We start from the raw sequence: 62,198 nt of genomic DNA, 5'->3' as shown, positions 1-62,198 counted from the left end.
CGACACAGAAAAGTATTTTACCGATAACATCAACTAATATTTTTATACGTTCACTGGAAACTCTAAGTTCCCCGAACTCCATATCCCATTCCCAACCTATCCAGGTCGTAATTAGCTGTGGATACCAAACATATGTTTCTTCAGCTATTACAAAACCAAATTCAGACAAACAAGATCTTATGTACGAGCTAGTTCTTTCATCTGATTGAAAATCATTTGCACCTCGAAGCCCAACATCAAGATACATTATTATCTTCAACCCTTGATTTCTCCAGTATCTTATCACTTCCTTGAGACCTTTGGTAAAAATATGACCCGCACTGGCCAGACCAAAAGAAAGAACATTAAATACCAAGTACTTTGTTATACCATTGAAATCCCAACTGAAACCTAAATAAATTGTATGTTTCTCTGATATTCCCAAATGGTGATATGCATTTTTAATGTCATATCTAAACAAAAAATTGCCTTTTTCAAACAATTCTCTTGCAACTGTACCATCTTCAAATTTAAATCTAAACTGGGGTGTATACATTCGTTGATATGCCTAAAATTCAAAACTTAACGGGGCTTATCTGGTCTACTAATAGCTACCGTAAAGGATTAACCATAAAAGGTATATCGTTAACTTCTAAAATGCAACCTTTTTCTGTCAATTTTAAAATCTCGCCAATAACGAATTCCCCGTTATCCCTAGCAGATTTATTATTTCTCAATATCACATTTTCTGGCAGTACTTTAAATGGAATACCGCATCCATTTTCTTTAACACTTAAAATATACATGCTTGTGCCTATATCTCTACATTTGTGTATTGATGTTTTCAATTTACCTACAGGTGTGAGTAAACTTGAATTTTCCGTTACCTGGCTAGACACCTGTTCGATACGTACACACTCGAGTAAACACATACTATCATCATTCATGAAATATTTCAAAGACTTATCAGTTAGGTGATTCGTATTCACCTGAAAACTATTATCATGTAGTAAATCTGATCAAATGCTACTGAATTTATTATCATTTAATAAATTAGTACTTAACGTTCGTTTTTTTTCTCTGGACATTCAATTTTCCAGTGACCAGACTTGTAGCAGTTATAGAAAACTCTGGGCCTCCCACTTGCTTTTCAATTTGTGTCATTAGAAGTAGTAGTTGAAGTTGACCTGCTAGACGGCGTTGGTCTTTTCTTCTTAGCTTTCTCTGCTTTTGTATTTCTTTCCGCTCGTGTCTGCGCTCTTAGAATCTTACGACCGTCCTCGGAATCATCTGTGAGGGGATTTGCTGTATACTCCTGTACCACTTTCCATCCCATCTTGGACGAATCGGCCATTTTCACTTACTTCTGTCTGTAGCTTATTAGCTATATATCTTCTGCTATTTTCTGCTTGGCTAAACCGGCACTTGGGTCCCTGGACTCCAAACTGGCATCGGCTGCCTTCAAATTTACGCTTATATTACGGTTGAATTTGAACTGGCATTCACACGACTTTCTTTGAAACTTGTAGTCATCGTTCACCGAAAGCTTATTTTGTAATCTGCTCATTTGTAACTCGGATCTATCCTTCGGTTGATGATCGTATTCTTGTAGTTTTATTGAAAACATCCCTTTCATTCTTTGATTTTCGAATTTCTTCCCCGACAATCCGCTCAACACTATTCTCGATGTCCGGATACATCATGGCACTCAGAAAGTTGATGTTCACTCAAGTAAGGCAGGGCTAGAAATGACCATATATACACCTATCATTTAACACATAATTTTTTCCCGCCCAAAAAAATCATACGCCTTCAAACTACTACGTGAGAAGACAAATATTTTCCGTTACTCTACATGCCACGGATATAAGGAAGTCTCATTGGCATATTGATTTCTTTATGCCGTTGATGAATTGTTTTCTAAATGAAAACAATCATGTATTACAAATCAACAATCGATTTTATCAGACTTAACATGTGTTATAATTGCAGGTAGGGCTGTATGCTTGAAGGCTCGAAGGTACAATAATTTCAGCAAAACAATTAATATTTTTGTTTTCATTTCTCATTATATCTATTACACTATTAGTTTTTACTTGATGTTATGGCACAAAATCAAAAAGAAAATCTATTCGTTTTGGATCCAGATGACTTTTAAAATGTTATTGAAAAAGCTCCAAACTAACTCTCTTTGGTATAAAACTGTCATTAGTGTGCATGAAAACTGAAATATTGTTTGTACTCATAAGCTGTACTTAAGTAGATTATTATAAATTTAAACGATTTCTGCACCACGCCGTTACATTTCTTTTATAGCGGTTATCTCACCTAACACAGACAACCGTGCTATCATTCAAACATTGTATCCATAAAAGGTAGAACAAAAACGAAGGGTGGAATTTGATCAGGACTAGACCACGATTCTTCGTTACATTTGAATCCAAACAAATCAACTACTCATTGTTAAGGTTATGCCCATTGGAAAATTAACCGATGTCGGTTGGCCAAAAAATTATCACAAACAGTCGTTGCCACCTTGGATTTTTACCAATGATCATCAATTCATGTATACATGAAAATGCCTCAAGGTCAAAGGTTAAGGTCATGACCTAGATTTTGAACTTTGCTTGTTATCGTATATACTCAATAACTGTAAAAGATGGCAGATAAAGCATAATGAAGAAAATGTGTATCTTATCGAGATCTAAGTGTGTTATGTTGGTTCCAAAAAAATATTGGACGAACTATTATGGACCTAGGTCACCAAAACTGTTTTTCGGGTCCGAAATGAAGACTGTGCTGATAACTAAAACAAGGTATACAAAACTTTGAATTGCAAAAAATTTTCAGCATAACAATTTATACAATATTAGGTCAAGGTTAGAGGTCGATGTCCCTAGCAAGGACATAAAAAAATCAAGAATCAGTTGACCGAAATCCATATTGTGGTTAGATCACTTACAGTCACGATCCTGTATAGCAGTTGTCTCCCCTAACACCGAAAACTTTATTATGCTTTATTCTAAAAACACATTACAAATACAAAATCGAAAAAAATCCTTGTGACATGTCGTAACTTTAATACATTTAAGTCCAACTTATCCGTTGACTATTAATACAAATTATATCCGATAAATAATTGACGTAGGTGGTATGTTGATGAATCTAATAAGCCGTTAGTCGTTTGGGCATATGACCTTTTGATTAAAGGTCCTTGCTACTTGATAATAAAATTGATTTCAATTTCAAAGGTAAAAGTCATGATTGGTCATAAAGGGTACAATTGCTCAATTATTTACAATGCATTATCAATAGGGCATATTGTCTGTTATAAACCTGTTATTAAGGAAGGTTTAAAATTCTGTATAAATTCTGAATTTTATCTGCTGAAAGTACATAATAAATCATTTCAATGAAAACAAAATTATTCTGATAATGCACTGAAAACATCATCAACAAGCAGTGGTTAAGGACGATCTCAAATTCTTAACTCATTGAAACTGCATAATTGTTAGTCAAGGCATGAATGGTTTCCGCCGTTTGGACGGATTGGTGGCTGTTTGACATATTCCCTATTTCCAATCTCAATTTTGTTGAAATGGTTTAACTGATGTGTTTTCCTTGATTTTACTCATTACGTATTTTGTTTTAATCAGAAGTCCTTGCCACAACTGTTTTATAATCTTCATAGACATTCATAAACCAACTAGTGGTGAGAAAGAATGAATTTTGAAGTCACTGGTATTAAACAAATACAGAACGTCTGTCTTCTCCGTTTGCTTCCAAGCGATAAAAATACATGAAATATAAAGGCCTAGACCAATACAGACCTAAACAAATATTGTGATTGACACATGTACACGATTGTCAAACTCTAAATGTTCTATATACTCTAGGTTACCAGCTAGTATTACATATACATACAATAATTAATTTTTCTTGCAAATCACTGACATTTCTTCAAGTGATTTTGAATATTCTATATTTACATGACGTCGAGTGACAAAATAAAAGTTGAAACACTTACCTAATATAAAGACATCATCGATTAAAGAAAGTTGTGTTTAAATGAATAAAATTTGCAAAGTTTAAAGTCTGTCAGCGTATTCTGTTGTTTACTATAAGAAGATCCTTTGAATTGGATAATATAACATGTTTGTGCTCTATTGATTAGTAAACGCTTCCTGGTTCACATCTACCTATTTCAAATAAATATGTTTAAACTACCTATTTTATGTTTTTGTTCCCCAGACTATTCTGAATAAGTTATCATCTGTATTCCTATTGACTATTTGCCATATTTAAGCTTCATCTGCCGAATTCTAACTAGCAGTTGATTTTAATTTGAAATTCATTTAAAAACCAATTGTTTATGACATGATCTCTTGTCTTCTATAAATCTACGAAAGAATAGTACAGAAAGTTAAAGGAGAAGGTCCGGTAAGACCCCTTTTTGGCCCTAAAATATCACAGTTTTACAAAATTGTTAAAATTTAAACTTTTAGTTATTTATTGGACAGTTGAATGCCTCTGCTACATAAATATGGGCTGTTTTTGACAATACAATGCACATATATCGGGTTGTAGCACCGTTAAGTCATGCTAAATTACTGAAATCTTCAAAATTCTAGCATTTTAGGTAAATTTTAGACGGTTTTCGTGTAAATCGAAAGTTGCCGCATTCGTGTTCATCCTTAATATTGAAATGTAAGTTGTATTTTATGATAATGCATAACATATATAAAGGTTGTGGATGAACACGGATGCGGCCACTTTCATTTTTGACAAAAACCATCTGTAAAGTGACATTTTTCAGCATATTTGGTAGATTTTTCATATTTGAGCTTGAATCGGATCGTTTTTAATGACTAAATCAGTTAAAATCTTTCACATTAACTAATTGAATCACGTGAAATAGACACTTAAGTGTTTAAAAAGTGGTCAAAATCTTTCGTCAGATGAAACTGAAATTTGAGGCCAAAATGAGTCCTTACCGGACCTACTCCTTTAAATGATTTTGTGTCTTTTAAACATTCATAATTCGCAGTCGTATTTTAACAAACAAATCTCACCTAAATATTTCTCGTTATTATCACATATAAGAAAAAAACTTGAGATTTGTATCATTGCATGTCCTAAAGAAGTTAAGATGTGTATAAGTAAAATAATGATGTAAGATATAAAAGGAGCAATTGTTGAAAAATAAAGGTTGTGAATGAAATTTGAAAATTTCGTACTTTGTGACATTCAATTTAGCATATGAAATCAATTCAATGTTCCTCGTCTTCCAAGAATATTTGTATCAAATTCAACATCCTGTTTTAAGACTTCTATGTTACCGTTTTAGAATTCAACGGCTTTTTTTAAATGAACAGTTCTATCAACTGTAAATGACCGAACAAACATATTTAGAAATTTTCTGTATTTCGGTCAATTTCAAGGTTTATCTATTGGTAAGTTTACTGCTCTTTAGATCATTGATTGCAGTCATTAATATATGTTAAGTCAATGTTGTAATGTGTAAGATTATCATGTAGTTCTTATTTACTTGTAAACATTGATAACATACTGTTTTGTCCAAACAGATACTGAAATTAGTAACAATAACATACTGGATAGGTCTCAAAAAATTTTAAAAATGAAGTACTTCAGTTCTTTGTTTAAAGTCTATTCCAAAAATTCATCGAACATGTTTGTCATTGAGAAACTCCGTCATATAGATCACTTGTCACATGGTGTAACATGTTCTTCCTCTTGTTTTATTATTAACAAACGATGTCGTTTGGTATGTATTTGAAACATGTCATGTTTTCGTCGTTTTGTGTATGTTTAGTAGTAAAAATGTTATAACCTTTAAATGATTTGTTCATTGACAAATCCAACGCGTTTATTGGTAAATAAAAACAATGTACTAAACACATGGGAATCTAATATTTTACAATTTCTACTAATGAGTCAACAATTTGACATGTTATCCTCACAAATGCGTGACCCGTTATCTTTTTCCCGAAATTTAACAATCATTAATCATTAGTCAGCTTTGTACAAATACAAGCTATGTCATATACTTATCTTTATATAACTTTTTGTGCTTTCTTTTTTGTAAAAAAAACTCTAAGTTGTATACATACTCCTTTATTCGTTACTTCAAATTCATAAGTTTAATAAGTCAACAAACGTATTAATGTCAAAAATAAAAACAAGTGTGAAGACTTGTTAACAAGAATTGCTTACTCATACAAAAAATATAAAACAAAACATCTGTTCATAAACAAGGATTAAGACTGAAGCTTTAAAATGTAGCATGTATAAAGATTATCTTTGTGTTCATTCAATCATGCAGGGTATAACATGGTTATGCAAAGATAAATACCATAAGTTCAATTATAGAAATGTGGGATCTCATTTGTAAAATGTAATGAGAATATGCGTCGCAGTTATTCGAAACTTTTAATTAGAATGTATCTATACAATTATGCATACACCCTATGATTACATTATGCTGAATATAGTTACGAAAGAAGTCTTTTGTAAGTTTCGCTGTTGCCACTACAAAATATTTTATGTATTGAATAAACATGATGAATACAATTATATTCCCTGTGTGGGAATTTAACTAAAATGCATGTGATATTTAATACAAAGAAAATGTATAAAGTAAACTTTAGTCGAATATTATACATCGCATGTGTTATACCTCCTCGCACTTTAAACTGTTTGTATACTAGCTAGGTCATTTATTCACAAAATAATCGAACAATACTTCAGGAAATTCGATTTAAAAAGCAATAAGAATAGTTATGACAGAAATAGAAGTATGCTTTTATCGTACACACAATATTGAATTCGTATTTATGTTACTTAAATATAAGAAGAATAAAAAAAACAATGATTATCAAAAGAAGGTGTAACGCAAATACATTTGCATCGTGTTTAACACTGTTTTATTGTAATATTGTGTGAACGTGTTTCTCCACAAAGTCAAGGCAGTTAAGTGGTGAAAGTACTTAATACAAATTACTGACGTTATCTTGCTATGATAAGTTATTTTTGAAATGTTTTTCATTGTTATTAGCATTTGTCATTGTTGGTTATGAAAGGTAAATCAGTAACTTGTAGTTGTTTTCGCAATTGCTTGGATTCTCTTTTTACTTCTTTAACAAAGATACATTTTTAAAACTTCATACAGGATATCATTTAGGATATGAATTCATTAACCAGTCGTTTCCTTACTTTCTTATCCCATCAATAGATTGAGACTGTAAATCAAAGGAACATAAATATTTTTTTTTTGAAAAATATGATACAAAAAATAACCAGTAAAGACTACAAAAACAACGTCCTTCTCTTCTCGTTGTAGTTGATAACTGGAACTAGCAGTAGTTTATTTATTTACACATATCATCATTCGATAAGACAGAAATCAACGAAACAAAAGCATGGACAATTGATGTACAGCATAGATAGTAAGTAATACACAATGATACAGAAACATTAGAAATGAGTTTCCCTACATCTAGACCATGATCAACTGTTTATTGAATGTGCTTCCCTAAAAAGGTATACGTTTTCCGATGACACTTTTGTTTTATTCAAACCCAATTTTATCACGACAGTATGCTCCCGGAAAGTATACATGTATTATCAACTTTAACCATAACAATTATATATGCCAAAAACAAGCATTTGAACACATTTATTAATAGCCATATTCGTCATAGTTTATGAATAAAGACTTATGTAACGATTCATATATAATCTTTTCACTCATCAACATTAATTCTTAATTGTATACACTGAAATCTCCTGTACAAACAGCAACTTCAAATTCACATCGTGTTATTCTTAAGATTATCATTGCCCATTTCCTTTTGTGTAGTAACATGCAACTTCCTTATACCTTTTTCCTGTTCGAAGCATTTCAAGTCTTTATACGCAGAACTCAAATTCCATTAATAGAACACTAAGTTTTACGAAATCACTATTCCAAAGTTGATACGATAAGATCCAAATATTATTGTATCTTCAGCTATGCATACACCTTCATTGTCTGGTGTCTAAAAAAAAGAAAACAGGTGTAAAGAAATGAAAGAAATCAGTTGTTATAATATTGAAATTGACATGTCACAGCATGATTTATAGCACAGACAATTGAATATTGTTTATTGTTGAAATATGTGTATATATTTAAAAGAATAACCAGAACTATGAGAATACAAGAAAAAGGAAAATTGCAAAATTACTGAAATCCGAGGAGAATTCTATCATTTAATTAGTTTTAAATGTATCAAAAGATGATTTGTATAAAGGGAAAATGCAATTCGTGCATTAAATGCATAAAACAAAACACAAAATGTATGTGAATGATAACGAGTTAGTTATAAATACCACACTGTACGCAATAACATATATAGATATAGAAAGATATGGCCATGAGACAACTCTCCATCTAAATAACAATTTATGAAAGTAAACCATTATGGTTCAAGGTACGGCCTTCAACACGGAGCCTTGGCTCACACCGAACAGCAAGCTATACACAGAATCAGAATGAGCAATTACAACCAGAAACTAAAGTATACCATTATAAAGAAGAAACTTTGGTGAAATATGTTGCATTACTAAATCCAATCTACGGTTACGTTTCAACAAAAGTTGGTTCGAGCTAAAGGTCATAGTGTAACTTGTAACAACAGTGAATTGTAATAAAACGGTGTTTTGCTATTCATATTTTACACGTGAAACTTTTAGTTTCCCAGAGTGATTTGTGACTTGTGTTTTACGCCACTCGGTATCAGACCAACAATTCAAAATACATATATGAAAGATTGAATTGGAAATTGGAATGTATCCCTTGTACATGTATTTTGTCAACCGATGTTTATGTTTTGTAATAAAACAAAACATTCTCTTCGGAAGGTAACTACTTCTAAAATTAAACACTGGGGGTATTGTACTCTCTAATACGTACCAGTAAATAATAATATTACAACAGTATTTTTATTAAGAAAGTGCCACCTTTTGATACATTTGAGAGGAAGAGTTTGTGGCCTGCCATCTTTTAACACGTTTTATCATTTGAAGGGGTCAGTTTTATTGTTAGTGGATAGCCTGGAGAGATTGTATGTCACGCACTAGGTTTGCACTTACAACTTTAGTAGATAAACTAGAGAATCAGCAGTTGAATAACTTAGTAGGCGGGCCAAAAGGTCTGAGGTATCTTTAAAGTTATGATACGTCTGCTAAATAAAGAGTACATGGCTACCTTTGAAGTTCATCATTGCTACACATAAACATTGATTACAAACGAGTTCTGACCGGTGAACAAATAATTATAACACAAATAATTTAGATAACAAATAATTAACAATACTGCCTCAATTCGAAACATTACATTTGTAAACAATACGCACACTTTGTCAAAAATGAGCATGAAAAGTATTCAACAAAATATGTAAATATATGGATGTACATACAGCACCAATGACTGTGTTTCTATTAAAAATAATAATGATGTGAATAATAATGATGTGATATGCATTTGGATAAAATATACTTGTCTATGAAGAAGATTTCATGTCGATATGCTTTCATGGGAATTTCAGGCACCTATTGTAACCTTTTTTGCAATTACACACATAAGTCATTTCTGTCTTTTTGTACCTGTAACCATCATCTTTACAAAGTTGTTTCGTTGTCTATTTTTGTCTCTTTTTCTCTCTTTATCATCTCTCTGTTAACAATATAAGTCGCCATTCTAATAATAAAGAACAATGCACTATAGCATCAATTCATCACACAAAATCAGTACATATACAATAAAACAAAACACAAAAAGCAAAGAAACATCGGTTTTTGTGTTGTTCATCATATCAAAGATTTACTGAGGCCTTACAGGATGCAAAAAAAAATATTTTAAATATACCTGTCACCTCATAGTTTTAGTTGACTCATAGGAAGGGTTTGACCGGAATTCACTGATTGACTTTGCGTTGCGTGATGTAACACCACAAATTTAGACCGATAAACAAGAACAAACTGGAAAGTAGTACTATATAGTTAGAACAAAATAAATCCTACACATAAGTGTACAATTAAAACCTGTTGAATATATTCAGTAATTACACGAATTAGATGATTATGAGATACAAAAAATGTATATTTAAATTGCAATATATAAAAACACTGATAGGCATGAAAACACATAGAACCTTTCAAATAGACTACTTTTATTTTCTACCAGGTACCTATTGATTACAAATGAATCTGTATCCAAACTTCACAGTGAGCTCGTCTCATGAAGACTATTCATATAATTAGCTGTAGTCGTTTTAATTTCCTCGTTTTTTTATTAGATAGATGTATTTTATTTTTGGTTTTAAATAAATTGACATTGCACAGATAATGAATACATATAAATGCTATTAGGATTTTAGAAGTTTTCTTATCTATAGCTAAATAACAATTTAGGAAGAAAAAAAATACTACAAATGACTTCAACAAATAGTGCGAAAAAATTAATTATAAAATAACTAACTTGGTCAAGCATTGTTCATCGCGGTAAGCATAAACAGTTAGACTATTTATCGGCTTTGTAATATCACGAGCAACACAAAAGGTGCTACATGATGAATAGGATCTGCTTACCCTTTCAAAGTACCTGAAATCACCCAAATTTTTATCGGCTTCGTGTTGTACCTCTATATGTGACATTTTGTTTACGCATCTTTATCAATATAGTTGAATTTGATGCGACTGTCGAACACGTGAGAGGTTTAGCGTTATAACACCCGGTTAAATGCACTATGTTCTACATTTGAGAATTCCTGTACCAAGTCAAGAGAAGACAGCTTTTGTTCATTGGTTTGATGTGTTTTGTTGTATGATTTTACCGTTCGGTTGGGAACGTTTTGAATTTTCCTCCAAGTTCAGTATTTTTGTTATTCTACTTTTTAAATAGTATTACATGATTTACACATCTGCATCTTCATTTTTATCATAATGGTATTTCAAATTTCAGTTTCATCATATACATTTTATTTAACATGTTCAAATTATACCTACCTTAAATGTTTAAGTCATTAGCTGAAAGGATAGTTTTTACGCTATGCAATATCATTAGTGTTTGCCTAGTTCGAGTGAATATTTGCACAAAAACAAAATTAAAAACTGATGGTTTTTTTGTAAGACATTGCATATTCTTCTGACGATTTGATTGTTTCATAGCGTTACTTTCCAAATGTATCAAATACATCAAAGTATGCGCATATCACAAAAGCAATAACCAGTACCTACAAAATATGCCCTAAAAATTAATGTAAACATACATATCTCACAAAACTATAATATGAGGAAGTATCAATAATAGTGTAACTTGATAGTATAACGAATTAAAAACTTGCATATTGAAACTTAAAAATGTGTAAAGCTCATGTTAAATCATTCGAATTCATCTTAGGAGTTGTTTTTATAATTTTGCTTTCTTCTTTCATTTTTTTTAAATTTTCATACTGTAATCACTGGAGGTATATACTTCAAGGTTTTTAGTACATAATGAGTCTGTGCCTGTTGCTACGATTACTAGGGGATTCATGCGCATGTTGTTTTGTTTTTTTATCAAAAATGTTCAGTATATATAAATATAATCATACCTGGACTCTATTGAACACGTTAGCAGTACGACAGTTGTTATACATTCGTTTGAAGTGTTTGATTTTGTCATTTGGTTATGAACTTCCTGTTAAAAAATTTCGTCGGAGTTTGGTATTTTTATTAGGTTACTTTTGTCTGTTATTTTTTCTCGTCAAGCATATAAGTGTTGTAAATAACACGAAATTTTACGTTATCAATAGTTTTGTTTGTTTAGAAATCACTTACATAGCTCAAAGTTTGATAGTGTTTCTATCTGTTTGATTGATTTCGTAAAAAAAGAATATCAATGAAAAATATCATAGAAATCATAAAAAAAAATAACAGTAATGTTTATATACATCGTTAACATACAACTCACAATGGCATGATGAACTGAAAATATAAAAAAGATACGAGAAAAATCTTTGAAATTATAATATTTAACAAATTGAATGCTGCTCTATTTCATCTTTGATAATATACATTAGTAATAACTATTTGTTTCTTACATAATGAATGTAAACAAAGTAAATTCAATGAGAAATCATTAGCACATGAGCACAAAACTTATTCATTTATCATATTTATTGATTTGGCGGTCTATGAATATCTAACATATATCATTCCTGATTTCAAAAGATCAATAATAACATGATATAGTAATGAATTCAAACAGATAATAGATTATGAAAACAAATTGCAAATTAAAGATATTCATTTCTCGTTTGCTTTCATTATTGTATATTTTGGTTATATAGTTTTGTCCATAATTTATCTATAAAGTAACATAACAGGTATTTTTAAATATATCATTCGAAAACAGCTGCTAGATTAAATAAACATCAATACCAAAAATTATACGCTAATCACACAAACGCAGCCTAAATCGTTAATAAAGCATAAACAAACTATTATACTTCATCAATACATGAGGTGATGAAACATAAAGCTACGACAAAAAGCACACATCAAACATCAAACATAGCAACAATAATGTAAATTGAAATATAACCAAATTTTATTCGCATATTGTGATTTTTTTCCAAAAGGTTTGTCATTGGTTTTACTTATTGTTTAAAATAGATTAAAATATTTGATTAACAACGTTATAACACACCACTATCGGACAAATTTGTATAGTTTTAAACTAGGATTTAGGAGTTTGATATATTGTATTCTGACATAATTCTTTAAAACTATAATTGTCCATATATACACAACAACTTTTAATAATAAAGGATTTGAATAACAGTTCTAAATATTTACCATTGCACTTAATGTCTTGTTCGTTCCGGCATATGACTTCTCCTGTATAGTTGTAATAGCACATGTTCTGGTTGCATACAATTGTTGAACATTGAGGTCCTGTTAAGTGTTATTGAAGTGTACTTTTTTTAGACATTTCCATGTATCATAAATGTATATATGTGTACGTGTAATGTATTGCAAGTGTCATTTATTTTTCCACTATCAGTTTTGACATATCTTTATACTGTGTGCATGTGGATGTTACTTTTACCATCGAAAGTAGATATGTCATACGTGTTTGTATATACTTGTAAGTAAAAACAGTTATTTAGAAAGATAGTTGTTTACCGAACAAAATTGTTGTGAGAAACCTATTTAGCACCAAGCCATATCATTCTTATCATACATATAGCCTTAATTCTAGTGTTGTTTTTTTTTTTAAGTCTAATGTTTGATTTCAACATTTTTACTATAAGCATAGATTACTGTCACTAAGACTTCTGTGTATTTATCTTTTGTCGATACAAAGACACGCTATCGTTGTTAATATTTTTATATTAAAATGTTTCAATAAATATAATATTTTCATATTAAAATGTTTCAATACATATAATATTTTCATATTAAAATGTTTCAATACATATAATATCTGGTTATTAGTTGTACAATATGTGTATTCAAGAATATTCTTAAATAAAAAGTGACGGTTTACCATAGTTGCATTTGTCGAAAAAACAGGAAGGCAAACTTGTCAGAAGAGCATCATCTAGATCAATACATTTAACAGTGGATTCGTTCTTATAGACAAAGTATAGCCAATTCCGGAACGACTTTATGTTGCAGTCACAATGTACGTCAAGAGTGCTGTCAAGATAATGTACAAGATGCATAATATTCCTTAAGTGAACAATTTGATGATTTGTTCCTTCTTACAATACTCAATATATTCGGACTTTTTTACAGAGAAAATTATGTTCTCGTTTTGTTTGGAGTGCTGTACAAATCTGAAAGTTACTTCGAAAACATGTAACGACAAAGAACAAGCTCATTAATCAAAGAAACAAATCAGTTCGATCATCGAAGGAGTTGCTAAGATGCGTTGTACTGTTAAGAGGTTAGAATCGTCGTGATCTTATTTTAGTTGATCACTATTGGCACAATAAGTAATTCTTTAATTGTGGAGAATTTTATTATCCTAGATTTGTTATTACACGGATTAACCAAACGCTGCATCCGAATTTGATGATTTTATGTGTTTGCTACTTCCTAAAGGCAAATACACCCACAGTTGTAGATTTTTAAAGCAATATATGATCTTGTCTTTCCTTGAGACTTTTTTTGCAATGTCATTTTTTTCTGACATTTTATCTAAATCTCTTTGTATCATCTATTCATTAATATAAGAACTTAGTTCTGAAACATTTTCATTTATTTTATTTTCATACTTTATTTTCGATGTTGCGTTTTGTAACTAGTGGTTGCTTTTTTGTCCTCCTTTTTTTCAGCCATGGCGTTGTCATTTTTCCTATTGATCTATGATTTTCAATTTACCTTTTCGTCAGTAGTTTACAGATTATCACCTGTGCTTGTCGTTAGGCATGCTAAGGACGTATATCATGATTTGTTTACTGCTGTACCCCTATTTTTGACATTTTCCCTAATTTTGTACCAAGTCAGAGTAATGTCAGGAGTTTTATTTTCCCAATCGTTTGATGTTTTTGAGCTTTTGATTATGCGATTTAAATTTTCGAAGAAATAATGTTTCGCATCTTGCTATTTGTAGGTATCTTGGTTGTTTTCTTTAACTCTGTGTTGACCTGTGCATAATGTTAAACTTCTATCACCTCAAATTATAATGACGCCCATTGTTTCATTTGACCAAGAGTGATAATATACACATTATTTTCGTTATAATATGTAAACTTACAGAACAGATAAGTTTGTCATATCTTGAAACGTTTCTTCTTCAACAAATGATAATTTATTTCCAGGCATCAATCTGCATGTACAAATACATGTAATTGTATACATGCATTGTAATAATATTAAAATCAATGTTTCATCAATCCATTTACGCTTTAATTTGAAAGAATCTTAAAATGAGGGTCGTGTGTACCTTATATATCTACAGTGGACGTATGCATATATATTTGTATTTCTCAATGTATGCTAAACAAGGAGACAGCTGTCAGCTATCACATACTGATTGATTGATTGATTGATTGATTGATTGATTGAGATTGATTGCTGTTTGCTTAAAGACCAGTGACAGATATTTCATGATTGTTCAGGACGAATCAAATATTGAATATGTCTTGAAAGTGTATTTATTTTATTCAGGTTAGAATGACACATTTGTTTTTATCTTGAAAAAAAGCGTAATTATATATTCGCAAAAGAAAAGTATACTCTCAGTTTGACACTTATGTTTAAATTTTTACATGGATGATAGCCATGATTTCTTTCGATAAGGTCTATATGTTATATGTCTTCTTCTTGTGTGCATTTAATATTCTATTTGTTTTTCTTATTAGAATATATCACACTTCATATAACTTCAGCCATTCTATCAAATGTAATGTACTCTGTATGCTTTTGTGTACATATCTAGCACACATATGGCTTTTTTTTATCGTTAACTCACATTTCTTGTATGTTGTTTAAACCATTGAAATAATCCTTTTTGATCTCACTTATCCTATTGTAGGATAATTTCCTGTAAATATTTGAAATGTCAGTAACTTGTGTAAGATAATAGGAATAATTCCATTTCTCCCAAATGTGTTTGACTCTATTTTTAATTGACTAGAATTTCTAGTTTTTCTGCCTGACAGGAAACCCCAAATACGGACCGCAGAGTGGCTTTGTAAACAAAACAATTAAACTACTAAGTGCAATTCTCCCATTTGCGAGGTCTTGCAGACGTAAATCTGTAAAACGCGTTAAGAATTTAGGATTTTTATTGTAGCTCTAAATAGAAAACGGGGTCAATTAGTGAGTTGCTTAATATTATCGAGAAAGGTTAAACTCGAGATTGTTTGAGAGGATATTGGACAATAGTAAATGTTTAGTGACCAGGTTTCCGAGTTTTAATAAAGATTTGGTTGAGAAGAAGAATATAACAAATGAGCTTTTCGTGTTAACTTATACTCATAATCGATATATACATTTATCCTGCAATTGGGTGTCCTACTATACAGATACAGCCCTACAGATATCGCTATTCTGTATCTGTATACTATACAGATATCGCTTTAAAGCTCCGCCCACTGCCGGACTGAGTATTGTTTGAACCGGTGTGAACTCATGATGTGTATTCAAGTTGCATTCCAATGACGATGACAATTGTCGATTTCAAAACTTGAATGTGTATGATTGTGTTACAAAATCAACCATGTCAATTTCAGCATGCATGTTTAGTGAATGTCAAGTCTGAAGCGTAGGACAACTCGTACACTTCTGTTTCAAATTTGACAATGTTTTGTTATTTGTTTTTACTGTTGAAATTAGTTGTTATGTTAAAATACATAATTATTCACCTTGAGCGATGTATCATTGTTAACCATTCGAGATTTTTTTTTTGCGAACACGTCTTCAGCATAATGTGTGATTTTGATATTACTACTACGCGGGCCTCAAGGGATTACAAATCGAAAATAAATGCTAAATATGTTAGTTTTTGTGTCTTTCAAAACACAAACAATATACAGAATTTATTGCAGGATAAAGACAATAACTTTTTACTGTCTTTAAATATCAGTTCTATTTTTACTCGGCTCGAAACCGGTGTAGTAGCTCGCTAAAAGCTCGCAAACACAGTATTTCCTAGCCTCGTACAAATACAGCTGATATTTAAAGACACTAAACAGGTATTGCCTATGTATCTAAGCCTTTCGCATGCGTACAGAAGGCACAAAATATATTGTTATTTTAACTTTTCATATTTATAAGATGTTGGAAATTTTATCACCTGGAATTTTGTTATTACAGAATAAATTATTAAACTTCATCACTCTAAATAAGACGTGTCAGTCTTTTCGGAAACACGATGACTGTTTTTTTTTTTTCTTTGACTAAAATATTTGAATGTTAAACCAGTAACATTGTTTTGACAAACAAATACCTACTTATCAGGCTATCTTTGACTAATGTTTTTTTTAACGTTACGCACCACGCATGTGTTTTATGATTGTTGTAGAGTAGGTTCACTAAATATTTCACCGTTTAAAAGTCATTGCGTTGATATGCTTCCTTCATTCCACTTTTTTGTATAACATTTTATTATTATCAACAAAATTTAACAAAACTATACACTTACAAAATAACCAAATTGGTTAAATGGAAAAACGAATTTGACTGTATCACTGCTATAGCATTAAAGTCTAAATCCCTGAAAGAATTAAAACATGAACATTAATATTTTATAGTTTCTACAAATTATGAAATTTATGTTTGTCTTTCCTTTTAGATTCATCACAATCAATTTACATTCGATACTGTGTACCTTTTGTTTGTGTATGCATCTTGCTTATTAAAAGTAAGTTTCACTGTATTTGTTCTATGATTTGATCGAAGGTGGAATAAGGCTTCAATATTTAGATTTTTTTTATATTTTAAATCTGTGTATGTTTATGCGTATGTTTACTTACTATTACGAAACTGTAAGCAAATAATTTGTTCCACCGATTTTGTTTGCGAGTGAAAAAATAACGCGACAATGCAAACATAATTCTATCCTTATTGATATACATCAGTTAAGTAAATGTAAGATTGAAGAAATTTTGTCGCTGCAAAGTGGGCTACAAAACACAAAGCGAAAAATAACACATCGGCATAAATCTGTTGTTTACAGTAGTGCCTTAATAATAATAAACCAATGTACATGTATCTCTACCATTATCTTATCGAGATGATTATGTTTTGCATTAGCAAACTGTGTACACTTGTCCAGATTTGCTTTGTCACAAAGTATAATTATTATCTATAAAACATTGGTTTTACTTACAGCGTGAACAAGTTCGGTAAACCGGCAAATGTTGTGTTTTCAATAACTGATAAACCATTTCTGTTCAGGTCCCTACAATAATCAACTGAATATCAACGAGCAAATGTTCTCTACCCTTTATTAACCATTGAAGTAATTATTTTAAACATATTTAACTTGTATTCATTTTTGGTTTAGCCTTCCACTGCAAGGTTTCTGATAAGGTACTTTGTGTGTTAATGGTTGACCATAAGGAGTGTTCTTCAGCCATAAAGTTTAAAGTGGTATGGTAGTATAAATTAGAAATGATAAAATGAATACTGACTTGATATCGAATCTGATTTTTTATATTTTAGTGCTGAGTTGATTTCGATACTGATTTCTATATTACTTCAGTAAAGACTTGATATCGATTCTGATTTATAAATATTTTAAAACTGACTCGATATTGGTTCTGATTTTTATTTAATAGTACTATCTTTTTGCTTACAAGGTTGCTAAGCTGGACAGATTTTGGAAAGCATTTCCACCAATGTCTGTTATACCATTTGTACCCAGATACCTGGAAAAAAAATACTCCATGATTGGTAAAATATCATGCTATTCTTTCATTTGTAATTTTTGATAGTATATTAGTTAAACAACTTATGTTATACCATTTCTTTTGTCGATGTAAGGTGTGTTACGCGACAACAGTACCTTTATATATGTATTATAATATAACATAATATACTTTAATATTTAGTGTTAAAAGGGTTGCTTTCTTCAGATAATAAAATGTAGAATCAAAAATCAAATAAAACGAATTGCAATATTTCTTGAACAAAATTCGATATTTATGAATTTGTAGCTCCTACTCAGACTTTGTAAAACGTCTGAGTAGAAAGTTTATGAACCATATCAAAGAACGTCTCGTCCTTTTCTAAATAAAAGTTCTTTGATAGGTACCAATACCTTGTTGAGAAATAGTTCGTATCAACTTCATAAATAATACATGATGGTCTTGATGCATCGATTCTGCGTACTGACGTTGTTTATCATTTACTATGTGTTATATTGTTCTTTTATTTGCCCTTGTTCAATTGTTAATATTACTTTTACTGTTTAGTCTGTTTTATGTGATATCCATGTGACGTGTCTCGGTATTTATACATCCCGTCAAGGTGTTTGTATTATCTTTCATTTGTGCTGGTGTGTTTTGCTTATGCAACTTTTCGTGTTTTTTTGGTTCTTATAACGTGATTCTTTACTTTTGAAGATCCCTTCTTCATGGTATTGTTCTATTATATGTCATTATGTTATTGTTCTATTATATGTCATTATGTTATTGTTCTAGTATGTGTCATTATGTTATTGTTCTCTTATATGTCATTGTGTTATTGTTTTATTATATGTCATTATGTTTTTGATCTATTATAAATTTGATAATACTTGGAACGATAAACGACAAAATTATATAAGTCGCGTAGTGGTATTAACCATATATGGTTTTTTAAAAATTCTTAAGAATTTCTGGATGATTTTGTATCTCGGTCTGTTTCTGAAATAAATTCTAAATTACCTTTTGATCTTGTAGCCCTACATACCACTATTCCCCATGGGAAATTTAAATTGTTTTGAATATACAGTGAGCGACAAAATTTCTTCTTATGTGACGTTTACATTTTCTGACGCCAAATACGCGTAACAATGAATGTGTTTTTTAATTTGATAGATGCTTTTTTGTAAATGTTTTTTGTTTTGAGATTGTAATACAGTGATGACTGCTATTGCCATATTTTGACTATTTAACTGATTATGTCTTTTTTGTTCACGCATTGTTGTAAATATAACGGAATTTGATGTGACTGTCATACAAGTTAGAGGTTTAACGCTATAAAACCAGGTTCAATTCACCATTTTCTACATTTGAAAATGCCTGTACCAAGTCAGAAATATGACAGTTGTTGTCCATTCGTTTGATGTGTTTTATCATTTGATTTTGCCATTTGAAAAAGGGACTTTCCGATTTAAATTTTCCTCGGAAATCCGTATATTTGTGTGTTTGTTTTTAGGTAGCAATAAACAGTTTGGAAACAATTTTAAAATTTGTCCTTATAAAGTACCATCCCCTTTGCATTACTTTCTTGTAAAATGAGTTATTACAGTGTTAATTTTGATCATACTAAGTTTCTAACAGTAATTGTTACTAACACAAATGCAAATATACAACATTTTCCACGAAAGTGTTTAAGAAATTGGTATGTGCGCAATTACTGATTGTTTCTGCTTGATATCTTACAATTCGTATAAGTTTGGCAGGTCTTTGAATGCTCCACTGTCAATCTGTTGAACTCCACTCTGTTGTAACCGTCTACGGGGTATTCATAATGAAAATAATAGCGAAAACATTACTTTTGAGTTAGTGCAATTTTATCAAAATACGATTATAACACGTCAACAACAATTTTGACTTCTGGTTTGTTTGAGTGTTAGTATGGGCGGTTCCTCTCATTTGAAACGTCGGTCACATTTTTTTTCTGGTTGAAAAACCCTCATGTGTATGTCACAGAAAGTAATTATATTATCATAATTCTGAAGAAAAAAAATCAAGATTCCTTAATGTATTTTTATGGGGGGAGAGGAGTTCTGTTGTTTTCTCTGAAATTTACTTTATTCTCTCCATTCTAATAGTATTACATATTTTAAATTATAATGTTTACATACAGCTATATTAACATGTAAATAAAAACTAAAGAAATGATTGACATATTATTAGAATTATTAATAGAAATTACAGAAGGAAAAACTGTGTTTTTTAAGTACAAAATAATAGAAAGCGATAACATACATCGTGTAAAGGTTTTCCAGTTCCACAAACGTGTCTGTTGATAGTGTACTGATGCTGTTATAATGCAGATCTCTATTAACAGATAAAACGCTATTAATATTGCATACATTAAGGGGGTAGACCTGGTATATGGCAGACAACTCTTACACATGTATTGAAAGTCATTAGTGCGTTTTAACATAGAAGTAAATTAAACAGTTATTGCAAGCATTTATGATGTCTACATTTGGCTGTGAGAATGTTGCAGACAGATCCAGTAAGCTGTACATGTTTGACACCACCAAACATTAAACTAAAGAACATCTTTTTTTAATGATGTGGATGAAAAGGTAGACAATTACTATTCAAACATTTTAAATGCTTAAAAACCACACCACCAATGAACTGAGTCTGTGGAGTTCTGGAGCAACTGTACTGACTAAAGGACATTGTGACTATTTTAGAAAAATATTTTTGAAGTTTTGGGACATTATATTTGAACGTATGAATTAAATAATGAAGTAATATGGTTTTAGTAAAAAAACATTGATACAGACTTTGTACTTACTGTTTGCGTTTTTTTTTTTTTTTTGTCAATATAAAAAGGCACTATTCTAGAAGATATGATCTGAATATCAATCCTAGTACAAGCATATGCTAATAGATAATCTACATTAACACAAAGACAGTACTTAGCTAGTGACAGACAGTCAAAACAATAAATTCTGATAGCGTGTGCTATTGATGACAGGGGCATTTTGTAGTCTTGGGAGAGAAACCAATAAATAGTTGTGATAAAAAATTATGCCAATTCGTCCCAAGGATAACCGTCTCACACTGAATATTAATGTTTTTCCAATTATTATTGGGACAGTACTCCTTCGATTATTACACATTAAAAGAATGCAAAGACAGGAGGTTTTGTAAGGGCAATATTAATTTTGTCCAAAAATTGTACTTTTTCCGTGTGCTTTGTTAGCCAACTTGTAGAAAAATTTTGAAAATTTCAAACGGTCAAATTCGATAAAATTTTGTGATTTTAATGATTAATAACCCATGTTTAAACATGTTTTTGCAGGAATTAAACGACAAATTTTTTTTCTGGCTAAATTTGAAAAAACATATTTATCTGAGCTGGCCAGACTTTTCGCCGTATCTGTTATTAAAAACTGGTTTTTGTTTTACATTCAGGCTATTTGTATTACCATGATGTTTCATATTTACTTTAAAATATGTTTCTTCTATGCAATGTAACAGTCAGGGGTATTTCAATGACAACATGTGCAGAAACACTCAATGATATTTACCTACTAGTGTTTTCGACCGTTTTTTATGGTACCCCCAAACTGTTCATATTCAAGATACCCTCAACATAAAATGAAGCGGTGAATTTCCTTAACACTTTGGCAGATGATGCATCGACCCCTACCTTTTCAATGATGTATATATAAGAAAAATAAAACAGAGGAAAATTTTGGTGTTACCAAGGCCTACCCCCTTAAACAAAGACAATTAGTTTAGTTACATTTCTAACTCATGTGGATTATATGTCTGATCATGATCATTTCGGACGCCGGATGCAAGGGTACAAAAAGAAGTTTGTACACTGTTTCCGTAGTTAGCATGTTGTGTATCAATGGAAAAGAACGTGTAAAAAACTACAATACCAGTCTACATTTAGTAAAATATTTAACTCCCACGAAAAGAATGTGTGCTTGTATTTTAGCTTGTAAATAGATAATGAATATCTATATGAAAATGATTCTTACATATATCTAAACTTTGACAGATTTTTGAATGCATTCCCGTCAATTTGTGTTATCCTATTACTAAACAGATATCTGGAAAATATAAAAGATATGATCACATGTAATTCATTTCTGATTTTGTATGTCGATAATTATAATAACTTTAATGATATGAACGTCATACAAACAAATTGACTAGAATACACAACAAACTATGTTAACTAAACTACAATATTATGAAATGTGCATTACAACAATAACAGCAACAAACAAGTTCCCGTCCTGTTACACGATTTGCTGTATACATGTATAAATATATTAAGTTGACGTATAATTTTGTTCGAAGTATTAATAGCTAACACTGATATATATTATATCATGTTACCCTTGTACGTCAATTAAATCCAGGCAGAATATTTAATAAGAAGAATGATGTATTTACGAGGGAAAATATCGCTGTAAATCAATTGTAGAATTCATTCACACATTTTTTGTATTTTTCTAAATTATCAGTAATTGTGTGTTCTACAAGGATCACCAGTACTTTACCTTTCATCTGATACCTACATTACTAGACCATATGCTACATACATATAGTTTAAATCCTACCTGTATGCATAGGAACTACTTTGTATTAAATATGTACTACTTTCCGGTATATTATTGTCTGACCTTGCAAGATTTTGTGATGTTATATCTTACAAAGTGTATCCAAATTGTATATGCTTTGAGGTTAGAGGTGTTTTGTATGCTCTTCTGTATTTTCTAAAGTTATGGTGAATTTATTCTTGAGATAACTTCTTTAATGTGTGCCACATCATTCTCTCAAGTGTAGGCAAGTTTGTATACAAATTATAATCACGCACATCATCTATTATTGGTTCTAATTTCTATCCACATACATTGGTTTTCCTTCGTTAAAATTTATTAAAGCTGAATCAATATATCTTTATTTGTAAATCATACCGTACTTCTCTTGTTACCAGATTTTTTTTTACCAAACCAGAAATTTCATTTCTGATAAACAGGTAATTTGTGCCATCAACTTTAGAATTCATTCATACATTTTTGTATTATTCAAAATTAAAAGTAAACTATGTGATTTTCATGTTTTACAGGGATCAATTTTCATCAGATACCTTTTTTACTAAACTATATGCTACAGTACATGTTTTTAAATTTACTTTTATGTGTTAGAACTCTGTTGTTTTGGTTATATAACTTTGAGATTAGGAACATCAATAAAAGCGCTATTCCTTAGCTGTTTAAGTGTTGTTTTTTTTTTTTTTGGGGGGGGGGAGGGGGTGGGGGAGTTTATTTATTTTGTTTCATGAAAAGACATTTTATATCCTTTGTTTTACTATCAAATTAAATATGATTGCCTCAAAAATAGGTGTGGCGAAAACTAAATAGATGTTACAATTACAATAAACATGATTGTAAACCGTTTTTGTTCTGTAACTATTTTGAGTCATATATATAACCCTCCGGCTTCTTTTTTTTTAATTACTTAATGTGTTCTTTTGCCGTACCACGTTTTTCATTAACTATCCATAAATCACCTGTTTCTAAACCGTTTAACAAATCCTGTATATTTTGATATGCTAGGGCAATACGGGATAACATTCTCTGACATATTTAAAGGAAAGTACAGTTAAATTAGTTCTGGAAAACACCTTCTTAATGAGAAAGAGGAGATATATTCATTTGTTAATATGTATTATGACATTTCCATTATAGATTGATGATCTTTCGACCAAAAAATAACATTAAAGCCGTTAACGTATTCCACATTATCACCAAAGCATTTGTCGGTTGTTATTTAATGCCAAACAATGATTATAAATTTGAATGGAATCGACAAAGTTTAAAATACACTTAAAACAATAATACGTATGCTATAGAAGGTATTGATGATACTTTTAATTTCACATTGAATATGCATTTTTCTTTAACCTACGCCGCGGATGCTAACAGATAAACAACTTACATGTAGTCCAAACTGGGCAAGTCTTGAAATGCTCCAGTTTGAATTCGTTCCACATTACTTTGGTGTAGTTCTCTAAATAGTCATGGTAGTTTCGTGATATACGAAGATTAAAGTATAGAATATAAGAATCATAAATATGAATATATTCCGGAAATGATTTGAAAATCATGTTCGCTACATTGACAAAAAGACATGAATTAACAATTAATAACACAAAACATAGAATGAGTCATATTTGATTTGTATGCATAATGTAAAGATTTTAATATTTAGCAAAAGTTCTTTCTTTGGTATGTCTAGTCAGAGCTATAATGAAAATGTTCTTTTTCAATTAGACCTATTAACACATATTCATCTTCAAGTGCATTCCGGACAATGCCGATTTGTTGATTTGTGTTTTCGTACTCCCTTATATTTCAAAACATTTCGTCTCGTAATTTAGCATGAAATCATTGTAATGAGGCGTATAGACATCATTCCTAAAGAATTGAAAAATGCAAAAACTTTTCAGGGCAGCATGCACATATATAATTAACTATTGTCCACGACGATAGATACAAAATTTGTAAGCTAACTACGTATTTGTTATACATGTTATAATTATTTGATTAAAAAACATTTCAACCTGGCATTATGGATAATAAAACATAGTCACTCAATTTTAATCTAAAACGATCATTTTGAGTGCAATATCATCTGAAATGTCTGAACAATATCATGATCCGTGCCATTCAGCGAATATGCAAAAATAAAATAGTCTGTTTAATTCGTTTGCAGTCGAGTATGTACTGTTCGATAGTTGCACAGGCCGACAACAACTTCTGCAAATTCTGAACATAGTCAGAACAGATTTAAATTAGTTGCAAGCCAATTGATTGATCTTATCTTAATTAACCAAAGTTAATTTAACCGAACATTGTCAATATTACTGAACATTACTTTCTAATAAAATATTCAGTCTGTTGATATTTGTTCTGAATGGTATGATCGTTTCAAATCAAATTGCGTGTAATAGCAGACATATATATTACTATGAACTATGATGCCTAATGACAAAAATACATACATCCCATAAAGTGTTTCCAGACCGACGAATGCTTCAGTTTCTATAGTAAGGATGGTGTTGTAAGACAAATCTCTAAAATTAGAACGGTCATATTGTGTGATTAAAATTATAAATAGGTTGTAAACACTTTTATAAAGTACTTGAACAATACACATCAAAATATTTGATAAAAAACAGAAGGTTTTGGTGATCGTCTTTTAAAGTCGTGCGACAAGGTAAATATATCAAAGAAGCTCTAGTATCATTTTGAATCGTACATTGTGCTTCGTAGTGGTAAACTTGAGCAAAAAAGTATTTAGTACCATTTTCTGTTTAACAGAAGTGGGGTTTTTTTTAGAAAAAAATTGCCAAGTAAATGCCTAACATAAAGCAAAATAAAAGTCTACTTTTGAATTCTAGCAAATATGTCAGTGTTGTCTAAAGGATAGAACGGGAACATAATTCATAGAACAAAACTGCAGCATAAGTTGCTTTTGTCTAACAGTTAATAGATGATTTGGTGGTCGAAAAAATGACAACGTTGTTATCACATTACGTTATTATATGTGCATAAACTTAGTTAGGTATACTTAAAATCCAGGTACTAAAATATTGTTAATTCATGCAATGTATATTAAAAAAAAAACAGCAACTCACATGATATACGTGTCATTTGGAATGTCCAAAGGAACTTGCGTAAGCCCTCTACTTTTACAGAACACTGTTAACTCGCTATTCACATTATAGGAACAGGTACATTTATCAGGACACGATTCAACTATGGTTGTATAGAATAAAAGCACGGCAAGTACACAAAACATCATCATCTGCGGTAGAATTATACTAAAACAATAATTAGGACAGATAAGTTTAAATTTTAATTTCCGATTTTGTCGTTACAAAGCCTAAGGCTATATGTGAAGCGGTTTGTGGTGTTCGAATCATGCCTGTCTAATTTTATAAACTAGTCATACTGATACATACATTGTATATTTTTAATGTGAGAAACCAATAACGATAATTTAAAGAACATTTAAAATATGTCACTTTACTGAATTCATGAAAGAAACATGATGACCACCTATTTACTGTAAGAACGTTTGTTCATCTATCAATTTGATATTAAATCATCATTTTGAAAAACAAATATCAAATCCAAAGAATAATAACTAGTTTGCGTTCTATTTTTGCAAGGTTTCCGTGAAGAAAATGGTTGCGAACAATAATTTACGTTTGCAAAAATGTATTGCGAAAATTAACAAAACAGTTTGACGGTGTGCGTCTTTTTTCTTTTTCTTGCTTCTCAGATTAATTAATCTCATTCCATACTGGACTTTTTATCTTTGAAAATAATAAAAATTAGTTCACTGACAAAGATCCACGCATATTTAGTCGTTTAGCACTTAACTAATTGATAACATAATATTAAGTTAATCATATGGTTTAATAAATGTATGTGGTCGAATGTTTTCACATTTTATCTGCATATTTTGCTTTAACATCTTTTACAAAAGTAATTATTAACGGAAAATAGCACATTTTTTAAGATAAAAAGAAAGCAAACCAACTAATTAAAACTCAAAACGACAACTATTTGTCATTATAAAACCTTTAGAATAAAGAATACTTTGAATCACTTACCCATCAGTCAGACATGAGTAAAACAAAATTGTTTCTAAAGGATTAGAGTTTTATGTTAATTTACATCTTCGATGAAAGTTATTATTGTGTTTTCGTAATAAGGACAATGGAACAAATACTTGCCTGTTCTTTGCAGATTTGTGTGGCAATGAAGCAACATAACTTCAGAGACTATTTTATCCAGCTCATTATTGCAAATTAGTTTACTTCATTTTTTACAACAGGTTAAGACTGTTTGGTGGCCTCAAAGGGGATGGGGGCAATACATGATTTATTAGATTAAAAACTAAGTTATCATAATGAGTTAACATAGGAGAAGTTTGTCTGTGTCTGATCTTATTTCAAAATTGCAACAATGTGTAGTGATAGTTGTACTAGGCTGTCACTATTTCAAAATTGCAACATATACTCAAGTCCTGTATACCGTATTCATTATTTTGTCTCTTTTTTATTTCGTGCTTGCAACATTTTCTGTTACATTGATACCTAAAATTACTGTTTTCATTTAATGAAGCCTCACTCAGATAAACGCATAACCCTGAAATACTGAATATTAAGTGCATACCTCAAAATGACATTTTAAATATTAAATTCGCAAAGATTAAGTCTCACCTTAGTGTGTGCCTTGCACGTCTAAATCATGATATAAAACCGCTTTGATTAACCCGTATCCTTTATAGAAATAAGTTCAAATATTGCATAACTAGGTATGACATAATGCATTGAACAACTCCACTATCTTTGCACTTTTTCCTGTCATTGTTGAAGATTAAGATAAATAAAAGTCGAAGTAAAACATAAGTACATTAATGCTTACTAATCGTTTATTCAACCTACAATTTTGAAAAAAAACATATATTTATTCACTCATAAATCATAGAGAAAAAAAATTATATGGTTAACCTTTTTTCTATTGTAATTCAATTTGTGTTATGTAACAACAAGACAATAAAACATATTTCTGAAACTGCTAGTATTTACCAGATCATTCAGATATTTTGTTAGTACAATGACTGTTTTCATATATAAGTTTGTCCTTGAGAGCAACAAATGATTTAATGTATGTCTCAAGTACAGACATGTGTAAGTATATGCCTTTCAGTCATCCACTTGAATGACATGTTTATTACTTGATGAACTATACATAACCTTTTACGTATGCGCGATATTTGTTTTATCGCTCGAATATGTGTCCTTAATTGTGGGAAGGCAAGTACCGTGTGAAAACAACTAACAAGTAAAAAAATTTAAAAGCGTTGTGGCTTTCACTAACAAGTATATATATCTGATTACATACGGCTTTAATGTTCAACAATATAATGTGTTAGAGATAATTATACAACTATGACGTATGCAATAACAACCATGCCTCATTGTACCAGTTTTGACAGTTGCTTAAAAATACAAATATTGCATCACAGAAATCCTTAATACATATAATATTATTTGGAATAAGGACTGCCATTTCATATTACTTAATTTCAAAATTACACTGGCCAAAATACAGGATCAATCACAGAATTTTGGGGACAAATGATTTACTCCACAAAATGAAAGGTTCACAAAACAATAATGCACTTTCTATACGGACTCGATAGAAACTATAGAACACGTATCCGGGACATGCCCAATTTTTTTTTTACATTTAGAAAGAATTTATGAATGCATACATTCATAAGTCAAAATTGGACTACCCCTTAGTTATGATATGGTCTTATTTTGGATATGAGAAAAAAACGGGAAACAAAATACTTAAGAAACCTCATAATATTAATAACTTAATAGTATTTATACAGAAGAATAATGCAAAGCGGACAATTGAATTGTGTCCTTTAAAAATGATCATTAAGAAAATTTGTGTTTTGAAAAATTTATATTTTATAAGACTAATCATTGCAAAGAGCGTGCTCCCGTTGGAAACCCTGGCTCAAACTAATATTATGATTATACAAGTAAACTTTCACGTAATAATATATATTTTTCCATTCCGTGCTGCATAGTAGTATTTTTCTGCATTTAAAGTTGCTTGCTAAGTGGCAATGGAACATTAACAAACGTGAATGAGTACCAGAATACATGAACCTTTATAACAACAATTATCATGGATAATAAGTATACCTACTCATATAATATAATTGTTCTTGCAAAGTGTAAATCTGTAAACATATTTACTTTTGATTGCTGAAAGGAGGTTAACAATAACAATGGGAAATTGAGAACTTTTCTATCAAAACTGACAACGCCATGAAAAAAAAAAAAATACGTGACAGAAAAAAAAACGAATCAAAGAAACACTCATGAAAAGGTAATGTCTGGCCAATATGAACACAAACACAAATTTTCAGTTAATATTGTAGGGCTTGAACTTGCCGATGGCCAATTTTCATCATTCTTAAAAGCCTTCAAATTACTACTTATTTTTGGAGTTTGCCCCATAGTGTTATTGTCATATAATTGTAACAATAAGGACAAAAGAGTGATAAAGTTGACAGGCGAAAAACATCATTTTTGTTTGACAAGAAACAATAGAAATACAAAGTGGTACGAAGTTTATTAGTAAAATGGTAATACAGCTAATGCCAATTTGTTACACGGTTTTGTTGTAGATTTCTCATAACTATATATTTTCAATTTAAAAGTATAGACGTAAAACTGAGTCACAAGTTTTGAATAAGTGTAAGCATCAAACTAACATGTTCAAGTGCATGTGTTTATCACTTTAAATCTGATTTTGTTAAATGATTTTGTTGTAAAATATGTATATTCAATAAAAAGTGTAGACGTAAAACTTAATCACAAGTTTAAAATAAGTTTAAACATCTAACAGTATATATATATATACAAATTCAAGTGTTCAGAACTTATTATCATCTGTTTTATTTGCAATTATGTCATTGTGTATTATACTATAATAGTATACATACAAAATCAGTCATATGTTCTTAAACAATAAAGACTTAACACGTTATGTCGTCAGTAAATATATTTCCTTCATAAAATTATTATCAAATTTTATTACACATTTTATTGATAAAAAAAACTACATTTTATTGTTTCAAACGTTTCTTTCATATTTTGGATAAAATATCTGTCCATAAGTCACCTGCAGGCGGTTCACTCTGAAAAAAAAATTCTCTGATGAAAACTGTTAAAGTTCAGTGTCAATTTCTAGGTTTCATTTCACTGTATGAAAAGTCTTTAAAGTTAGACTAGTTGATGCAATTAGTATAATTGCCATTAGTAAAAAAAATACAAAAGATTTCAATATTGGTTCATTTGTCACTGATATTGTTTTAAATTTCAAATACAAATTTATATTACACAAACATGCCGATATTTGGCTATATGGGTTGTCCTTTTTTATGAAGTCACAAAACATCATAATACAGTTTGAATCAAACTAAATCTTTATAACTGTGATTTAAACTTCATTTGCAAAACGTGAGAAAATTATGTTCGTTATACATTTTCTGCCACAATGTTTTCTCTCCCATGTCTCCTTGAATGATATGGATATAAACAAAAATAACTGTAGTATTCCAATCGCTGCTACAAATCCACATTATTTGAATACTCGGTCGGATAAGGCATACTCTAAAAATTATGAAAATGACCAGTTTGATGGTAATATATAGTTCTGAATCATTCAATCATGTGGTATCCGCACTCGTCATGTTGGTCTTCGGTACTACTAAAAAGAAAGAGATTTCATCTTCTTAATACAGGAAAACTGGTGTGAATTGATTCTGATATATGTAGTTTGTATAATAGCACCCAACAATTGTGTTTATTCAAAACAATGTAAATATTCAAATAAAATATGATAGCACAAATGAATTGGAACGTTTCAGTGTAGAGAGTATCATTGAAGGTTTGAGCTTTTTAATTTGTATAGTTATCAACAGAATTTATCTCTTGACATCCACTTGAAGTGAGCTAATGTTTTTTATTATCACACAATTAAGGAAAACCAACCAATATGACAGCCGACCGTGCCCTGAATTAGCAAGAGTTGATTTTAAATATTGAAAATAAAGTGAAGCAATACCAATACGGATAAGGACATGTATATCAGATCCATCATAAACATTGAATAGTTTAGAAAAGTCAAAGGAACGTTTCAGTGTAGAGAGTATCATTGAAGGTTTGAGCTTTTTAATTTGTATAGTTATCAACAGAATTTATCTCTTGACATCCACTTGAAGTGAGCTAATGTGTTTTATTATCACACAATTAAGGAAAATGACGACACTAGATTCAGCTATTAGAATTGGCCGTTTCAGAATCTAACGAATCATTGGTAATTTCATTGTTCGTACCCCAAAATGAAAATAACGTCACGTCATTGGTTGAATTTCCATTGTTTATGACATTTTTAACCAATCACGACGTTTTGTTGTACACCTTTGAAAATATTACCAAGGATTCTCTAGATTCTGAAACGCGAATTGCGTTGTTCCTAAAGAAAATAAATATACTCAACATCTTTATAATTTTTAAAATACTTTTAACGATTGAATTGAGCTTTCAACATGTTCAAATACAATAAATACCAATGCATGACCAGGACGCGTTCAAAGCTACAGTTAAGCAATCTGAAAATAAGTAGATTTCATTCTTTTTCTGTAGGTCAAAATTCAACTAACGCCATATTTTCTGTTCGTTCTTCAGTTCTTTGACCTAAGCAATATAAGCACCAAGGAACCCATTTAATATAAGCAGCAATCTTAAAGGTTTATCATTCGACGGAAATCAACATTAGAGTGCAGTACATTATTTGTTTAGTTTCGTTTTTGTATAGAACTAAAGATACAAAGATGTACAATGAAATGCAGCACACTTATTCGACTTCGCTGCAAATAAGGAAGACAAACTACCCAAGGACATGTAGGCGCCAAATCAGTAATTCATGGGGCTGAATGTTATATTTCTTGAAATTCTATTTTGTTTTATACTGACAATAATTCACACAGATAAAGTGTTGTCAGTGTATACTCTCTTTTTGAATGAGCTATGCTATTTTTATTTGCATTCGAATCTGCATTGATAAATAAATGTATAAATCATTGCTTAACACCAGGTGATAGTGTGCACGAATTGGTACTTTGAATAAACTCTATTCATTCTATAATCAAGCTATTTTTTTATTTTTTTTTTATATAACTCTGACAATGCAATTCAGACACTAATAAATGAACTTTAATCTGCAACAAATATTTTATCTAAACGTTATTTGAAAAGCCTGCAAATTATTGTTTTATATTTAGTATTTGAGCAATTTTATAACTCGTCAACTGTGGCATAGTTCGTACTGTTCAAACAATTTGTTGAAGTCAAAACAGTAAGGGTACGTAACTCTTTGAGACAGCACAAAATAAAAAAAAACATGTATCCAAAACAAGTTTCTGTATAACGATTATGTTTATAGGTAAATACGTAACAAATAATGTGCAGTGTATTCAAAAACTGAACAAACATTAATTTGCGAATTGTCTGAACTTTCTAAACTAGTATGAACTGTACCTCAGTGGATAATTCTAACATTTGATAGATATACTGAATAACAATATATGTTGAGAGCTGTTTAGATTATGATGAACATTCCAGATCAACATTGGCTAACTTGTCAAATTAAAAAAAAAATGATTTTCCTACTTTTTATTTTAATTCCAACATATGAAACATGTGAAACGGAATATAACTTTTAATAAAACAAAAATAAAAATAATGTGGATGATGACACCGACAATTCTATGTAAGTTTAAGTATACAAAAAGTAATACATATGTTGTCTTACAAATGCAAATACAAATGAAAATGGAATAGATATGTTGTTATCAAATTTGAATATATTACAGCATAAAAGAAATCTGCTTTTAGTGTAAGTTGCATAACGTATGACAGGTAAAATTATAGGATTATGTATTGTTTAATCTTTGAGGTATTTTGTTAAAAATAATATTATTGTTAAGAAAATGCATACTATAAAAAAAGAATGATTTATGTAAATGTGTATTCTTGATATTATTGGAGTCACACTATCATTAGTGACCGGAACAAAGAAGACGACGATATCATCAAACGACATGTCTACTATACGTAAATACACTTACAGCTAAACACTAATTCCCCTGTACTGGATCTGCTGTAAGGACATGTTATAATCTTCTCATTGACACGAAATTTGCATAAATCTCCATTAGTTCAAATTATCAAAATTTCATGTCTAAGAAGTTAAATTGTATATACTTTTTCTTTGACTACATTAAAGTATCTTGTTCCGGATATATCTGAAAATAATATGTATAACAGATGTTCAGATACTATGTATTTAAAGAATACAAAATATACTAGATATGTTGTTATTAAAATACAAATTCGAATTTAAATACATCAAAACTTTCTGAAATAAATTTTAGGATATTTTCAAATATCTTGATCGCTGTTAGAAAAGTATTTTTTCTCACTAGTGAAATCTCTGTTCACAGCAAATAATTGGTTGACATTTAATTATGCCGTCAAATGTACTTCGTTTCTTCTCAATTTACCATTGTGACGTCGTGAAGTACACAGTTTTTCTGGAAATCTTTAAATAGGAAGGATTAAAATCTTCTGGAAACAGATTCGTACACTAAAACTTGCGTATTTAGACATGTCTCCACTGTCAACAGTTTTAAAAATTTAATGTATTTCCAAAGATTGGCAAGCTTTGTGTTGAAGATATTAAAATATAACTGTCTGGAATGGAGAAATATTGTAACACACTTTTTGCAATAGTTGGATGGATAAATTCATACCAAAAATCTAAAAAAATCATTTTGTATAAATCTACGGTTTTGAGAGTTAGTTACAAGATGTTGTTCAAATGTAAGCACATCATAAAAGTTGGTGTAAGCTCAAACTCTTTGATTTGTGTTTGCATAATACGTCGAATGTTTCATACTTGTACAAAACCAGAACAAATAAAATACTAAACATCTGGACTGCTTCTAGAAAATAACTGTCTACTTGGCAAGGACAGACATATTGCCTATCAAAAACAAATAACGCAGTTTTTTTGTGGAATCTTAACGTTGACAGTGTACAGATATCTTTCAAAATGAGGCATCGCATTTAACATCTGACCAAACGTGGTTGCGTTCACCCCGTACAACCAAATCGACAATCTCTTAAACAAGTATTTACCTGGTTGATGTAAAAATATTAAAGTGGTCAAATTTTACAATCCTCCATGGGGTTCAAATAATGTTTTAATGTTTAATAAATAAGGCAACAGTAGTATATAGTTATCAAAGGTACCAGGATTATAATTTAGTACGCCAGACGCGCGTTTCGTCTACATAAGACTCATCAGTGACGCTCATATCAAAATATTTATAAAGCCAAACAAGTATAAAGTTGAAGAGCATTGAGGATCTAAAATTCCAAAAAGTTGTGCCAAATACGGCTAAGGTAATCTATGCCAGTATACCGCTGTTCGAAAGTCGTAAATTGATTGAGTGAAAACAAAGTCGGATTAGAAAGTAAAACTGAGGAAAATACAAATTATATTTAATGATGACTGTCCTGCGGACTTGACTTTTCCCTCCTATCATTTATTGTAAAATTATGAAGCATAACTTAACAAATGAAAGAAAGTATCATTCAAGGAAAAATAAATATCTTTTTTTTTTGCAAGCAACTCTGGTACTTTACCATGTTGATACCAATTTAAAATGTTTTTTTGTCAAACATTGAATTACATAAAACCTTCGAAGGTAAATCAGCTATTTATTCCGTTATAATCTGAAAAAAGAGAGATAATGATATAAGTACTCGACATATCTAATTCTACAAAAAATAATGTGCGTCATATTTTAAAAAAGGACATTAGCTGCCAAGAATTTTTTGTCAATTAATTGAATGGTTAGAACAAAAAAAGTACAACGTTGAGGTGTCAATGGGTTGAGTCATATATTTATTTGCACCACAATAAAAATAAAAACAATATGTTTGTAAATTGTCCAACCATTTGAAAATATGATATAAGCTTTCACTAATAATGAAAGAATAATACAAATTTGTCTAATCCATTAAGATTTAAAAGCTCTAAAATATCAAACTGATTACTATAATTATAACAAATGAAATGAATATTTCAAAGTCAAATATGCACCTAAATGCCTGCAAATTAAACAAGTACATACGTTGATAAGTTATAATAGCTATAAACACTAAATAGTCCCGAAATATATATGACTGTATATACATGTACACGTTATCACAAATAAAAACAACGATTCAAAACAATTGCAATTAGTATGTGTGATGCTATACATATATAATACAATGCAGCTTATCAGCAAATTAAGCAAATTAAGCAACTAAGTGTGTGTTGATTAAAGTAAAGGTGCTACAAACTCGCAACTACACGTATATATTAATTATGCATAATGTTATCGAACAATACAAATATTGCATAAAATTGTATTCATTTAATTTCATTTTGATCCATTTCAAAATTACATAACTTTAATCAAACACATATCGATAATTTCAATAGCAACACCATAAAATAAACCATTGTTTTTTCAATAATCGTTTTTCAAGTGAACAATGTTTTCTTTTCAAGTAATAAGTTTAAAGTGTGCTCACAAAGTTATTATCAGCTTATCTATATCAATTTACAAATAAAACTGATATTGTGTATAATTTAGTTTTAACATTTACCTGTACATTGAAAGCTTAGTGTGCTAAGACATATTGATGCTCCGGTATCGTTATAGTAACACATACTTTGGTTGCACAAACTCGTTTCACATGGACTTTCTGAAAAAAATTGTGATATTGTCTTCTTATAATTAACATGATACACATACCCTAATATTAAATCAAAAACAATAAATGCGCAAATTGAAAATGTAACATAGCCTCATTTTGTGTGTCGTTTCTCTTCCTTCCACGATAAATTAATCATCATGCCTCTGTGTTCTTTAGGTAACATGCATAGTCGCATATGTCATCCATTCTTATGATTATTCAGATTGAATTATTTTGGGAGAAAAACGACAAAATAGGTGTCCGGATATTGTTTCCGTTATCAGACTGGCTTTTAGTCATAGATAAGATTTCCGGTTTTAAACAACCAATCGTATGATCGATTACAAAAATGAAAAATAGATAAGCCAATCAGAGCGTTCTCCATATCACGATTTTAAGATGGCAAGAATCACAACTATTATACCTCCTTAGATACAATTATGTTTTCACGTTTATCAACCTGTAAAATACGATTATACTACTATAATATACAGAGACTCTCTGTATTCTGTCTACTTTTTTCTGAAATATTTACTATCTAAGGGGTCATACCAGTTGCATATATATAGAAATAAGTAAAACATGTGGAAACAAGAATGTGTCCATAGTATACGGATGCCACATCGGCACTATAATTTACTATGTTTAGTGGATCGTGAAATTGGGTAAAATCTCTAATTTGGCATTAAAAAATGATCATATCATAGGGAACATATTTACTAAGTTTCAAGTTGGTTGGACTTCAACTCCATCAAAAACTACCTCGACAAAAACTTTTACCTGAAGGGGGACAGACAGACGGACGAACGAACGAACGGACGAACAGACTAGAATGGGTTTTGCTCATTGTTGAGGCCGAACGGTGACCTATAGTTGTTAATCTCTGTGTCATGTTGGTCTCTCGTGGACAGTTGTCTCATTGGCAATCATACCACATCTTCTTTTTTATATATAGAAAACATGATACCCATAAATGGGGCATACAAATTTATTGTTGAAGTGAAAATAGTGATTTAGCCAAAATGAAAGTAGGGTAGAGATTAGAGGGAGGCAGGACTTATTCGGGACGTCGGGATCGGGTGTTTTTAAGCTCGGGATTACGGGATTGATCTTTAAGGGATGCAGGAATATTATTTTTTTAATTTCGGGATGTCGAGATATAAATTTCGTTAAAATACGCACCTCGGGATTTCATGTTTTTAAGCCCGGGATTTCGGTATCAAGGCCCCTCAGACCACCCCTGAAATGAGCCTTAATTATTTATACGAGATTCAAATCCTACCATTGACATGTTAATAGGGCTCTCAAAAGGAAAAGCACTGATGGATTGTCCTAGAAGCACATTTCATTAGAATAGTAATGGTCTATAAGCAGTTTCATTTATCTCATGTTTGAAGCGGTGCAAATTTTGAATTTAATTTGACTTTTACCAAAAAATGCATTGTAGCAAAGGGGAAGAATAATTGTGGTAAAAGGACAGAAACACGAAAAATAATTGAATTTAACAGAAAGGAAACGGATAACGGACTTTGGAAAAAAGGGAGAGGGCTTTTGATACCTTATATGAAATTCTCCAGTCATAATATCTTTTACAAAAATTCATCCTACAACAGTTTACAAGCTGTATATGCCCGCGATTTCGCGGGCGTGTTCTGTGGTATATTTGATGTTTAAACATGTTAAAGGTATCATCTTGAGTTTTTTTATAAATTGGTTGGAACAAATGTTTATAAACCAGTTTACCAATTTTTTTTTTACTGTCCATCTGACATTGATATAGTAATTATATATCATTTGATTTATTTTGTCAGTTAATATCTATGAGAAAGTATTCGTTCCTCGTATTTGTCAGTTTTTTCATCGGATATATCAAACTTTAAACAGTCGATTATTGTGTCTTCTAAAAACATCATCATATAAAGACATGCATCCGACGTAATATTATTATTTTTTAAAACTTACTTTCGCAGAATTGACCCGACCAATTTCCATTACATTGACAGATAGCCGTTTGATTTATGCTCACTATACATACACCATTAATGCCACATGGGTTATTATGACAGGGATTGTCTAAAGAAGTAAAGGTTATTGTTATCTTTTTATAATACCGATTCTCAAATCTTTGTAACACATTTTTTATGAATATGTATCCAGGAATTTGAAAATGATAGCAAATTATAAATCATCATTCTGAAGTGAATGTTATACTTGAAACCGTTCTTCTTTGACTTGGTTGATGTTTTATTTTTTTAAATATGTAACGACTGAGAAAAGATAATTCTGCTAATAGCTTTAAAAAAAAACGAACAAGCTTACAAATAATATTTTGAATTGCTGAATACCAACAATTTTATGTTACTAAGTGAATGAACAAATCTGTGAGGACATTGATCAATGTTGTCTAATTCAGATTTACCAAACTTGTTCTGTCTAGAGTTAAAAAGTTATGCTAGAGATAATTCAATTCTGACACGAAGAAGGGAATTGCATAAAATGTTTGCAAACATCTAATAAAAAGCACCACAACAGCCGTAAAACTAATTTTCTTACTTTAGCTCTATAAAATCATTTGCAAGCTAAAGATTGAAAAAATATTAAAATATAATTGAATGTTATACTATCATTAAGCGAATAGCTAATACGATGCTTAGAGATTAAATTGTGTATATGCTGGTACTTGGCACAATGCAGTAAATATAATACTTGTATAAGGATGTTCGGATTGTATGATTTTTTTGCATTTTAGCTTATACTACAAGTTTACAAATTTACATATAATTTATCAAACACAGCTGTTTTGTTTTACTTTAGTAAGACGACCAACCAATTTATAAAGGTTAACATTTTACATGATCAAGCAAGAATAGTAAATATATTATTTTAGAGATTACCTTAACGTATAGTGATAATGGTGCATTCACATTAAAATTTGAAGAAGAATTCGAATGAATTAACGCACTCGCAACCCAAACTTAGAAATATTGAGTATGAAGTGTTTATGTGTGATTCAACAGAACTGTTTACCTGTTTGAAGCAGTAACATATCATCAAAAACCAAAACAATATTGATAACTCATCATAGCATATATGTGGGGTAAAAGTTTTGTCCCCATTGGTTTTGTGTCATCATTGTTAAATACACTTGTAAGATAGACAAGGCTTTAAAATTTCACAGCTATAACTCGTTTTATATACCATAGGGAGAAGCGTACCAATAAGCTGTTGATCTTTAAAAATGTATAGTTCAACAACAATGACATCGACCATTTGGTTAAAGACGTACTAGTTAAAGATAAAATGCATATATTATATCACGTGTACCCTACACTCATCTGTTGAACTCGATCAAATCATTTGTTTCAAAATTGTTGATTCAAATCAGTATTCAATTGCACCACATTATTTACGTTTCAGTTATCAAAAATAAAAAACAGCGTTTAAACATGTCAGGTGTAACTTTAACTTTATAATACCAAATGTTCCTGTTTATGCTTTTGTTTATCAATTATTCGCCTTTAAAATGAAAAAAAGCGTCGATATGAAGTATATATACATTACACTTGATTCATTTGTATTGGCAATTTGTTTTTTTTTGTAGCAAATAAAACATAATTTACCATTAATGCATATATCAAAAGCACAGATGGGCAAACTTGCTAGAAAGACACCATTTTGATTGAAGCACCTGATAGTCGATTCAAACTTCCCAATATCTAGTGTCCATTCCCATAACGACAGTATGCTGCAGTCACAGTAAACGTCTAAGTAGCTGTTGAATTTGTGTAAGATAGAAATTAAATAGTAGTGCAAGCAGTATCAAAAGTCACTCTGTTGTGTATGTAGTTTGTTTCCATTGTATAAAGGGGCACTTGCTACGAGATATAGAAAAAAATTTAAAGTTGGATTGTTTTTAAAACATGAATGAAAGGGAAATAGTGCAACAATAACTAACTTTTAGCAGCCAGTATTTTTCAATTTGTCAAATTTAGCATAGAAACATTGATGGTGAATTATTAACTTGCAAGTGTACAAGCATTTTATCTGGATTTTTCTTCGTGGAATTCTTAAATTCGTGGTTTACTGTGACCCACAAAAACCACGAAAATTGGTATACTACTAATAAAAATGAATCCACAGTAAATGACGAGAGGGCGGCATCTAGCATCTTTAAACCAGCTTTATTCTGAGTATGCTTGTCCCTAGTCAGATAAATGTTAGTCAGTAGTTGTTGTATATTGCTGTAAATCGTATTTGTGTTTGCTTTGGTTTTGCCTTTGGGTATATGTCCTTATATCATATTTGGGAGATGTTTAATATAATGGAATGAAATATTGTAGAAATTTTAGTCTGTCTGTTTTATGTTGTGATGTTACACTACTGTGTCAGAGAAGGCCGAGGGTGGTACCTACTAGAACGCTTAAACCCGGTGTATTTGCTGCACCTGTCGTAAGTCCGGAATCTGATGTGCAGTAGTTCTCGTTTCTTTTATAGATTATACCGTTGTTTTTCGCTGTTGAATGGTTTAACACATGTCATTTGTTGGGCCCTTTTATAGTTTGCTGTGAGGTGTGAGCCATGGCTCCGTGTTCAAGATCTCTTACTTATAATAGTGTTTCTTTGTAACATACTTGTTTGTTTTGATAGTGATTAAAATTATAACACAATGATGACTGCTGTACCCATATGTTTGACTTTTTAAATATAATGTCTGTTTTGTTCACACATCGTTGTCAATATAATGGACTTTGATGCGAGTGTCATACAAGTGAGTTGTATAGCTTCATTTTTTGTGCTATATTCTTCTCTAGTTATATTCAGTCTTTAATAAAAACACTTACAGCCATTCTAAATTAGGCATTTTATAGCTATGATAAAACGTCCCTGGATCTATGTCTGTTACATTATTCTTGTCCATCCATCTATAAGGATATATTGTAGATATAAAGTTATAGGCTAAAGATGCACATGAGCACGAGTTTGAACAATATCTGTTGACTTTGTATTGTGTTTGAGAATTTTTTTCTTTTAAATATCATCAATGCCATGACAATAATATCGTATTATGATGTACAACTAATAGGGACTGTCCTCAAATTCTAATGTGTACAAATCACATTTTAAAGGATGTGACCTTCATGTGGCTTTGAAACATTTAGTTTTAAAATGATATGCAAAACTTACAGTTCATATATTGTATGGGTTTTATAAACCATACGTAGTTTACGTGAACAGGGATTTGAAAAACATAAGTTTAGATATTCAGTCGATTATTAGATGAGGGACAGTTAAGTATAAGTGAGTTCCGTGTTTGTCAAACTTTTTAATATAAGTATCATGTATATGAAGAATTTCGTAGATATTTCAATGGCATCTATCTTGTTTTTAAAATTATTGGTTACAGATACCACTTGCAATTTGTCAATTATTACGATATATCACGATTCATCACATATATTCTATGATACTTACAGCTAAGTAAGAAATATCATCTAAATTTATTGTTCTATAAAAGGCTTACTCACATTTCTTGAATATTGGGTAAAATACCAAAATAATCGTATCTTACATCGATGAAGCTATTGTTCGTTAGCACTCTAAAACAATTAATTCATGACATTAATCTAAACAATAAAAGATTGATTAAGAAGTAAAACGGTATTAAAAAGAGGTAAACACTAGAGTATAAATCATTTGACATTTGATTTGCATTATTGTGAACAGTCATCGCTATAGAACAGGATTCAATCCACCATTGTTTACATTTTTTAGAATGACTCTACCAAGTCAGGGATATAACAGTTGTTGTTCATTCGGTTGATGTGTTTTATCATTTGATTTTGTTATTTGATTAGGGACTTTCCGTTTTGAATTTGCCTCGGAGCCCAGTATTTTTGTAAATTTACTTTTCATTATAGCATGAACTATAATATTTATCCTTTTATTCCGACAAAATAGTCACTCTGCCAGTCTCAGAATCTATTGAAATTTTATATTAAAATAAATGATAAGTATGGTTTTTTTTTTTACATCTTACAAATAACAGAGCGCTAGACCTATACTGTTGCTACAGCATTTTCGTTTAAGGGCTTATAAACATTTGTTATTTGTTGAGAAGTTGATTAAATTAAATTTCTACAGCAAAATGTTTGTTAACCACAAGAATTAATTTAAATTCGGGTTTTAATCATCCATAGTATAATGTATGTGTCATTAAGTTTTACACGCAATTAACATAGTATAAGTATTGATACTTACAGAGAATATAAATAAATCATATTTGTAAAGGTATTTGGCTGAATCACTGAAATTCTATTGTTCCCTAAATGTCTGAAAAAATAGAAACAGTTATCAAGTTTAGTTGATGCTATTTATCTTAGCTTACGCTTTAATAAACTCTGATATCTATATATTGAATATAATAACAAGAAGATGTGGTAAGATTATCAATGACATACATGTAACTCTCGACCAGATACCAATTTGCATAGAACATAACAAGCAAAGTTCGCCGTAATTTGCATAGAACATAACAAGCAAAGTTCGCCGTACCGTCTTCGTAAATGAGCCACGCCATTACCGCATAGTCATGTGGAAAACTCACCAAATGACAAAATGAATACAAATGTGATATACAGAAACACAAGACAACCCAGGAGCTACAGGCTCCTGTGTTGTTATGGGCACATACAGAAAGTGGTAAGATAAGAATGTCTGCCAGCGACCAATTTTCATCTAACCTGGGACAACAAGTAAACAACATAATCAAATCGGTTGTAACCGAAAGACAATTTCAAACTAATGTGTCGAAGAACAAGAAGGTAGTTTAATTAGATAGAATACAGTTATTCTTCTATAGTCATATTTGTTCGTCTAAAATATGTGTTTGATTTTTTCAAGGTGAAAAATGTCGATTGTTGGTGCTTGACTTGTCTTAGAAAAAGTTTTAGATTCAAAAGATGGACTATGTATGTTTATATAAAAATGTTAGACTTATTAGTATTATAAATTGATATTTTTTAGTACTTCTGTTATGCGATGAACGCAGCTTTTTAAATTCCAAGTTATTTCTAATCTGAAAAAAGAAATTCCATGGTTTAGATATAGGTGATATCTGGTATTTTGTGTAGTATTGTTTGTCTGTTTGTCTTTTCTTTGTTAGTCATATTATGTCCATTTCAACATTACACTTTGCATCGAATATCATATTTCACGGAAGCTTCATAGCCAGAGCACATGTTATAATGGATGAATTGTACTTGGTCCGATTATCAAATTGTCATTTAGTGTTCTTTGGTTTTTTTGCATATTGTAGTAAATTATGCTTTGTTACAAGTATCCTTATATAAACACACATTATAGCATCGTCGGGTCTTTTTCAACTTGTAATCAACTCGTTAAGTTTTCTGTAGCGAGGTAAAAATTTTGGAAGTTAGTTTACAGAAACATCTGCAGCATGAATTCAGTGTGTGAACATCTGACAACTTGTGCATGCTTGTAAAACCATTGTGTAGTCTTGCAGTCTTGCATTATGATTGACATATTTTAAATAAAACTTTCTTAACAAGCCTTTATTTGAAGTGATTATCATTCTTTAGAGCCGACGAAATGCATAGTATGCAGCTGACAATTAACAATCGTGTTTTGATTTTTTTATTCTTACCTTTACTTCAAAACAAAGTTATAGTAAAAGGTAAACAAATCATAACACGATAATTTTCTAACAGCTGCATAAAAAGCACTCGTTCAGCTCAAAAGAGTGATATCTTCGACTAAGGCTGACAATACGTCTGATGAGAAAATGCCCTGTTATATTCTGACATTATGAAAGACGTTTTCACATATAATGTTACTCATACTTACATTGTCATTAGTCTTGTTAAACTATGAAATGTTATATTTTCAATCATTGATATTTCATTATTTTGCAAGGATCTACAAAATTAAGACATGTACAATAAATATTATATATTATCGCAAAATTGGAATTGCAACACGGTCACTTGAACTTAATTATGGTTTATAAGATAAGTTTTCGTATTGAAAAGTGCGTAGTAATTTCCAATTATATGTAAAAGAAAATGAAAAGAAAATAAAGCATAATCGTGGTTATGATCGCTCTATTTCAAGGCGTATTTGAAGAATTTGGAGAAGTTTCGAAAGAAGGGAACCATTGAATGTCTTTCGCCTAATGCACAGGTTATTGATTGCGTTGATGTTTCTCAGCTTTCGGGTTTTAAAAACGTTTTACTGTTGTTTTTTTTTGTTTTTTTTTCTGTTTTTGTTTTCCGATTAGTCTTTTTTAAATGTCAATCACGGTGTTTACAAATACCAGCAACATGTCTGATGAATGATGATTCAACATAGTATGATAAAAGATAAATGACGATAAATTGCAAGAATAATCTTTCTCTTTGACACCTTTTCTCATATTGATCATGTATATTATTTTTATTTATTCATGTCTATCTCTACAATTAAGCCATGGTAGATATTTTCCAAGCAGTACATTATACAATATGCTTGTTTTCAAATAATTTGAGGTAATATTTGCAATAACTTGAACACTTATTGTTAGTCCGTTCAGTAGCTAGTATCCAATTTTTGGCATGCAATTACGAAGAATGTTTATTACAAATCGGAGTTATAAAGTTTGTTTTCATTCTTATTAGTGGATATTTCTTTTAAATGACCGACAAAATGATTAGAATTCCTTGCCCAAAATTTGCCTATCCGTTTTCCCCCTGTGGTGTAGTAAGTCATAGATTGTTTGAATTTAGATTTGGATTTCAGTGTTGTGTCCTATAGCAACACGGAATAATCATCTAATGTCAAAATGCGCATTTAGTGCAGTAATAATGGTAACTTCAGATATTATACAAATAATAAAATAGCATTTTTCATTTCATATTCTTTATGTACATGTATACATTAAATAATGCCTATTAAATTTCCCACTTGTTGATAGACAACTGTACATGCAGCTGTAATAAAACAAAAGACATGTTGTCACAAGAAGGCGGATAGAAAGCTTATTCAATGCTTTGGCAAAAAGTTTATATAAGATGGAATATACATGTTAGCATAATTTATACGTTGCTTCGTTTCCCATTTGTACAGTTTCTTCAACAATCTAACTCTATGCCTTACATGGATTACTCAACGTAATTTGCCATGGATTTGCGATTCTGTTGTTTTTTAAGTTCAAACGAAAATTGTATAGTGTCCGGATTTATATAAGTTGTTGTATCGTTAATTTCGGCTGATTCGTCTTTACTGGCTAAAAATGATTTATGGGTCTTCCGAAATAAGTAGTATCGTTCTGAACATGATTGAAATTGTAACCCCTCGACAATCAGCAACCACCATAAATCAATCACTTGACAGAATATACAAACGGTCAGTCAGTATACTATTTCGAGATGAATACTTCCTGTACTGTTCATTATATAGTACAAGTTTAATCAGTCGTGTCAGTATTGGATGAGGCAATCAATTAGTTGTGTTATACCAACCATTCTGGACTTTAGTGACGATTCATTGTTATGTATAAAAAGATTTATTTCAAATAATCAGGAATATTATGGTCATTCAGTAAATGATTTCCCGATGATGCCCACCATATATGTCACACTTGTATCGTGTTTATTATAAAGAACAAATTTGGTCATTGATGGCTGATGCAGTCCAATATTTTTTCGTTAAACGAGACAGCTTGAGATAATAAAAGTACTGATTTTTTTCAATGCTCTTCATCTTTGTGCTTGACGTTATAAATATTTTGATATGAGCGTCACTGATGAGTCTTATGTAGACGAAACGCGCGTCTGGCGTACTAAATTATAATCCTGGTACTTTTGATAACTATTTTTGTGACACGTCAAGATTTTAAATAAAAAGAGGACTTGCTGACACTTCAAATCGATGGAGATAAAATTGTGTAGTCATTGTATTACAACATAAAATTGAGAATGGAAATGGGGAATGTGTCAAAGAGACAACAACCCGACCATAGAAGATCAGACAACAGCAGAAGGTCAACAACAGGTCTCCAATGCAGCGCAAAATTCCCGCACCCGGAGGCGTCCTTCAGCTGGCCCCTAAACAATATATATATGATAATGAACGCCATACTAAACTCCAAATTCTACACAAGAAACTAAAATTAAAAATAATACAAGACTAAAGGCCAGAGACTCCTGATTTGGGACAGGCACAAAAATGCGGCGGGGTAAAACACGTTTATGAGATCTCAACCCTCCCCTATTACAACATATCTTTCACTTGATTATACATGACATAAAATCTATTTTGATTTTAAAGCAAATATATATATATATAAATTATTTTTCAGCTATATATATTTTCATTATCAAGTGCGAATATGGTTTGTTCTGGTTATTCCAGTCACGAAAGAGTCCTGAGACCACATTAACTTTTCAAGTTCACTAAATTGTATTCTAAGACCTTATTAGAGCATTTCAAAACCTTATCACAGGCTAACTTTTAACAGTCAAAATGAATATTATCTAGTAAACGTGTTTTACAGGATAGCATACACCCAAATGTAGTTTTTTGCATATCTGCTAATTCAATTTGTACTAAGAGATGTAAGACATATATTGATATTCAAAGTTCTAATACCGATGAATTTTCTTCGAACTGTAGTTATTTACCTAATAATACTTTTCCTACAGTTACGTTAACTAATATCATAATTTTAAGAAGATATTCTAAAAACAGAAATTATCATCTACACAAAAAATGCATGTACCAAGTCAGGAATATGACAGTTGGTGTCGGGTCTTTTGATATGTTTGAGCGTTTGATTTTGCCATTTAATTACATGTACTAGGTACTTTCCGTTTTTTTAATTTTCCTGGGAGTTGAGTATTTTGATGTTTTACTTTTAATGTCATTTGACAATTATTCTTGACAAATTATTGTAAAAAATAAAGGTACATACAGGTGTTGTAGGTTATCCAATCCAACGAACATTTCTGCTGATATACATGTAACATTGTTGTTTCTGAGGTCTCTACAATTATAATTTTACAAAATTGTAATCTAAAAGAAAAACATAGCTTCTATTTCTGCTTTTAATGTCAGATAAGTTATCCTATACCACTACATTCTTACTATACTTTTTTCACAGATATTGTGACAACAAATCATTTATATGCATTGTATTGATGCAATACTAGTTCAAATTATTCCAACACACACAACTTTAATCTGTGTTTTTCAGAAAAAGAAGACACATTTTTTGACAAAACTTGTTTTCGTTTTGGTATTATGGAAGACTAGTATCTTTTATTACAAACATGTGTTAAATTTGGAAAAGATGTATATGGCTGAATAAATGTGAAGCATGCTATCATTTCAGTTGTCTGCTTAATTAAATATGTTTTGAATAATAAATTGATTGTATGAAAATAAACTCATCATAGATACCAGAACTTAATTTAGTATATACGCCAGACGCGCGAAGTCGCACTTACGGTTTGTTTGGATTGTATTCCTTTTTTAAATGCCAACAGCAAATATAACGTGTACACTTTGTTTTTCAAATTAATATGTTCCGTGTACATCTGATTTTCCCAAGGTTAATTGCATTGAACAATAACAAATTTGAATTTTGATTTATTGTGATTTATTTTGACTTATTGTGATGATTTAAATTATTATTTTCCCAGTAACAAAGGATGATAGCATCTTCATATTTTGCTTATGTTTTTTAATTTAATTTGTGAATGAACAGTTTATGTTATGGGTAACAAAGACTATATACGTTGCAAAACACTTTTATGATTCAACTTTTGTGTTACATAATGTTTACATGTGTGAGATAAAAAAGAAAATTAATAAGAAGCAAACAGAGACAGAAAATATATTGGCAACATTCAAAACAATTAAAACTGACAACGTAAAGCGAATAAACGTGTCAAGACGAATAGAATCACTACATCTTAACGTAAGCAACATGCAACCTCATCGGAGCCGGGGACAGTTAGCGTTCCACGTGTTTCAAACCTTCATGAAGTGTAACTTACGTACAATATAAGTGCAAATCCGTCGGTGATGTTCAATCGAGGAAGAGAGGACGGGTACAATGTATTTATGATAGTCTCCGAATCTTAACATATTTATATATCTACACGTGTTTGTTTGGTGTTTGTTTCAGATTGTATACTTTAATAAGCCCGTTTTTGTCTTTTCCTAAAAACATATATTTGGATATATGTCGTTCCTTCCATTTTTGAAACAGGTTTGAATATTTTCTTAACATTTCTCCTCCAGTCATGTAAGTTAGATTTGGGTTCACCAGCTTAAAAAGTAGAAAGATAAAAGGTATATTTTATAATCGAAGTAGGAACGATACTGAAATTGTATTGTGAACAGATATATCATGTTAAGGAGGGGTATTTGCGAAAAATACCAGTCGAGAGAAGCTTAAAATTCGCGAGCCGTAAGGCGAGGGAAATTCATTCTCAAGACTGGTATTTTTGGCAAATACTCCTCAAGAACATGCTATATCTGTTTAATTACACCGAGTTAACGTTAACAAACGTATTGATGATCGTGACGTTACAAGCGTTCAGTCGGATAGAGATTTTTTTGGCAAATACCACGACAGAGAGGGTAAAAAAGGCATGTCCTTTTTGCATATACCCCGGCGGCGTTAAAAATGAACGATATTCCTTTGATAACAGTAAATTGGTGAAAAATATACTGGCTATCAACCAATCAAAAACCCAGGATTCTTACATACGGTGTAATTAACTCGTATAGCTAGTACAAATTTTGGTATCAGCATATGATTCACGTTGTCTCTAGCATATGTAGTTTTCTTAGTATGGTATCATACTTTCATTGCTGATAAAAATTTAACATAATTCGTGCTGTTAAGGATTCTGAATACCCTACACTATAAAAGTACTTGTTAATAAAGCACACGTCTCCATCCAGGTTTGTAAGTACATTATTTGAAGTTATCTTCAGATAAAACATGTAGTTTACCTATTTTGCGTGTTTACAGGATACATCTGGTAGTAATTATATTAAATATGCCATTATTTAAACATCTTAAGAACGAGTTTGTTGAAATATTGATATAATATGTCTGGTTTTTTTTTCATTTCAATGTTCCAGTTTGACATGATATGCTTTCCCTTAGTGTTCAAAAGTTATCCACTGATATTCTCAAATTGTATAAGAGAAATACAAATTTTGAAATGACGTAAAATACAGTAGCTGAGAGTAATTACCTTAGATTAATAGTCTCACTAGGAAAACCCAAGTACTTTTCAATGAGTCGTTCTTCATGTTTCAAATTTCCATGCAGGGAATAATTTACTTTTAAAATTACATGTATGACCAGGGACAGATCTTGCTATATAGCTGCTGCAACAATTAACGCTTACATGTACGTTATTCCCATTGATACACATATTTTTCATTGCACAATGTTATTTTTTTTGGGGACTACGAATGACTCTTAAAACACAAAACCCATTAAACGTGTACTGATTGATTTCGTCTTACGTACCAAGTGGGATTTGTGTTTTCTCCTTTACAATGATCGTGTGTATGTCCTAAGTTGTTAACACCTACGTTACTGTGTCTCTGTTGAGATGCTGGCTCATTGGCAATTGCAACATTCCCTCTTATATAATCAGAAAACAAAACAAAACGTTCGCGAAGCATCAACTTAGCTACTTCTATCTATATATATCAAGCAGATACTTACAAGTGGCCAAGTGTTGATAATAAAGCAAACGCTCCTGGTTGGATTATATTTATCTTACAATTTGTAATGTAACTGAAAATATAATGTTTGATTTATTGAATCATACATAGCAACTAATTTACTTAATACATTCAATAAACTTATGAATATGATAGTAATTTGTGTTTTGTGTGTCTAGCTCATGCATAAGGTAACACAACTTTATGGTTTTTGGTTGTAAAAGTTTGTAAGCTTACTTTCAATACAATTTTCGCGGACAATGTTAGATACGTGCCTTTTTAAAATATTTATACATGCTAAACGAACGATTCAACATGCCTGTACCACGTCAGGAATATGACAGTTGTTGTCCATTCGTTTTATGTGTTTTGTCATTTGATTTTGACATGTGATTAGGGACTTTCCGATTGAATTTTCTTCGGAGTTTAGTTATTTTGTGATTTTTGTTTTTTTTTATATAACCATATTTGAGAGGTGATGTAGAAAATTTTTTACGTATTCTCACCAGCTTAAATACCTGAGTATTAACCCTGAATTTTCTTCGGCTAGGAGTGTCTGGAGTTATTATTTTAAATTGATGATGGAGCTTTTGTATTTCAAAATAAGTTAGACCATCAGTTAAACATCATAAAATGCACACCTTTTGCTCCGTTTTCAGCGGTCTATGTTGTGATTTTTTTTTTCTATTGTGTGTCTATTGGTCTTTTTCTCTTTCAGCCATGAAGTTGTTAGTCTGTTTTCAATTTATTTATTGGAATATTCTTTTAGTATCTTTCGCCTCCCTTTGGCATTCTTTGAACCAACATTATTAACCTTTTGTTTGCCTTGGAAGTCTTGAAAATGTTGTCATGACTATCATAATGTAGTCGGTAAACATATGAGACCAAACATAACACCATTTTGGTTTGAACGCTCTTAAGAAAAGTATGAGATTTAAACCTTCTCGTTAAAACCAACAACAAAAACATCAGTTTGAAACCAATCACTCTAATTTGAAATTGTAAAACACTATGTAAAATGGTTAATTATAAACAGGTATATGTTGCAAAAAGACTAAGATCTACAAGTATTGATTATTGTTTTGTTATATTTCGTTTGTATTTGAAATTAAGATGTATTACAAGCTTTAAGGTTGATTGATATTGTCATTTTTTTATGACTTGGAATATGTTATCCATTATTTGCGCGTAAAAAAGAGTAAACGTAGAATTTCCTATTTCCAAATTGAGAAAATATCATTCTTTGAAAGAAAAAAAAGACCCTTAGTTATAAAGAGTAGTTAAAAAAGGAATTGTATACCAATTAATTAACTTACAGCGAATTCAAATCAGAAAAGTTTTGGAAAGAGCCTGTTTCGACTATCGTAAATTCGTTGCTGTGTAGGTCTCTGAAAAAAACGACACCTTATTAACCAAAGTGATGCTTTCCAATTTAAAACAAAGTCTTGATATAGTTTCAATATTCATGTATCTGTATTAAGAACAAACTACATGTGTACATATTAATGACTTTATCAGTAAAGAACTGTTATGACTAGTACAAAATGTATGCACAAAACCATTATAGATAGGTAACCTGTATAATCATTATGCATGCCATTAATTCACTACGTGTTTCATACATGAATCAAAAGGAATTCTACAATGGCGTGTTTTTTGAAGCTTAGTAAAAAACGATGTGGTCTAATTTCCCACACATTTTTGTGCAGTGCAGACTCAGAGATGTACATAAAAATGTCTGTTATAATTTTCCTCTCACGTAAATCGACATGTATCGTGACCACTGTCTTCGTGTTATGTATAAAAGAAATAATGCATTACAGCTTGAAAAACATGCTTTCGATATATGCACAGAACTAGCTTGTGGATATTTGTAATTTGCCAAAAATAGAAAAAAACAAGCTTCGATTGACATTTTGTAATTGCGAAAGACAATGGTTTCATCTTCAAAAGAGCTCACCCTTTACGCTCGAATCATAAAAGGTTAAGAAAGGTTAAAAGCCAAACAAAATACGAAGTTGAATAGCATTGAGAACCATACTTCCTGATAGTTTTGCCAAATAAGGCTAAGGTAAATCTATTCCTGAGTTGGAAAAGCTGTAGTATTTCCAAACATAAATTATCTTATATGCTTAGTACTAATGTATGAATCTTTATCATGTTTATCATTCCTGAAGGTTAGTCATTTATTAAAGATTTAAAAATAATCATTCCACAATTTAAGGAAAATAGATTGAACTTGCTCACCATATAGAGATTTAAACAAAAACATTATGTTGCATTCAATTTTTAAATTTCAGGCTGATTTTCATAGGAATGGTACAATTATTATAACATTGTAGTTTCGATTCCGTTCATTTGGTGAATTGGGTTTACATTCGATAAAAACTATATTCTCAACATTTATAAAGTAATATTCTCTAATTTTTTACCAGATCCCGGTTGCTGAAGTTGCTTTGGTGTTTTTTTGTTCTCTTTTAGGCTAGGTTCACACAGCCGATCAGATCAATTTGATGATCCATTTTGTCCAAATTTCCACTACCAAACATAACCAAATAGTTGATCGGGCCTGTTCACGACTCCAACCCGCTCACTAATTGAATTCATATTTGATAATTCCGACCAATTCACGATCTTTACACGATCTTTACTCGACTAGCTAGACCAAACCGACTTTACTCGATCTCAGCCTGACCAGATCGACCTCATCGTATAGAGTTCTTATGAATAGTCGGGCATTTGTAAGGTTTGTACAATTTCAGTATTAAAACCTCTGAATTTTTTACATGACCCACTGCAGCGGAGGGGCATTAAGTAATACCCTTATCGGAGGGGCATTACGTAATACCCTTATCAATTCCAAAGGACGCCTACGTACATCCAAACAACTAGTTTACGTTCTCTAATTTTATTTCACCTCATCCATGAAACGTATACACAATGCTATTACCATAAAACTCAAATCAAGTGCGAAATTGGGTGGCGTCACTTTTAACGTTCTCGGGTAATGACTCTTTATAACGTTATATGCAAGCTGGAGCATTATCTGTGTCCATGGTATATGTTTCCCATGGACATCTTCTCCGTTTATTTGGTTATATTCAGTAGTTCACGAAATGTTTGAGTACATTTAAAATATCTACATGGAAATAATGCAGTTGGATAATTTGGCAAGGTGGTTAAAAGTACGAGGGACAGGTTAATAGCTGTGACGGCGCTTAAATAGGCCGAAGATGACAAACAACAATGGGTAATATCAAAATGTGCCGAGAAATCTAGGTAATGCAGTGGCTGACACGGCGACCACTGTGAGGGTAGTATAAATTAAAATCACAAAAATACTGAACTCCGAGCAAAATTCAAAATCAAAAGTATGAGAGACTTGCAGGAGCTCAACAAAGAGGACCTCAATGGTTATAAAATCTTTCTAAAAGTGAATTAGGACGCTGATTTGTGATAGGAATTTTACTGCTCTTTTCTTGAAAATTACACCACAAATTAAGCCTACTGTTTGTGTAATATCTGTGCATATGTATCTCATCAGTTTTTTCCATGGATCTGATATTCAGTAGTTGAATTTTCAAAGATATTTCTTTTTTTAACTCATCGCAACAAACTGCTTGTGTTTTGCCAAAAGATATTGTAAAAAGGTGGTAAAGATGTCAAATATTTTCCGAAAAATTGGCCAAAAATAAAATTGCAATCCCCTGTAGTGATACCTTGTCTGAAATTGTTTACATATATCTATCACGAATTCAAATGAAAATAATTTGTCTTTTGTCTTATTTTTGTGTAAAATTGCGTCTAAAGACGTATGAAAAAAGTGTTTGTAAACAGTCGACCGCACGATGACATAAATATGTGTTAACTTCTTTGTCATTTGTTGTCCTATCTTTGGAAAGTTGTCTCATTGTCAATTATACCACATCTTTTTATTCTTATACTACAGAAAATTCTGGACACATGGGAATTTCGGACAGTCAAACGGAAAATTGCCCCTAAAACAAGGAAAATATGATATTGATGTTCTCATAAACTAACTTTAAAGGCTAAATTAGTTATTAGTCTAATATGAATTGCAATACACAATTAATTTCCTATTTAAAAAAATCCTCTGGGTCTTAAATGCAGGATCTACTTCTCTTCCAGAACACGTGAGATCATCCAATGTTTTGTTTAATTTCTTGCTGCTAAGATTTTAGTTTTTTATGTTGTGTTATGTGGACTGCTGTTTGTTTTCTCGTCGGCTTTCTTTTTTTCTCTATGGTTGTGTCGGTTTGTTTTCTGTCTTTTGAATTAAATTTGGATTTTTGGTATCTTTTGTCTCTCTTTAAAAATTTAACACCTCCTTGCAAAGGTACAGACGCGTACTGTACATGCCGAAATTTAAATACAGTTGAAAAAAAAATGGTGACAATATGTTTTTGCGGAAGCAAAGGTACAAGAGTTAATCATATCTGAATAGATATTTATAGAACTGTGTTGCAGTCATGTTTAATCGTGTATGGCCGAGTGGAAATCGAAGAGTAGTCAAATGTGGTCTCATAGAAATCGGGTATTGGTCGAGTTGGTCTTGAGTGTAAACAATATAAAAGTCGCAGTGGTCATGAAGCGATCGGGCATTGGTTGAGTTAATCTTGACCATACTAGTACATCAAACAGGTTGTTGGTGATCGGGAAATGGTCGAGTATAAGTCGAGCACAGATCGAGATGATCGAGTACTGATCTGTTAACTATTTGTATTCCGACCAAACTCGTTCTCTACACGATCCTTTCGACCACTACTCTACGAATTCTCGATCTCTTCTCGTGTGACTGGCTTCTCAATCCTTGCTCAAATGTTTTTGACATGTCACAAACTCTTAGGTAAAAGTCAGATTGATGACGATCAATGTCGACCTCCCCGAATATTCTTGTCGATTGAGTCAGAATAGTCTCCCGATCGCTTTATCTGTCTTGATCGAGATTGATCGGGTTCGTTTAATCGGCAGTGTGAACTTAGATTTAGAATGTTGCTATTATTACAATTTTATCTCTTGTATGCTCTGATGTAAATGTATTTTATGACTATAAAATTCAAGCTTATACTTTATTTTGTTTTATATTACTCACATGCTGTATGAATCAATTGGAAAGTCGGATGGAATACTTGTCAGTCCCCTAGAGAAGCAGTCCACATATAAGTTATTCAAATAACAAGTTTCATTTCTACACGTACAAGTTTCTGGACACGATAAAACCACATTTAATTGAATCATCGTAACTGTATAATAGAAGACAGTCCTCATAAATTGTAACCTGAAGCATATAAAATAAATAATTTCTTCACTCATCTAAAAACTATTTCGTGTGTATTAATTTCTTTTCAATAAACCATGTGAACATATAAAAAGCACTAAAAAATCAATATAATGAAGAAGCAGATCAGAATTCTTACCATGCCGTGTTCGCCATTACGGATTTCTTTTAAATCTTTTAGCTTATGCAACCATTGATCTCATTTTAACGTTTGAAATAGAATTTTCATTTGACTGGCATTATATACATGTGTTTACATGAAAAGTAGTATACTGTATTATAAATGGTATTAGATGTACATTAGAGTGGATATTATATAAAGATTTACACATACAGTGTCAAATACCTTAATTGATCATAAGATTTACAATGAAAACAATATTGTTTACGCGGCAATTTACAACTTTACAACACCATAATTATTCATTATATAGAATAATTATCGGAAATCTATATTATACACGAAAATAATTAGAAGAATAATGTTTTTTATAAGTTTTTATTCCATAGTCTTGTTATAATGTGTTCTGATTTCAACCGTACTTTTAAAAAATATAAGCACGGATATACAAGCAAAGAAGTTCGTTTCATGCCTAATGATTTATGACTGATTTTAAACATTGTCACTGAAAATGTTCATAGAAACTACATGCATTTATATGTGTATTTCTTTTTATTTTTTAACGGTGATTATTTGTATTGTCGTCCACTTGTGATTGTCAGTAAAACGTTGAAAGACAAATAAAAAGAAATAATAGACTAACAAGAACAGAACATGATATTACTTCAAATTACTCAGAAAAATCCAACACATAATGCACATTGAAAAACGAAGAACAGGTATCAACTATTGAATTAACTTTGTTGATTATTTTATGTATCTAATCATGTACGTTGAAGCTGTATTCTGAAATAGGAAAGTATCATGAAATTAGTTCTCAAAATGTATGTGTTTTTAGTAAACGAAATGCTTATCAACTTCTTATAACTAATAAAGTAATTAATCAAGGAATTCGTCATTGAACTAGGTAAAATGTATAACAAGGAAGAATCAGTTGTGAATTTATCTTTAAACAACAAATATGTATGAAAAATCATTACACATGTAACAATGTAGATAAAGATCATGTAGTTTGAAAATAAAACAATTCATATCAACAGAAAAACTGAACTTTGTAAATGTTAAAATATTATTTTAAATGTTTGTGTCATACCAAATTTAAGACTGCCAACAGGTTTGAACGAAAATGAAAATGATATGTAAAGAAAAATATAAAAAAAATCATAACGTAAGTTGCATTGTACGTATAAAAAGATAATTCATATTACAATTATATTAGAGTATTTTATTCATTGTAAAGCTGAAAAAATAAAATGACATTTAATCTAAAACTATGGCATATGAAGCACATCTTGTTAAATTTTCAAACCTACAATAGCATATCAATGCAACATCTATTGCAGCAAATAAAGCGTACAGTACATATAATATAACAGTAAAACTACATTGCTGGTTTTGACTATGAATAAGCTGATACACATTAGCAAATACATGCATCATGCCAGTACATGTTAATATATAAGTTGGAAGGTACCATAGTTATGAGTTAAAATTTGATATAAATATATATTGTAAAAAGGAACGTTTTGCTGAATATTGAGTTATTTGATTTTAGCTTTGATCAACAGATTTTGTTAATATTAAGATGGTTGCTATTCTTAATAAACAGATATATATCTATAGAAAATAAAAATAAAAATGACTATGTCCATGTTATAGTAGATTGTCTTAACGAAGATTAATAATTAAATAAGTTTTGTCATATGTTATGTAAAACTATTTTTCAAACAACAGATTTCAACTTAATCAACAAACTACCTTACCAGTGCACTCACTGTCGTGTAAATTCAGACATATCGACGCGCCTGTATCGTTATAATAACACATGCTTTGCGAGCATACCTGCGTATGACATGGACTTCCTACAAAGTAATAAAAAACATGTTTTGGGAAATATTTGCATTATACATTAATAAAATAGTTTACTAACATTTATTCGGTGATCTATAAAACACAATATGAAAAAGTGTTTCTGTTTTATATCGTGCAAGAATTTTTTAAAGAGATAAAAAAAAAAAAAAAAAAAAAGACTATTCTAGTAAATGATAATTAGCTAATGGTTGCATTGGCAATCACACAACATTTACATATTTTTAGATAATCGGTTACTAGAAAAGCCTAAAATATATGAACACAAATCATATAAGCAGTTATAATGTTCATGCGTCCAAAGCGCCTTTCCTTTATCAACAACAATCTAAACCGAATATGCGAGATCCAATGTTGTATAGCATTCGAAAAATTAAAGAGCTGTAGAAGCAAATAGGACATTGCAAAATCGAAATCCACCTGCAGTCCACTCACCCTATATGACATGCACTATTATTATCGTTTACATATAGAAGATGACGATCAGTGTATCTAAATTGCTAATAATAAATGATCTCTGATTATGATAAATAATAGCTGCTGATCATAAATACTCTTTGTTAAATGACCAATGATAGGTGCCATTACTGGTAGTTACAATTGCGTCTTCCGTAACCGCTTGTCGAACAATGAAAGGTTTTTGTATCAATAAATAACATAATTAACTTTGGCAATTTGCACAAAAATAGCATACATCTTACCGTTTTATACTTACTTTCGCAGAATTGCCCCGTCCAATTACCATAACATTGACACGTCGCAGTTTGATAACCGTCAATTTCACAAAGACCATTAAGTCCACACGGATTATTATGACATGGATGTACTAAAACAGTATTTGAAAGAAGATCAATTCTATATTGTATACTGTACTTTTTCTGATAAAATTTATTTAGATACAATCATATTAGATTACTGCAGCATACATTGTAGCAAATCCGTGTTTTAGCCTTTAATTGCAGAATACAAGACAAGTACCAGAATGACATAACACTAGGCGTTCTTAAGTAATTAAAATATCGTAAGAATCTAAACAAAACATTTGAATATTAAAGTTATTGTATCAAAGTGTCATGTAGGATAGAATATTTCTGAAACGCTAATAATGTTCTGTTGTTCCTGTTTTTTACGCTTATTGTTGTTGTGTGTCCCTCGATTTTAGTTTATGACCCGGATTTGTTTTCTCTCAATCGATAAATGAGTTATGAACAGCAGTATACTACTGTTGTCTTGATTGCCTTGTTTACAATATGAAAATGCTTTTGGTATATGCTGTTTCTGGGCGTGTAAATATAGAAATTGAATGATTATATGTAATATTAAATGTGATTTTTCCATGCAATTAGTTCATCACTATTTAATTGTCTATCTTGTGGTCAATACGATGGTGAGTTTGAATGAATGAACAACTTGAAAGTGGTATGATTAATGTCTTTTTTAAGAGGATAATGTGTTTTCTTTTGTCTCATTTGTTTGTTACCGTCATCATTTATAATAAAGACCGTTTAGATACTTTAGTTTTCAATTTTGTGTGCTACATTATTGTATAAGTTTACCATTGCATTTTGCACCTGTCCAATCACCAGGACAAAGACAAGTAGGGTCACCAAAACTATTCACGAAGCAGGTTCCACCGTTGGTGCAGAAATTGTCGGGACAAACTGTTCCTAAGGCAATATACAGAAAAGATAAATAATTTGTTATTTTGATTTGGACAGTGGTGTCTTTCCAATAAAGTATACGCTGTGCTTTAATTACATAAGTTACGTTTAAAAACGAACTGTGGTGTTTTATGAATGTGAAATGCGAATTTATAATGCTTATTATAAGATTGTAAGTGTGTATTGAAATCACTTTAAATTGAATATTTTTCACCTTCTCATATATTTGGGAATTAATCAGGAGATACAACTGTGGTATAACATCCAGCATTTAATGTCGCTACAGATAATATTCTTTAGATCCAACAACAGTTTTCTCAAAGAACAATTAATCGTTTAAATATATAGTTTACCATTGCATTTGTCGAAAGCGCAGCTAGGCAAACTCGGCAGAAATGCACCATTTCGCTCAAAGCATGTGATAGTTGACTCATGTTTCCCTACTATGTTTAACCAATTCCAGAACGGAATTATGCTGCAATCACAGTATAGGTTCAGAGCGCTGTAAAATGCATAAAGTCTACAGTTAACAATAAATCGATTTAAAACACTAGTACTCGACCGATAATATGGGGACGAAGTCCCTTTTACAGTAGAAAATTCAATAAAAAAAAATTAAAAAAAATCGGGAAAATTTCCTGAATTTTTCATTCTACTAATGAACTCAAAATCGTTCAATTTTTTTTTGTCGCGTTTTTGAATTTCCGGATCGGCGCAGAAATCTACTACCGTTTCCGGTCTTGTTTACATGAGACTTTGGATAAAATGTATATTTATCAGTCTAAGAAAGGAACTAATACTAATTCATTTTAAAAGAAATGTTTGTTATTAAAAAAACGTTACCTGATGACAGCGTTTCTTTGTTTACATTGAATATGACGTCATAACTTAAATAACGTCATAACTAAAATCCCTACCAACAGAATCAAAATCGGAAACGTTACGGTATTTCCGTTTCTCTTTTTAACATTGTTGATTTTAAAAAAAATCATAGACTTTGTCCCCATTCACAGGTAATTCCTGCCTCATATTATCACAGTACAACTACATTTACTTAACACTACATAAAGCAAATACTGCGTGTGTAATGCCAACTGAAGGGTTTAGATTCAAACAATTTTTGAAGATCTAAATACGGTTTTGACGAAGATTTTCCAAATTATATCTTAAACTACAGGCTCGATAAACACCAGATTTATAAAAAAAAATGTCTTATTCTTTTTTAAAAGAATTATCTACATGTATAGCAAATATTATAATCTTAGTCTCTCTTGGTATAGTCTTTTATTTGTTAATTAATTTAATGTATCTTTCATCTCAAAACTTACAGCACTCTTAAAAATGGCATGTTTTGAAACACTCCATCTTCTATGTAGGTGACATTATTTTTATCCAACCATCTAAATTATATAAAAAAATATTCGGGAATCATCATGATAAATACAAATAAATGTTCAGTGTTTTCTCAAATGTGTTAAATCTCTTTCTCTTCAAAATCATGTTTTTTCAACACTGAGTAAAATACAAAAATAAATTGCGTTTATAAAATTTTATTTATATGGAATAACAAACATACCATTAATCATCTATAAAAACTTTTTGTTATCGTAGATATCTTTTATAAGTGTTTACCAATTATTGAATGAACATTCACTTTATTTTTTTTATATTCTTTTTTTTTTTTGTGTTTTATCCAGCATGACAACATGCCTTAATTATCATTCATTTCACTAACATACAAATGTGGTCTCGCAAGATTGTGTACTAGGTATACAAAATATTGCTCTTTATTAATCATTTCAGTAACGTTAGGTTGACAGAAAATGATATTAATTAATGTTGAAAATATATGGTAATGCATAACTAAGATGTCTTACATTTCGCTCAAATATGATACGCCGTTGAAATAATCCTGCTTCACATCACTGATACTATTGTTTGTTAGTTTTCTAAAAGAAAATAAATAACTTTATGCTGTTACAACAGAATACAAGTCAGATACGAGTATTTAAGAATCCCTATAATTTAAAACTCTGAACGATCCTAAAAACCATCGATACACAACCGAAAGAAAATCATAAAGATCACATACTATTAGGCTCTTATTGATCCGTTAACAAGTCGTGAACTAATCGTAAACTACTCTTTAACTAATCGTAAGATTATCGTAAAAAAAAATGTTAAAAAAAATAAGAGTCATTTACAGATGAATGCAAACAGTGTACGGGTAATTACGTATTATCTCTAGCGCGTAACGAGAGAATACATGATATGACTTATGATTTAGATCAACTATTTCAAAATACGTTTGTTTTGTTATACAATCAACCACTTTTAAATCATAAATCATCTCATTTATTCTCTCATTAGATTGTAATTATTACTAGTTTGGTCTTATGAATGTTGGTTCTCAGAAATGGAATAAGAACTCGAAATTTTAGTAATATACTTGTATTCTTTAATGGTGATTAATGATTTTGAAATTTCCGTTCTGAACCTTAAGCATATGGATTTCAAACACTTCATATTTGGCAGCGCAATCTGTAGTGTTTAGTAACAATGTCCCTGTTCGTTTTCGTTCTTGGTTTTTATTATTTTTCTTTTATTTATATTGAAAGAGAGGGACGAAAGATACCAGAGGGACAGTCAAACTCATCAATCGAAAATAAACTGACAGCGCCAGTTAAAAAAGAGAAGGACAAACAGATAAACAATAGTACACATGACACAACATAGAAAAATAAAGAATAAACAACACGAATCCACCATAAAATAGGGATGATATCAGGTGCTCCGGAAGGCTAGGCAGATCCTGTTCCACATGTGGCAAAACAGGAAATGTGGTCAAACAAACGATGAGATATTTCTAATTTTACCTAGATCTTTATACATATACCAACTTACAAAATTCCTAAATTAGTCAAATTGGTAAAAGAACTCGGTTGTATTTCTGCTATTCTATTGCTTCCCAAATCCCTGTAAATCATAAAGAAAACTTTATATTATATTGATAACATATGGCAAAATCCTAGTTTCGGCATTCATATGATTTGCTGCACTTCACTTTTATCTATTTGATTTTATTACTCCTCTTAATTGTAGACTAAAAAATATATTGAATAAGATTTGCGAATAGTCAGGTGCATTCCCGTTTGTATTCTACTAGTATAATTAATGTGACTATGACAACTTTGTTCTACGGAAATTAACAAATATGTGTTATTTAATGGACAAATGTCTATAATTTTAATGTTTACGAAACATACGGTAATGGAAAGGATTAAATCGTCATGTTTTTAAAATAAATTGCCCCAAAACTTAAGAAAAGCAGGTAAAATATAAGTTATCTAACATCATTGTTGAACTTGCAATGCGTTTTCCTATTACAGGCAAATCAAGAACAATATCTTTGTGTACCTTTACTTTTCATTCGGGGTTGGTTGTTTGTAAATCTTATAGGCGGACAATGTGTTTAATCAAATTGTACATGTTGATACGGCAGACATTCTAATAAGAAAAGTACCATAGTTTTGCCATATAATAAGTATCCATCCCTACATTAAGAGAACACAATTTAAGAAGTGTTCTGAAATAAAAGTCATCAAACAAAGTAGAATTCACAAAA

The 62,198-nt window shown here is 30.7% G+C and overlaps 2 protein-coding genes across 4 annotated transcripts in view; both read right to left on the bottom strand.

Moving 5' to 3' along the window:
• Window positions 1–6,274: 6,274 nt before the first annotated feature.
• On the bottom strand, window positions 6,275–27,745 carry LOC143042231 (uncharacterized). 2 transcript variants are annotated; one of them, XM_076214492.1, is made up of 17 exons: window positions 27,688–27,745; window positions 26,092–26,277; window positions 25,456–25,527; window positions 24,390–24,461; window positions 22,421–22,492; window positions 20,673–20,744; window positions 20,124–20,195; window positions 18,333–18,404; window positions 17,864–17,935; window positions 17,177–17,248; window positions 15,503–15,574; window positions 14,786–14,857; window positions 13,571–13,722; window positions 12,877–12,975; window positions 11,044–11,270; window positions 9,643–9,736; window positions 6,275–8,036 (listed from the first exon to the last, which is right to left on the bottom strand). In XM_076214492.1, exons 2-15 carry the CDS (start codon window positions 26,259–26,261, stop codon window positions 11,233–11,235), a joined length of 1,179 nt encoding a protein of 392 aa, XP_076070607.1. In that variant the 5' UTR covers window positions 26,262–26,277; window positions 27,688–27,745; the 3' UTR covers window positions 6,275–8,036; window positions 9,643–9,736; window positions 11,044–11,232. The 2 variants fall into 2 exon arrangements, with proteins under 2 accessions (XP_076070607.1, XP_076070606.1); XM_076214491.1 differs by lacking the exons at window positions 6,275–8,036; window positions 9,643–9,736; window positions 11,044–11,270 and having other exon boundaries at window positions 11,325–12,975.
• A 28,024-nt stretch (window positions 27,746–55,769) lies between these two features.
• The window catches only part of LOC143043393 (uncharacterized), a 9,514-nt gene continuing 3,085 nt past the window's right edge, over window positions 55,770–62,198 (bottom strand). For both annotated transcript variants that reach the window (XM_076215713.1, XM_076215714.1), the window contains exons 2-8: window positions 61,478–61,549; window positions 60,451–60,522; window positions 59,902–59,973; window positions 58,927–59,075; window positions 58,469–58,579; window positions 57,628–57,738; window positions 55,770–56,905 (exon numbers count right to left, since the gene is read on the bottom strand). In XM_076215713.1, the coding sequence (XP_076071828.1) occupies window positions 56,790–56,905; window positions 57,628–57,738; window positions 58,469–58,579; window positions 58,927–59,075; window positions 59,902–59,921 (507 nt within the window). In that variant the 5' untranslated portion in view covers window positions 59,922–59,973; window positions 60,451–60,522; window positions 61,478–61,549 and the 3' untranslated portion in view covers window positions 55,770–56,789. The remainder of the gene's footprint in view (window positions 56,906–57,627; window positions 57,739–58,468; window positions 58,580–58,926; window positions 59,076–59,901; window positions 59,974–60,450; window positions 60,523–61,477; window positions 61,550–62,198) is intronic.

This window comes from Mytilus galloprovincialis, chromosome 8 (assembly GCF_965363235.1).
Source record: "Mytilus galloprovincialis chromosome 8, xbMytGall1.hap1.1, whole genome shotgun sequence".
NCBI classification, from domain to species: domain Eukaryota; kingdom Metazoa; phylum Mollusca; class Bivalvia; order Mytilida; family Mytilidae; genus Mytilus; species Mytilus galloprovincialis.
Note: the sequence above shows the minus strand (reverse complement) of the source record. Positions and strands in the feature narration are given on the sequence as shown.

Excerpts from the sequence above, each read along its gene's own strand:
- LOC143042231 (XM_076214491.1), bottom strand. The coding sequence starts at position 26,261 with ATGATGATGTTTTGTGTACTTGCCGTGCTTTTATTCTATACAACCATA. Across the intron at positions 24,462-25,455 it reads CTGGAAACACTTTATGGGAT|AGAACTACACCAAAGTAATG; the intron begins GTATGTATTTTT and ends ATGACTATTTAG. Across the intron at positions 20,196-20,672 it reads CTGGAAAACCTTTACACGAT|ACGGTTACAACAGAGTGGAG; the intron begins GTATGTTATCGC and ends AATACCCCGTAG.